Source organism: Hesperophylax consimilis, chromosome 15 (genome assembly GCF_061612785.1).
Source record: "Hesperophylax consimilis isolate HC1 chromosome 15, BYU_Hcon_1.0, whole genome shotgun sequence".
NCBI classification, from domain to species: Eukaryota; Metazoa; Arthropoda; class Insecta; order Trichoptera; family Limnephilidae; genus Hesperophylax; species Hesperophylax consimilis.
In genome coordinates, this window is record NC_142850.1 from 36,015,605 (window position 1) to 36,087,693 (window position 72,089).

The window sequence follows — 72,089 nt, forward strand, 5'->3', positions numbered from 1 at the left end:
CTTTGCCGCGTAATCAATTATATTTTGTCGGGGTTCCCATTTATTAATCAGTGGCTAAAGAGGCAAAACATACAACTAGGAAAAAAGTATTTTTTATTTTTACTTTGTGTACATAACGGTTATTGGTGGAAATCAGCGATTTATAGAGAATATCGTCTATGTTAGTAAAATCCTTCAAGCAACCAATTTTCGGTGGTTTTATAAAGCTTAGTCTTCGAAAAACTAAAGTAAACGTCGTTACGTTAAGTTACACGGAGAAAACTAACTGATATAAATAAATTTTAATTTATTAAAAATCTGGTCAAATTATTAGTTTTTTCTGTTGAAAACGGTACTGCAGGTCTTAAACAAATGAATTGACAGCGTTCCTACAAAGTATGAGTTAAAAGAGTGGGTTTTATGAGGACCGCGGAACACGTGTTCAAATACTGATACTGATAATGATATTTTCGCATTCCGTCATGATATTTAGTAGGAAAATAACACGTGTTCTCGATGATTATATATTTTGAACGACTAATACTTTATAAGGATAATTTTCTTTCGTGTAGACAGGGCGTGGCGTGTTGGTGGTAAAATAACACCAAAACCAAACTTATTGATTACAAAAACATTTACCAAAATAAAGTAATTATTTCGTCGTCAAAAGATCGAAATAAGCCTTTTGTTGGTCAGCAAGGAGCAAATTTGTAACTCTAGATGTTATGCTTTCGAAGAGAGGCAGAATTCGATAGGGAGTTTTGCAATGAAAAAAATCGCTCGAATTGACATTTCGATGAGAAAAAAAGCAGATATGTCATATAAACATATTAATTTTAAATTAATTTTGAATTTATTTAACGAGTTTGGAAAAGAATCGTTTTTATCGTCTCTTTTAACGTTTTCGTTTTGTGGCTTTAATGGTTTTACCAAACCACAGTAGATATAATAACCAAACGTTATAAAAGTTGGCGTGCAAGAAAGATATTCCACTATTTCGTGAATCATATTCTGCAAGTGTGATATTTATTAATATTGGAAGAAAAAAAAATTAATAATATTATGATGTGTCAATACCACTTAAAACTGGTACTAACCTAACAAACAATAAAACTTTGTCAACACAAATTCTCCTGGTGAGCTGTTCACAAAGCATTACTACCTGTCCAATAACATACAGTTTGATAATGGCCTCAAAAGCCGAAACAGCTGTAACATTAAAAACTGTAAAAATAACAGAAATACTTGCAGAACTTAATAATTATTATAACATTATTAAATTTGATTTATTTTAAATTTATTAAAAAAAATTAAATGGAAAATTAAATTAAAAAAATTAAACGAATTAAATACCAAAACAATAAATATACAGCTTCTGATTACTTTACACTCTACCACGAGAGCATAATTTGACAAATTTTAGGACCAGAGCTCTTGTTCAAGAGACTTTTTTTCTTTAGTTAAGATTTGTCTTTTTTTACATAATTTTATTACTTCAGGAAAAACTTTCTATCCATACATAAAGAGAAAACTATCAGTTGGTTTGTTTTTTTATAAAAACAATGTTCCGAGATTGACTTGAGAATTTTGCACACTTGATCATCAAAGTCAGAATAAGATCACTGTTTATATGTGATTTAAAAATAAACACTTCATCCCCTTTCCCCACTCCTTAAAGCAATTCCAGGAGACGTCACCAATCTCTAAATAGAATAATTTAGTTCTTCTATACTAAGCAACGGATTTTGACAAGGTTTTCACTATCTTTTAGAAAATTTCTTCTGAAAGGTTAGAAAATAATACATCCTTATTATATGTATATATAAAGTAGAGTAAAGTCAAGTAACGCAGGGTATACGTCAGCTACGGCCGTTGTTCCCAACTTTTCGAAGGATCAATCTCAGACTCCGATCAGCCAAGTAATTTGTTCAATAACATTCGATTCGCCTGTTTCCAAACAGTTTTACCATTGATTATCCTAAGTGGCCCCGCCCACTTTCATAGACAATAAAATGACATCAAAGTAAAAACTTTCAATGTTAAATTAAAATTGATGAATTAATTATTGTGTTTATTATTAATGCATTTAATTTTTTTTACATAAACCGATATTTTATATATTATTTACCTGGCGTATGTAATAAGTTAAAAATAAAGTATGTGCTTGACTTTAATTCCATCGTGTCTTGGCGTCGCGAATATTTTTCACTCTGTCGACACTTTTCATAAGTAGTCATTTACTGAGGCAGGCTTAATCCAGTAGTTTGCCTTCCTTAAATTGGTAGATCGCTCAGTCGTCACCTTTCCGTTGGAAAGAGCGTAGTTGTGCTCTTGAGCAGTGTTGAGCCAAAATTTCGGCTTAACTGTTGATCAGTAGGATTGGGAACAACGGCCGCTAGTGTTTAGGTACTTGAACTCGTTAAAAAATGTTATTGTGATTAAGCAGGTTTATCGGATAAAAAATTCAAGCTAAGTTAATTTTTTTACATTATTTTTAATTTTGGCAAAACAGAAATTACCACGCTATTGTTAGTTGAGAATGAACCGTCCCGTCAACGCGGCGGCTGCCCTTTGTTGTAGTTCGCCCCCCGCGGCCCGCGATGAGTTACTCGCGCTCTAATAAAACCTTCTCCAAACACAACTGATCACCCCTAAACGTTCCTGTTACCCTGATACCTACCACACTCCAATGCATTGATCGCTACACTCATATTAATCAAAATTATGGAGAGGTATTATTAAATGTTTGTGTTTACATTGGGTTTGTCGCCTCACTTTTATGTTTTCCCGGTAGTTATTAGTGTCTCGCATCTTGATAAAACCTTCTCGCTGCACAGTTTTTCCACCCCTACACAATTTAATTGTTTTTATCATTCTTAATATACCTATTAATTTTACAAAGATATTGTAAACCATCCTCCTCGCTAGAAATCTTTGTTCTGGAGGTCTTTTATGGTAAATTACTAAATAATAACAGGGGATTTAGTAATAGTATGTAAAAAGGGTAATCTTAAAATTAGTTTTATTCATTATTTTTTATTTGAATTCGCACAAAAATCTCAACTGCTTTAAACCGTCTGAAGTTTATGAAACTATGGCGTGAAGCTAAATGTAGTGGGAGGGTAAGAAGATGGGGAAAAATAAGGTGGGGAAGTACCTATTTATTCAGATTTTGTCACCAAAGCCATTTCAATTTTGAATAGTGGTCTTAAACCAAGGCAATGCTGAGAGTTTCTTTCACTCTGGAACATGCCGAAAATATATTATTTATTATTTTAAATGAATTAATTGTGAAAAAAAGTTAATTGAAATTTACATGCGCACGCCGGGATTTGAACCCGTAACGTCTGGATTGCTAGTCTAAAAATAGTTAGAAGAACGATGGTTTGAAGTCACATAGTATTTAAATATTTGGAATCCCCATTATAACATCCATATAGATAAATGCCAGAGAGTAGGTACAACAAAAAATCTGAGATTCATTAATTAATTATGAATTAGGTATGCCTCAAGAACTGATTAGCTATGATTGATTATATTTAAAAATTTTCTTTAACTTAAAAAAATATCCAATGGAAGAATTATGAGGGACTAAGTCTGTTTGCACAAAATCATAATACATGCACTTTTTTCTTTGGGCCTGTTAAAATGGTGATGTTCAGTCGCAATGCCTCGTAGAAATACAAGAAGTATATAGTTCCATTTCATGAAGAACTATTTCGTACCAACTTCCTCTAGCTGGTCCATAGATAGACTTGAAGCCGCGGTGTTATAAATATTGGTGATATTTTTAAACCAGGATTACTGAAATACAAAGTTGAAATTAATTAACTCTTACTAACCTAGTTTATTATTTTACAATTGAGAACATGAGTATTCTTGCGGTACTTTTATTTTTATTTTCCTTTTTTATAGTATACCCTTTCTATACATTTAGATTTGGTCCTACTGTATAGTCAAATATATAATCATTATTTTTTTACACAAACACAAAAAAATAATAAAAATAATTTACAAAAAAATAGAAATTATTTCTTCTAATTTTAAACACAAGATGTACCACCATAATAAGTCTAGGCTTGTATGTATGGGGGATTTGTCATTTTGATCGTTATTTTTTAAGTAAAATGCCAAAGTATTCAGTTTATATTTTTAGTGTGTTTTTAACGTGAAATTGAATTGCGGATAATTTCTAGTAGTGAGATATTTTATTTCTGAATTGCCCAATTGTTTTTTTTTTACATTTCGGAGTTGGGAGTATTGACTCTTGTCTGAGTATCTATTATTTTTAAAAGCTACATTTTCATTTAGAATATAAATTAAAGTAAATTTGTAATGTTACATGATAGAAGTGTCTTTAATTTTCTGACTTTAAATATTTACGGTATTTCATATTCACAAGTTTCACACTCATACCGCGAAATATTTGAGGGAGATTAATATTAGTGTCAAATAAATTAAAAAATATGACAAATTTAATATTTTTGTAAGTATTCAATGAACGAATATTTAACATTATAGTTTCATCGCTGTCCATCAGTTCGTTTATTTAAGATTTGAAATGAGATGGTGGCCATTTTGCTATCCGAACACGTGTATTACGTTCATTACTCGCGGTAGTTAAGCTACGATTACACCAGACAATTTGGTAATAACTCAATTAGAAACCCCAAAGTTTAGCAGCAAGAGCGTGGAACACAGGCTATGATATCTATATGTAGTTACACCGTAAACTTATGATTCATGTAAAGGTTTTTTTGGCGTATAAATAAAGAGATAAATAATAATTCCCGAATCTGGCAAGAAATCTGAATAAATGTACCGCATTAATATTTGTATTCTTACATTTTAAAATCATCCATAATAAGGAACTATAGTCCATTTTTATTATTTTTTCAATCAATAATGACCTTCTAACTCACATAACGGTATTTTTTATTGTTATAGGAGTTTTAATAATAGGTAATTTTTTGGGAATTCTTCACGAATTGGCAACCTTGATATGGATATTGTTGACCACAGATATATTGATTACGTAGACTGGTTGAGATGAATCAGCAGTTTAGTCGTACCAACCAAACGGTGTGTGTCAATGCTACGGTTTTTATTCGTTTTTAAATGACGATACATAAATTATACTAATAATAATAATAATAATTGGATAATTTGTAGAGCGCCGTTTTTGTGAAAAATCACCTCAAGGGCGCTGTACAATTTATTTCCTAGGATCTACATTTGTTATTTAGACCAACTGTGCCAGCACGAGGTTCGTCATCCGTTCAGGCATGTGTCTGCCGCCAATATAGCGCTGACATGTGTCTGCTGCCAATAAAGAGCGCCGACACAACATCCTCACATAGACAACAAACCTTGGCAGCACCGCTGTGACGCTCGACAAAGACAGAAGATGGAGACTCTGCTGCAAGAGTCCTAGGTAGCGAGTATAATAATATAAAATAAAACATATGTATATAGATCATATGTACGCTGATCTAGAATCAGCGTTTTTTGATCAATATGATTATTGATCAAGGCTTTATATTTTTCATTAGTTCCTTATTATAAGGTTACAAGTTAGTTTTATTTAGAGATTTTTTTTAAATTTCGTTTTAAATAGGTGAAAATTCGTGTTGTAATAATAAATGTACCAATATTTTGTGGTCTTTCTAACAACGTTTAAGGTTCACTTTATAATTCATCCCTAAATCTTCAAATATCATACTGATCGTCTTTTCTCCGATTAAAAATGAATCAACGATATTTTTTATTGATTCTACCTCTGTAATGAATTCTCGCTTGCAGGTAATTAATTTGTTTGGTCGGTGTATTTAGTAAATGTAATTCCCACATGGGAATGCGTCGGTTCCTTTTGACTTATGGAATGCCTTTGAACTAAAGGCGGTATTGGATCTCGATAGGCGAATTTCATAAGATCGTTCATAAGCTGATGAGCGAATAATATTAAATCATTCATATTATGTAAGTTCATAAGTTAAATAATCAAATATTTTATAGCCAACGGTGATAATATTGTTTTATGCAAAAGAATGTTTAATTTTTTTTTCTCTTTTCGTTCCATTTCAAATTTTATATATCGAACCACTGTCGGTTGCTCTTATCAAGATATTTCTTGAAATTGGTGAAGGGATAACTCACAAAATGATCTGACAAAACACATCTGCAATGATGTCCGAAACGTTGGCTAAAGAAGGAGTTAGCGCAACACGGCATAACACCCCAAAAACAAATAACAAAAATACTTTTGGCCGTGAAAATCTTAAATCATATTTCACAAAATAATGGTTTAAAATAGCTTTAAAAAGTTATCTAAAGTCGTGAAAAGTAATGAAACGAAAACTAAGTTAAATAGGTAAGGTTCATATGTCAGCTTTTTCATCGCTTTTTATATCACTTTTTAAATGTGTGTTAAGTTATCGTGGAACCCTTAAAATTAGAAACCTGGTCCAACAGGGTTAGGCAAAACTGATGTTACAGCTTTCAGAAAAAATCGTCGAAGCTCTGCAATAGCGCGGGAGTCCAAATAGTACTGATTATGCATTACTTCTCAGTAGGTTGATGTTGGCTTCAAGAAAATGAGTCATTTCTTGGACTCGTTTTTGGGTAAATCTGCTCGTATATGAAACGAGCTGCTAGCATCGGTTTTTCCTCCTTCATATGATCCGGGCCTCTTCAAAATTCGTATTAACAAATCTCTTCCTACAGTCTCCACCTTATCCCGCCTCGGTTAGTTGAAGATAGCTAGTTTATATCTAGTTTCAAATCCATATTTTAAAGTGAATATAACATGTTTATTATAAATTCAATGTTTTCATCAGACATACATCATCAAAACATTAGAATTTCCTTTTACAGTAGGAATTTCCTTTTGAAAACAATATTTAAATTTTTTTTCGTTTCAAATGATTTTCTGAACACATCAAATGCAAGTTTTTTTAATGATTTTTTATTTTTATGATAATGTATACACCTTCCATCAACTACGGAATTTTTTACTGGCCTGCATTTTAAAAATGAATGTAAAAAGTCTTCGATTGATAATTGATATTGAAGTTTAAGCCATAATAATAGTTGATATTTCCAGTGCTTTTCTTTAAAAGAATCTAAAAATTGAAAAAAAAATTACATTTTATGGCTAAACCACTCGTATTGCTTGCGTGCAATGATTGATGCCTGTATGTCAACATTGATACTAAATTTACAAACAAAAAAAAAACTTAATAAATATCATAACTGCATATTGAATCACGTGATATTTTTTTTTTTATTTCAGGGCGCAATCAGTATCATATCGCCTGATAATTAATTAATGATAACATGTAAGTATTCCATTATAATATATCACGCAAATGGTAAGGAAAACAGGGCATTAAAGTTAATAAAATTTGCAATTATTAATGTAAATTCAAAGGAAACGTGATCCATTCTTTAATGCGTAGAAGGTATCAATTTTAACTAGATTAGGTCTTTTTATATTTAAAACTAAAGCCTTAGACTAAAACACGGTACAGGAAAAAAACACAAACGAAGCTTAGAGTCAATCGAAATCCTTTGGATACTTCCGTTTACAGTTTTTGGTCAATTTTTTTGTGTATTTGTTTTATTTTAAACCTTAATCTATTTATCTTAGTTTTATTGGTGTTCAAATAAATTCTCTTTAGCATTCCAATTAAGTTTGACTTTTATCTTAAATTATATTTAAATAGGAAATATTTTTTATGGCCAGATGAATAATACACAGTCGTTCTCTGGACATGGGGAAAGTTCTTTATATGTCTCTTGCATTATTGTTCAGAGATATAACAGGTCCTACGTCATTAGTCGCGTATAGATATTCGCAAAGTTACTTGCAATGCAACAAATTACCAAAGTGTGTATGATAGGTCATGAACACAGTGATAATTTGTTACAATCTTTGTTGCATTGCGAACATCTGTATGCGATTTTGAAAAAAATGTGTTCTTATATCGATGTGTGTTTTCCAAAGACATTATAATACGGACATGTGTCTAGTGTGGTAGTCGAAAAGCGTGTAAAAACTGTATTCAAATATATTTTAAGAATAAAGAAAAAAAAAATTATTGGTGTGTTCCAATGTGAATTCAAATATTATATATTCTAAAGTTATCTTAATACAAAATCAATAAATGGATACTCAATTTAAAAAAAAACAATTGTAAATCCTCACTTCAACTTTCACGAGTGTCAAGTCAATTTTAAAATCCATATTTGAAAGCGTTCCGAAAATAATGTTAACATTAGCTAAATTAATTAAATTAGTCAAAGGGACAAACTTTCAGAGGAACAAGCGTCCACAGGAATAAGCCTCTAGAGGAATATAACTCAAATATAAAAATAGTCAATGTTTCAAGGAAAAATGATTCAATATCCCATTTTTTATGTAAATCAGTTTTCTTTTTCGATTGTAGCAACGAAAAGGTTACTTAATAAGCTAGATAGATAAACAAGATACCAATGGAAAAAGAAAATACTTCTTTGCAAATATAAAATTTCCTTCACAGTTTTTGATTAATATAGCTTACCCCTCATTTTATTATTAATGTATGCATGTACGTTCAACACTGTATTTAATCCATATCGTGAGGATGAACTTGCTCCGAATTACAGTTTACAGTCTAAACATGTAATTATTTATATTGATAAAAGCAGTAATCGAAACGTATCAGGTTATCTACTTGTATAAAGATCCGGGTAATTATATTCACCATACATAATTTAATATGTTTCGTGAATTTATATAAGGTTACTCGCCGAGCAGTATATTATCTTACGTGAAAGCTTTCAGAAGTGTTTTTTATGTTACGTGAAAGCATCCAATTGTAGGTGATTTATGAACACTTCTTTAGGCAAGTTTAAATGCATTCATCAATGTCAGGTGTGGAAATCTATATGCACGAGAATCATCAAACTGCATAATAATTTCTCCTTCTGGTTTTCAGCCGAATGTCAGGTGTCAGTGACCAGCAAATATGCTTTTAACTCTTGGTTACTGACAAGAACTATTAAATGTACCCTAGAATTTCCCACAGAGTCAAGTTGTCTTAGGTTCTAAAAAGACAATCTTAGTTAATCCATATGCTTCTTTGATTCAATAATTGTTGGGCTGAACAATAGATAGGGCATTTCTGTTGGTTAAGTTTTCACGCCCTGCAGCCGCAAGAAACTAAATTATAATTTCTTAAATTTTAATTCTCATTTCCGCATTCTTCATTGGCATATTGCTTGTCAATCCAAGGTAGCTTGCCATGACTGAATACAAAGGATTCTCACATGAAACCGTGGCTTTAACAATTCCTTCATTTTTTCAAAAAATAAATTCCGTCACTTATTCGAATAAGAATTGTACATGGTTCTTTTTCACTTTTCTAAAATTTACGTCCTTGACTCTCCAGATTGTACTTTGTGTGGACTAGAAGTGGAAACTTAATATAACATATTTTTTAGATATCTCTCTCTAATAAAATATCCTTTCTTCTTTTAAGCTATATCTTAAATTGCCTCCTCTCCGTTCAACATTTAAGTCTGAACTCGCCTCCAATCTTCCAAATAATCACGAAATTTGTGTGTTTAAATAAAACGAATATATAAATCTACCTTTCCTCTCTTCAAATTTTGATGATGGCCAAAAACCCCTGAAGGGTAAAAGTTTGGAACATTTGAAAATCTCACAAGCATTCTAGGTTTAACAAAAATTATACACACGAATCAACTTGATTTTTTTCATTCAACACATTGTACTTTTATATTTATTATGCCAACATTTAGCTAACCCAAAAAGTTATTTCCATAAATACATTGCTTTTATTACATCCACTCCCTTTTTCAATAACATCCCAACAAGTTACAGTACTTTTTTGGATTACAATATGGTATTATAATAAAGTGCAACTGATTTTTTTTATATTCACAAAATTAAACTGCTGTGTACTCAAATAAACAGAAAACTCTTTTGCATTTCTCCTTGTATTACTTTGCAACCTCAATCAAAATCCAAGATGGGGCCACTGCATCATGGAGTCCATTTGCAATGGTACAGAAACGAGTTCCACCATATCTAATTATTTAAACTTTGAGCTCATCTATCATGTTACCACTGAAACATACCTAATTAAATAATACGAATAGTTTGAACGAATGTTATTTTATCCATCGCAATATTTCACAGATTCACCAAAACCAACTGTCAGATTTTTCAAAATAATTTGTTGTTCCAGTGACTAAACCATCTAATTAGATTTCTTAACCAAATATCATTTAAATATGATTTATATGGCGATTCATTCCGGTAATATTTTACGGATTTGTAAATTGTTTTCGGCAGCTGTGAATTAGTGTCATGTTTTTCGAGAATAGTTCTTCGAATAATTTAGAATGATTTATAATGTAAAGCGGTTGATGCAAGAGGATTTATTTGTTATTTATCCATCGCGTCTGTCATATCAAATATTGGCAAAGTTCAAAATAGTAGTGAAGAACGTTTTGTAAACAAGATAATTATTGATTATTATATATTAAAAGTGATGCATACAAAGTATTTCATGTACATGTAAGATTTATTAATTAATATAGTGTAACAACCACTACTTATCCAGCGGGGTAAAGTCAATAATAGTCTGTATACTTTTGGATTAAACTGTTTATTCTGCAGTATCTCTCACAGTGTTTTTATAATTTCTAACCTTCTGCCCATAAATATACCACTCTCTTCTCCACTCGCCGGAAGTGCCCATAGATAAGCAAAACATCCCTCTCGAAAAGTCATCTTCTTCTTCTGACGCGCCCCATTCCTGGCCATATGGGTGTTACAATATGTAGATTGTTTTATGATTCGGCAGTGCGTCATGCTTTTTGGCTGTCAATAATGGTCAAAATAATTACTACTCATAATAGTATTTGCTGGTATTTTTACAGAAATTATTAATTATAACGGCCTCCGTGGTCGAGTGGTTAGGCTCTCGACAAGCGATCCGAAGGTCGCGGGTTTGAATCCCATCGTGTGCTAGTAAATTTTATTTGACGAATTTGTGTCTCACAATTTATTCATTCAAAATAACATATAGTATACTAGTGGCACGTTGGAAGATGCTCTCAGTAATACTGGTGTAAGACTACCGTTGTGAATTGAAACGTAGCTTGAAATGGTTTTAGCCGTATTTGGTGACCAGATCTGAATAGCCAGAAACCCCCCCTCCCTTTCCCCATCTACTTTCCCCTCAGCAACTACCTTTAGCCACATGATATACCGAGCCAAGTGGTGACTTAACAGTGTTGCCCGGGTTCATTAGATAAAGTTTTTCCAGGTCTTAGTGCCAGATACGTCGGACTCTCGCCTTACACTGCAGTGGGAGGAATAGGTTTAGACGTCTGTCGCTCGTGGACATAGTGACCCTCATAACATTTTCCTTCCCAGAACCCTTCTTCTTTCCTTCATTTCTCTAAAATATACTATACATTCCAGCCCCAAGGTCTCCTTTGCGGAGTAAAAAGGCCTCTGCAATCTCTATGTAAATATTGAAAATAATGATCGTACAAACAAATTTATTTTTCACGCTTAGCATCCTAAATGCCCCAAGTCGTCTCTAGGGATGCTGCACAGAATCATTTACAGAAGACAAACGAGTAAAATAGGGTTATGAAGATACATAAGGGACTTAAAAACTTCCCTCTCTAAGTGCACAATTAGGTTAATCAAAACCCTATGTTACAATGGAGATAGATTTGGTATGGGAGGTTTCTTTAAATGGATTGAGTTTCCCGATGAAAAGACGTAGTTCACGGGATATTATATTAATTATTTACTTACTTACAACTCTGGTCTTACTTATTTATTGGTAAAAATATTCAAACGTCCAATAATAATATGTATTCCTTATTGGCTAATACAAGTTTGTAATTATTGCAGATTTTGAATAATTTAGTAATTTGGGCCTACGATGATGTAGTATATATTACCTGTCCATTCGTCTTTCATATGCAAGACGTGAGAATATGCAATACAACATTAAAAAACATGATCCAAATTTTACGTGCACAGGGGTGGATTGGCAAATAATAGTGTTTAAAGATAAAAGCACGTGCACTAATAATATTTCTGTAACAAAATGAGGTATTTTTTAACATGTTGGTTTTAAACAAACATTTTAAATGCAACTCTTAAAATTTGCCTTTTCAGGCCCGACTAAAAATTCGACGTAAAATATTAAGTAAAAATATCCATATATTTTAAGTTTATTAAATTCAAAGAACATTACACGGAAAAACTTACCGATATGAAACGTTGTAAAATTATTTAAAATCTGGACAAATTATGCACGAACATGTTACAAGAATGCCGGAACACGTGTTCTTAATAACAATAATAATTTCGCATCTTCCGAATATTTAATCGGACAAGACCACGTGTTCAGATATATAATAAATGACTAATATTTTATCAGGAAATGATGATGCAATCACATTTTTAACAGAATAGTGATAAATAAACGTATTTTAACAAAAGGAGGTATTTTAAATTTGTTAATTTTGAACAAACATTTTAAACGCAACTATAAAACATACATTTTGAGGTAGGACTAAATAAATCCGACATAAAAGATACACATACATATTAAATTTTTAAAAAAACATTACAAGTATATATTATACACGTTTTTAACTTCAATAACAAAATACTTATTACAATTTCAGTTTTTAATAATAAAATTAATACATTACGTAATCCTTTTGGGACATATCTTGATGTTGATTTTATTTATGTATTTATAACTACTTATATACGAGTATTATAAAGTAGGTTCGCTGGTAGAAGCAAAATAGACTAGAGTATCTCTAATTGGATAGATGGCCAGAAAAAAATATTCAGATGCATTTAACACACAACATATAAGCCATTTACCTTAAGTTTATGCATTGCTTCTCTCGAATTCTAAATATTATCTTTGTTAAAGTTTTTACCCAATCCTCCCCTGCCTAATATAGACGGCTAATTAATATCCTAGGAAGCACCGCGTACGCAAGCTACGCCATTACAATTTTCAACAAGTCTTGAAGTTGAACTGAAGGTATAATTATTGTTTTTGCAGCTGAAAATGCTTTGGTTCTTTGAAGATGGACGCAATAAATCCGTACGTGAAATGTTTTCCGTAATTATTTGATCGCCCGTCCGCATTAACCTCATATTTTATCCAATAATTATTTATACAACATTTACTAGAACGTGTTGAAAGTTTAGATTATTTTGTATTAAGAAACTTTGTGTTCATATTTCGTTGGTACTATTTGACTATCTGCCTGAGAATTACAAAATATAAAAAAATAAACATATTACAAGAAAGTGCACTGAGAAAATCGCAAAAAAAAAAAAATTCCTAACAACTTTTTTTATTTATTCATATAAATGTTATTGTACAAAATTTTTTATGTGATTATCTACTACCAGGTACATACTCGTATTAGTTTTTATGTGATTATCTACTACTAGGTACATGCTAATATTAGTTTTTATGTGATTATCTACTACCAGGTACATGCGCGTATTAGTTTTTATGTGATTATCTACTACTAGGTACATGCGCGTATTAGTTTTTATGTGATTATCTACTACTAGGTACATGCTCGTATTAGTTTTTATGTGATTATCTACTACCAGGTACATGCTCGTATTAGTTTTTATGTGATTATTTACTACTAGGTACATGCTCGTATTAGTTTTTATGTGATTATCTACTACCAGGTACATGCTCGTATTAGTTTTTATGTGATTATCTACTACTAGGTACATGCTCGTATTAGTTTTTATGTGATTATCTACTACTAGGTACATGCTCGTATTAGTTTTTATGTGATTATCTACTACCAGGTACATGCTCGTATTACGGTTCTTGAAATTCATTTTTTGTAATTATTATAAAATAAGATTATTGAAGACATTATTAGCGATTCCTAAAGAAAAAATCTGGAACAGAAAATCAGAAAAAGATACGGTCACATCTAGGACTCGAACCCAGGACTCTTTTCTTGCCGGGGTACCGCTCTACCAACTGAGCTAATGGGACCCTTTCTCCTTCGGTCATATTTAACTGTATCATACTACTATTAAGAACTACCAACATTTTCTTCATCTTTATGCATGATCACAAGATTCAACCTGAACTAAATGCAATCTAGACAGTATCTTTAGATAAACTTTTCATATGACCGTGTATTTTTATGATTTTTCTGTTTTAGATTTTCGTTTTGGAATCGGTAATATCTGTCTTCAATAATTAAATATTACAATTTGAGGTTTTAATCACAAGTTATTCCAAAAAAATAATATAAAATACATTTTAATATTTGTAAAAAAAAAACAATAATATTCAGCAAGAAAAACTAATAAGGAACTACTATAAAAAAAATTGATTTCGTTGTGTGTGAGGTTGTGAAATTTAGTTCAATGAACTCTAGAACTCGATTTTCTTTGAATTTTAATGTCATTTTCCAAATTGTTCTTTTTTTTGAAGAATTCAGACAAGCAATAAAATACCTACCTACAATATGATATTTATAACAGAAAAATATTTTAATAACCATTTTAATAATTGCAACCGATTTACAGAGAATTCAGATTATTCCGTGATTTTTCAATGGTCTGCGCTGGTTATTATTATCATACTTCTATTACATCGATGGACAGACCTTGTGACTTACTGGAATTTATTTTTATTTTTTATTTCTTTTTATTTAGGAAGCAAACAGTCGTACAGTAAAAAATTATAACAATAATGTTCTAGACCAATTAAGTTCCATTGAGTTAAATGTTGATTTAGTATTTTTTACCTACACAACATATTGAATGGCAAAAAAATAAACATAATAAAGAAATACATAAAATTAAAAACAAATAGAAAATATACAACTTTTCGCATATCTATACTATTTGTATTTGAAATGTCGAGATAGCGTCTGAGACCTAATATTCAAAATCTTATATTACAGATGGTGTCAATTTTGTTGCAGTATTTGAAAAGTGTATACTGGTACTCTTTTTATATTATACGTTTTTCAATCTATCAGTTAATTTGTTTGCCTTCTTGTAACTAGTAACATTTGAAAACTAGTAACTAGTAACTGAATGAAAAAAAAAATACAAACAAAAAACCGTGACCACCTCAAAACGAGTAAACAGCAGTAAATAACATTCTGGTTATAATGTAAAGTACACAACACTTATAAGTAATTCATCTTCTTGGGAGACATTAACATGTCAACACTAGACTCAAATGGTCTCGAATAGTGGTCATTCTACTTCTCTTACTGGCATTTCCTGTGAAATTATCACCTCATTATATTTGATGTATTAAGTAAGTCATTCGTAGCTATTAAAAACCAAAGCACTTTTCAATTTGAGAGTGTGCTGACATCTGATGAATAAAAAATAACTTGTACGTCTAAACTCACCCGGTTGAAACGATATAGGAACAACTTTTTTTGAGGTTATACCCATCAATATAATACACCATTTAAGAAGAAGATACTAATAATAAATCTAAATGTAATATGAAACGGAACAAGACACAGTAAATAGAATGCAACTACCTAGTTATTAAACGTCATATTTGTCGATCTCAAAATTCAACTTCACATTTGAAAAAATATCAACTTTGCAACAAATTTTTCCCATATTTTTGGCAGCTACCTTTTCAATAATAAAATGGTTTGTAACGTAGAAAGTGTCTCGGATAAACTATCCGATTTTTATTTATATGGGTACATACTAAAACTTCTTTTGGTCAAAGAAATTATTTATATCAGGCACCACTTATGTTTAACATTCTTCCAAATCATATTAGGACGGGTTGTTTCGGAGATTTTGAACAATTCATCAAATTTCAACGTTCATTTTCGGATTCTGTGAAAGTCCTATTTATGTTCTGTTATAATATCATTAGAGATTAGTTGCTTGACAGAACTGAAATAAGAACAGAACTTGAAAAAATCTTTCACAGAACTTGAAAATTAACTTTGAATTTTGAGGAATTGTTCAAATTCTCCGAAACAACCGGTCCTTAGTCTACCAATTCATTAGTTAAATTAAAAAAATATAATTAAGAATTTTGTATTGACAGACACATTAATTAATAACTTAATATTTTTTCATCCTCGTCCTTTCTTAAATAATAAGATTTTATATAAGTCCCATTTGCTAAAAACTGAATGTCACCCTTTCTGTCTTAATTATCTACTTTGCTTCTTTTGAATAATGATTAAAGATTAGTTATTGTTCAAATATTGTTACAACATACTGTAAAATTACCCATAAGGTAACACATTTAATACTTATTTTTTCTTTAATTTTGATATATTTTGTGTTTGTTTGTAGAATTACTTTATGTTTGTGATTACTCTTATGTTTGCTTCACTCAAATGTAAATAGTTAACCTCGATACAGGCTTAGTCCGAGTGAGGTTGATTTTTATGTGAAAAAAAAACGTGTTTTATGTATTTTATGATACTTATTGACATTATTAAGTCTAAATGAATCAAGAACAACTTTTTACAAAAATGACGTTTATATTTTTTTCAAATATCACGTTTAATAACTAGGTCCTAGTTGTCGAGTGGTTAAAACGCTGTCCTGGTTTGACAAGAGTTCCTGGGTTCGATTCCTAGTCGTGAGCGTAACCTTTTTATTTTCCGTGTTTCATTTCTTCTTAATGTGGTATGTTTATTAAGGTTTGATAATGTATATGGTTTATTGGTGACATATTTAGGCACAAGTGGTGGAGCAGAGTTGTAGGTACCACATAAGGGTTTAAATTGTGGCCACGTTCTAGGTGCGTCCTTTATTTAATTCAGCCAGGAAATTCGAGTGGAATATTGGCTGAAACCATTATTTATTTACGAGTATAAGTGGAGAATTACTACACCCTTAAACTAACCTTATACTGACGTAGACAATTTTCAGTTACACTTCGGTGACTTCAAGATTACATAAGATACTTTTAACACAACTGATGTGAAATGTTATTTAATTTACAGTTTTTCACAATAAATAAAAAAATATTTTAAACTACTGAAATTTGACTAAATATTTATTCGTAATAGTATTAGCTGGAATTTTCACAGAAATTATTAATTTTGACGGCCTCCGAGGTCAAGATACAGATAATTTTATTTTATTTTATTCATCAAAATAACTTTTAAAATAAAGTTTCAGAGTGGAATTTATTATCAGTTTCAGCCTGGTGTTAGAACATTATTCAAAATTTAAACATTGCTTGAAATGGCTTTGGCCGTGTTGATGACCAGATCTGAATAGTTAGGTATTTTCCCACAATTCTCTTCACTATCTTCTTTCCTTCCTCACTACCTTTAACCTCATAATATACCCCGATTGGGGATACCATTGTCTCACTGGCTATGGAAGGTTGGGAGCAGTTGGGACTCTTGTACGGTTTCAAATAAAAAAATAAAAATACTTCCATTTAGAAACTACAAAAAACAAGTTTATTGGTTTTTCTTTTAAAAAATTTCCATATTATTTTTGTTTGTTACAATGTTTTCATAAAATATTCAGTAAAAAATATAATACATCACGTTCCCGTAAATTATTTTCGTGTTTATTTTTTAATTTTCGTAATAACGGCTTAACTTTCAACGTGTACCAGGAGTCATTAGAATAATTACAAATTAATAATTCTATAAATATTATTGTGCACCTGTACGATCATTAATTGCACCATCACGCCGCATCTTAAGTTTATAAATAACGTAGGAACAAGCATCTAATGCCCAATTCAAAACGAGATGAAATTAATATTCTCACAGATTTCCTAAGCATGGTGAAATGCCCCATCTGGCCAGTAATTGGCTAAGATTATTGAGTGTATAACATACAATATAACCTGATGTATGTGATTACCCCCTAACGTATTCACTTTGCCGTGCGAAGATACAAGCATACGTTATCCGTTATCCAGTTACTTTAATATGAGAGAAAATAAATACGATCTTAAGGTAGGTACACCAGTTAGTAAATCAGAGGCGTGCATGAGCGCCTCATCGTTCTCACATAAAAAAATATAAATAATAATAATATTTATAAACTTATTGCTAGAAATCAATCTACACTTTAAAAATACGAGCGAAGTCGAATCGCATCTCCGCACAGACGAATATCTTTATGGAGAAAGTTGGCCATAATTCGAAAACCTTTGCTTTGATAAAAACTCAAAAAAACATATAAAAGCTCGATATTCATCACATCTTATACCGGTCATTTAAATAATTTCACTCACCTCCCTGACATACTCGTACCACCTGCCGGCAAACAGTATTATCGCTGTCGTTGTGTGAATCTCTTTTTTATTAAAGTTTTTAGAATTTTATCAGCATTGTTACAAAAAATATTTTGTTAAATATAAGTAATAAGGATGAATTTATTTTCGAATATTTAGTTTAAATATCGCAGTCCATATATATTGTTACATTTCTAATCATAAACATTCAAATTTTATTTTTTCTGCGTAAGCATCACCATTACAAGCATTTGAGTATGTAGGTTTCATCGAGTTAACTTATAGTTTCGATGGTACACAAAATTTGGTTATTCCTGATAATATGTAAAACAAAACACTGTGCGTTTATTTGAGCCATTTTATCTACCATCACTTAAGTATTGTTTTTTGTTAGAAATTCCGGACATATTCTTGATATTCCATTTACGAGCTTATGAAACAATTTTAGAATGGAAATATTGATGAACACTGCACGTTTTTGGAAGATCACGAAAAAAATCACTTAAAGCCCAGAAAGTGAAAAAGAGTTGCTTACTCAATAGTTTTGGCCAACTTTCGAGGTAAAATAATCCTCTGTGCGCTGCACGTTCTCTTCTTACCGCCCTACTGTAACCGTTTATGACGTGTTGAAAGTCTCCAAAATATGTCATATTTAAATATTGACCAAAAAATACTTATCTGTGCGTAATATACATTCAAGGGAAGACTCGTTTGTGTTAAATAATATTTGTCTTAACTCTAACATTGACTTTTTTTCGGATTAACTGCCCAAATTCAAACGTGGCATCATGTCAATAATTTAAACTATTAAATTCGCATAAATACAGACACACAAACACATACATTACACACGTCACACACACCTATAAACTACACAAGTCACCTGGTAATTAAGGAATAAACATACCATTTAGCAGACATTACAAGGAAACATATCATAGGTACACAACATGAAGTATCTTATTCCTGTATATTGTTTCATTAATTGATTTATAATTAAATGCATAATTGAAGCGGCTATTTGGATATTTAATATGACAGGAAATCCCAACCAACATCGAATAAATCCTGCGACTGTAATTCTTGTCAAAAACTGACTTAATATCAATTAATTCGCTGTTTTTCCTACCTCCTGTCCTTATTAAACTCTGTGCACGCCACTGCGTAAATAGCCGTTCGTTGTTGTATTTACGTACATTTATGTACGTGCTTTTGCGTAACATGTGGTAAAATTTAATAATTTGATGATATTAATAACCCTGCAAGGCAGTGGGGCATGGAACTGGCAGAGGAAGGATGAAATGACAATGCATGTTGTAGATATAAGATCCCTGAGGCGTATGTGTGTAAAACATCTATGATCATGTGAGAAATATAAAAATTAGTTGACTGAACAAAAAAAATGAGAGTACGGAGCATACATGATGATTTGTATAGTCCCGTTTTTAAATGTAAAGTACAAATATAAATTACATTTCTACAAAGATCTATCTTGTGTGGCGATCTATCCTATCTGCCATAGCTTGCGGAGAAACTTCATGACCGTTAGTTAGTCAGTTTTAAATAATTTATATTTATTTGCAATTAACTGTTGTGATAACTTAATAACTTTTAATGAGATACGGTGCGTAAACACATTACGTAGTTCCTCTAGAATTGGGAAACTCAATGGTATGACTCAATTAAAGGTTAAGGTTTGTCGATGTTACATATATAAATAGCGTGAATCCTTTCTAACATACATAAAATCTATAAAAAAATTTGTACTTTTTAAATGTAGAAATTTAAAGTATATGTTAAAAGGTAAAAGCTGTAAAAAGAAAGAAGTAAAGTTTGAGGTTGTGAATTATAGTAAGCTGGCCGTAGTTTTAACCCTTCAGGGCTCGGAAGGACATTACTAGCCACAGACATCATATTCCATTAAAGCCTCTGAAGGACAGATCTGACCGGGCCGTCCAAAAATTATAAAAGTATTTAAATTTCTTTTTCTTTAATGCATAGATAAGTGATTGGTTCGTCATTGGAAAGATAAATAATTATTCTTTTCAGTTTTTATCAAATATTTATAAGGAAATACATGGATAAAATAAATAAAAAATTGCGTTTTTACGAATCGGCAGGATTAAAATATAATTTTTATTCTTTTTCTAATTATAGAATAAATATTCTAAACACTAAAGTGACAGTTTTATTAATAATTACCCATCAAAAGAAATGTGTTCTATAAATATTGAATTCCTAAAAAATTATGAACGTTCCGAGTAAAAACGTCTGGGTAAGATTTTTTGTTAACATTTCAATGTTTGATATTAAAAAAATATTTATTTTATAACTATCAATGTTTATTTTAAATACAAACATTTCAAAGATAATTTTATCCGGTTTCTAAAATAGTATTTCATTTAACGACAACTAGCAATATTTAGCATATTTTAGATACCTGGGGAGGATTCCGAAATTCAGTGAAATTTCACCATGTCGTTGGGATTTTGAAACCTGAAGGGTAAAAAAGGAAATAATAATATTTTCAAGAGTTCATGAAAAGCAATGGCAGAAGTTGGATACTGTTAATGTTAAGCCACACATTTTATAAAGATGTCTCAAAGAGAAGAAAGCGCCACACAGCGCATAAAACTTAATTATCTAGATTAAAAAAGAACACAATGAAAAATCAATTCTATAAAATAATTTGTAAGCGCTCTTTTAGGATTTTATTTTTCAAAAACAATCAGTAAACCGAAAATATCGAAGCAATAGAAAAAACACACCACGAAATTAAGTGTCCTTAATTTGAAAGCTCCCGCTTTCAGGCTTTCAACGCAACCTGCAAGAAACAGGGTTGCCACAACCGCCACAGCGCAGTGTGGTGAGTCCGGTCTGAGGGAGTGCCTGGGGTGGGGGTGGCAGTGGGTGCTGGAGGGTGGCAGGGTGGTGGGAGGGAGTTGAGATGGCAGGTAGGGAGAGGGGAGGGGGTGTCCGCCCCGTATTGATCACCGCGTAGAGCCGCAGGCTTCAGCGCATGCGTACACAAGGCGGTAAGGATGGTACAGTAAGAGAAAGGAGGATTTTTGGAGAATTCTACACAATACATGTATTTGAAAAAAAAACAAACGTTTTTCATAATACGTAGTAAAAAAATTTGCTAGGTGTGATTATTTCAGCTAAGAAAAAGCAATAAATGAGTTTTTTTTAATCTTTAGGATTTAAACATTTTTAATGCATCAGAACAGAACTAAAAAAAAACTATCCTTAAAAAAAGTATCTTTGCAAATTTGACACTTTTTTTATGGTTGATTTATTTTCTACTAGAAATAAAAGAACAAGGATTGCATGGACATATATTGTATCACTTGTAAATAATTTATGAATGAAGCATTTGTATCTATTTTGATGGTATAAGAATATCGGAAGCTGCAAAAATTTTTAACAAATACAATCACTTTATTTTTTGTTTGTAAGCAACTACTTTTTGTTTTCATTAAAACTATCATCAACAGAGGACGCTCTGGCGTCATGTAATTTGTAATACCTTTGTTCATCATTTTCATGATGAACTACTATAAAGCTTAACAATATCCATTAACCGTCATAAAATAATACAGCGTATTGATAATTAATTGAGAGTTGAGACCTGGGCAAAGTTGATTAATGAGTTAATTATAAATGAATATTTTAAAAGTATTTTCTGAGTAATATTTGGACGAATGGAGGTTTGTTTGAAAAGCTCTGCCCAGCTATACGTGTGCGTGGTTCGGAACTCCATTCTCCGACTGTACGTTTGCTTTCCGTAAACGCCTCGAACGGTTTGTAAGGCAGATCCATTTTTCTCCATTCAATATTCTACTCAAATTCACCAAATTCACCGAAACACTCAAACGAATTCGCGATACTGTCCCAGTTTTGTTCAGTGACCAGCTAAGTGATAAGTGTTGGTGATAGCCGAGGCTTGGAGCCTTATTATTTACGAAACAACTCTATTCATTCCATAAAAGATGTAAGTAATGCTTGCAATTTTTTCCATAAAAAATCATTACATGTACTACAGTGTTTAACTATGTCAAAACTGATTAAAACATATTAAAATTTTTAATTTATACACGTTCTCAAATGATATTTTAAAATATCTCGTTTAAAAAGTGCATTAGTCCCAAATTCTGTCGGAGATTTTAAGTCACGTGAAACTATTGAATAAATTCGATCCCTGACCATTTTAAAAGGGTTGTACGTGGTGGCTTTTCTGTAAAGAAAATATTTTCTTTCTTATTGAAAAAAGTACCTTACATCATTTTAATTACATCATCAATTTAATACGTGTAAGAAGACCATTCTATTTCCATTATTTAATATTGTTTCAGGAGCTGAAATCGCTAGTATTTTTTTAATAGTGCGATCCTTGACCCCTTAATAGGGGATGTATAATGTATATGGTTGTTTTTCTGTTAACATAACTGTATTTCCACATTAAACGCCTAATTATCAGCATTTTGTAAACAAATAATATTGACCTTTAATTTAATGCTAGGGGAAAAAATTAATTTCACAATAAGCATTAAAATCTCTACGTAGACTGACCGCATCGATTATTTTCATGTTTTTAATGCGGCATGGGATGTTCCATTCCATGGTGAATCATAATATGACATCAGTCAAGCTAGCTCGCTTTAAATGGGATGGGGAAAAATATAAAAAAATATATCTGGAACAACTCCAAAAACAGATGATCGTGGAACAAATGTTTTCTTATGTAATTAGGGTCCCGGGAAAAGGTTAATAAAATGTTTAACCTTTATCGATTTCATTCATAAATGTGCTCATGTGTTTGGGATTTCATGACGTACGAACCTTTTGCTTCCATTCAGTATCTTATTGTCTTTCATACGTGACTTGCATCTCGGAGCATTTTCAATGTAAGTCATTTACACTTTTATCTTCCGTTTTATTTACCAAACTTAATCAAAGATTTGCCGATTTCGTTGCGTTTCAGTAAATTTGATCGGAGAATTTCTGACATCTAAAGGTGTTGGTAGTCGATTCGTGTGACGATTTTGTTCCTTAGGTGTGGCTACGTCATCGGCTGCAACGAAAAATCAATCCACCACTTGCAATTCTACGCAATAAGAATTACATTCTAAATGCCTCTTGAGATTTCTACGGAAAATGCAATACTATTATATTTTGCATTATATGTATCTCTCTCTAATCTCAAAATAAGTTATTCTTCAGGAATTGAAGTGACTTCTTAAAGGATTAAATCTCACATGGTTGGCTGAAAGGGTCAGTTGTCTTTCTGGTTAATTTTTGATTTAATTTGAGGAAATAATTATTAAAACCGAGTAATATCGTAGGTTAAAATAGTTTTATCCACTGGGATGAAAGACTGTATTCGATTTGTCGTGGAAATGAGCTGCTAAAAATACTGAAAGATGGATTTCTTTAAAATACAAGTAAGTCCATTTTGGAGGTTGTTGAATATTTGGTGTGGGAAGTTTATATTAGAGGGTAAAGGCACTTAGGGGATGGAGTCTGTAATTGCATAAGGAGACTGGGCTTTATTGGAAGACACTGAGGTAGGGCAGTAATGACTGACGTTTAGAAAATAATAATATTGTTTGCTAAATTGGGGGCATGAATAAGCGAATGCAACAGTTAAGAAATATTGCGAACATTTGTTATTGTGAGAATGCGAGCGTACTTAGGATTTTTAAAAGCAAATTGAGTAAATTTACTAGGACATAAAACGTTCAAGATCACCTATTAAATTAAAATACTTGAGCGACTTTCGAATATGTACCTAATTGATTAAGAGTTGAAACGGGGAACTTTATTTCTGGAGCATTTGATTTGTGTTGATGTTTGAACATCTTGTTAATGAATTGGAGATAAAAATATCGTTATAATTTAGGGACCATATGAAGAAATTATCATCAAACTGGCTGTGAAGTGTCCTTTTTCAAATTTTTTGTTCACCTTGGGACTTGGAAAATGGAAGTGACAGTCCGAAAAACGTATCATGGTTGGAATGATTAAGTTACGCAGAAGAAGAGAAAGGGCTTTAAGCTTACGAATAAATCAGGTAACTCCGCGGGGTCAGCGTTCAAAGATAGACCGGAAGAATTAGTAGAACTTTGTAAAGAGGGTGGGACCCATTTATTGGGATTCTTATTCATTAGGAAAGAATGAGTAGACAATAAGATGGAAGGTATACTAAAAACATGGAATTAGAATAGCATTTACAATAAAAATTTCCCAGAACTTCCAGAGGAACTTTTCACTAAAACGATTTACATCAGAAGGGCTTTTTTGATCGATGCTCCCTATTCCTATGTGTTCCATACCTAAAACAAGTGGTATTTAAATAATAGTTTTTTAAATATAAACACAGAACAAGAGTCCCAATCGCTCCCAGTCGTCTGGAGCCAGTGAGACTATGGCACCTGTAATTGTTGCATCCCAACGGGGGTAAGATGTGACGCTGAGGCAGTGGGAAGGGGAACGAGAAGGGAATCTGGCCAACAAATACGGCTAATGCCATTTCAAGCCATTTTTCAAATTCTGAATGGTGGTCTTGGAAGTATTTTCTACTCTGGAAAATATGCTATATGTTTAATATGTCACATCACTGTAACGTTATCCGAAACGTTGGCTAAAGAAAGAGTTAGCGCAACACGGCATAACACCCCAAAAACAAATAAAAAAAGGCTATATGTTATTTTAAAATGAATTGTTTGTGGAATATCACTTTTTTTCAATATATAATATGCACTTGCTCATGCAGGCATTTGAACCCGCGTCAAGAGCTTCACCCCACGATTACAGAGGCCGTCAAATGCCGGCATGCAATGATTATTTAATTTGAAAATAGAAGACTTAAGAATTCCGATAATAAATGATAAAATATTTAAATCAGGTCTTGTCTGTCGAAAAGAGAAGCTGGAAGAACGAATAAGCAGGTCTCAGAAAGGAAGATGCATCGCGTTCCAGAGTTTCTGAGATCGCTCATTAAATTTTGATTTCGAAAATGTATGTTTAAAAAAAGAATAATATGAGGTTTGTTGGTTATGTTTCCAGGGCAGCGGAAGGCGGATTGGCTCCAGCGGCACCGGAGACAGGAGCGGATGGAGAGATTGTGGGCGGGCCGCGCACCCCTCAACAGATCGCGGCGCAGCGTCGGCTTCAACAGACACAGGCGCAAGTCGATGAGGTAACCAACCAACCAAACAACCAACCAACTACTTTGCTAGACTCTAGACTGGAGGGAAGGTGTTTGCTCTCAGTTTCATCAATTGGAATGTCTCGAGATTGAAGCTCAAAGCAAATCAAAGCTTCAAATAAATTGTTTTATTCATTTAAAAAAAAAAAATGTTTTTAACAAAAATTATGAATTAGTGTAAGAACAGAAACAGATAGATAAAAACCAGGTTTTAAACGAGCCGCAAAAAAGATTGCTGTTTAAACTCTGCTTCATTGATGTCAAATAATTGTGTTTAACAATAAGATTGCTCTCCCTACCCATGACTATTGACAAGTTAGTCCTGCAAACTGGGGGAGATGAAAAGACAGTGCTGTCGGTGACGGAGATAACTATCGGTAACATATAAATGAATACTCTCCATGATAGTCGAGTTTTATAAACTTCCTCGAATCAGTTTAAAGAAATGTGAAGCATCGAGGAGTGTGCATAATGAACATTCCTTCTGACCCGCAGATGGTTCATTACGAGCAAACCTAAGAGAAAATCATTAGAATAAAACTACGGGTAGTAAGTATGCTCCCTCATGTAGAGAAATCTCAGAAATTTCTTCTGAAACATCTCCAACATGAATGAATACTTCACCGACCTCTCAAGCCTACTCATAACCATCGCCTTGTACAGTATTATTAACTCATGTATCTCTAAGATCTTACTCTCCATCTTCTTATATTTTAGCCCGAAAGATTCAAAATTCCCAAATATTCAGTACATTTATGTTTTGAAATGTTAGATCATAAACATTTATGTAAGTGTGAATATGTATTAAAGACAAAAAAATTCAACGAGATAATTGAAATTAGCCACTTATAAGTGGTGATTGTTTTCTATTTGGGTATTTTTAAAATTTTAATTACATAATGTCTTTTTCTATTTTCTAGGTGGTGGATATCATGAAAACAAATGTCGAGAAGGTGTTAGAAAGAGATCAAAAATTATCAGAGCTTGACGACAGAGCAGGTAAGCCGGATTAACATAGAATTGTATCGTTGCTATTGAGGATAAGAAAAAAATCTCCACTTACGTAGGAATTGCAATACAGCTGATGCGACGAGAAAAGACAGAGATTTAACTCTTGCATCAACTAGGCTTCTCTGGTATACTTTTCTGTAAATCTTTCAACTTTTTTTCACTAACATAACAATATTTACATAACCTATTTATGAAACTCTACCATTCATTTTTGTAACGCCAGAATTATGTGACTTTAAAATTGACTCAGGGATTCAGAACCGTGAAGTCGATCATTTTTCACTTTACCCCTTCAAACTTATGTTGAATATTTTTTATTTACTTAGACGCCCTGCAGCAAGGAGCGTCACAGTTCGAGCAGCAAGCCGGCAAATTAAAAAATAAATTCTGGCTACAAAATCTAAAGGTTAGTATTAAAAAAAACTGATGATACAATTGAAAAAATATGTTTTACAGATGAACCCTTATTGTTTATCTTCTTCAACAATCTATAAAGTTAGGTTAGGTTAGGTTATATAAAACAACAGACTATTTTAAAAAATACCTCAAATCTAATCTAATACATACAGTTTTATGACCTCCAACCTTTGAAACTTTAACGTGGCTGTATAAATTTGTAATGTAATGAAAATCCTCTGAACAATAAAGACACGCAATATTATTTTCACTGTGGGAAATAAATAAATTAAAATGTTCACTCTTGTGTAAACTTGAATCAAGTAAATTAATTTCATTTTTGGGAGAACAACGGTTTATAAAACATTACTTACATTATGTAAAATGATAGAAGCGACTTGTTTATCTAGTATTATGCACTCTGAGAGCAACTCCCCACTATTCCTATTTTATTGACACAATGCAATAATTATTCAATCATAAAGCTATTGTCATTTCAAATGATATCCAGATTTTTTATTAGCTATTCACACTTGTGTTTTTTGAACAATGGCGCTAGTTGAAATGTTTTTTTTTTGCTAGTGAAATTATATGCAGGCGTTTCCTGATAAACTTTAAGTAGAATCCTAATATATCGGAGCACGTATTCATGTACCTGCATTTGCCTTGATAATATGTAATGATGAAATGCCAAAATATTTAGATTTTTCTGAACACGTGTTCCGATATCGTGATAATATTTTAATTTTTTCTAAAAGGTTAACAGGAAACCTATCAATTCATTTCTTAAGGAACTACAATCCCATTTTTAACCGGATTACGAGTTTTAATATTTATTCTTCGTAAATTAGCAATACTCTTTGTTCTCCGTGTAAAACTACCCATAATATTTTAGCGAAGCTAATATAATCACTAAACAGGAAATGCATAAGGAAATTTGATTCAATAAGGATAAAATGAATTTTTGACACACATCAATAAAATTCATGCATATTTGACGTTAGGGATGAATGTATTTAAAGAAAATAATTAGCTATGCACTAGTTTGAAAATAATAAAAAAATAATGTTGTCTTAACTCACAAAAAATATGAAAAAAGTTAGCAAAATTATAAAAAAATTGCTTTTACTGAAGATTTCTTTAATAGATTTTATTAAAGTTTTTGTTGTAAATGTTTCAGATGATGATAATCATGGGCGTCATCGGAGTTGTAGTAATCGGTCTACTGTTTGGTAAGATTCCCCTTTATTCTAGTTCTACTCTGTTAGAAGCATCCATGTTGTTGCCTTCACGTGATTACCATAACCCAAAACTTCTGCTTACATGTTCCTTGTTGACTGTGCTTTTAATGTGCTCGCAAAATGGTGATGATTTTACATTATGAACTGATGTTCGTAGGAAAATTTAATTTTAAATGTGTGGGAAAATACAGGTGCTAAGCAAACTTATTCGTCATGATGATAACGGCAGAAATTTTCAATGACATCTAAATAATATATCAGTTTAATGGTGTCGCAACCAGATTTGAGTCGAACCCAGTAATAACAAATGCATTGCTTGCGTATAGCATCTTTAAAACTTGTTTTACCTTACAATAGAAAATTCTAGTGGAAACGAAAAAAACGTTCATTTTTTATTTAAAAAAATAACATACTTTAAGATTTTCGACTTTTTAAATTCGATAATTGTTTTCGTACTTCTTGTGGCATTTTCGTTTGATAATAATATAATAACAATAAGTGGGCATAAACAAAACATCAAACGGTTTCTCAGTGACGTTTGGAAAATACATCGTAAAGGTGTATGTTCATGCATATTGTTGACCTATACTAAACCTTTTTAATGATAAAAGCAAGGCACCAATGTCTAACTGCTTTAATTGGGGTGTATTGTAAAAGAGAAATTGAGGCAAAAGAAAGTTGTGGGGATGAGACGAGTAGATACATGTGGATGTAATTACATTTAATTTATTACACAACATAAAAATCACCCGAAATTGCACTTATCAACGATTAAAACTAACTTCATACTATTGGTTAATGTACAGTGTACATTTCCTGTTGAGCCTAAAGTATCTTTAATGGACAAACCTCAAAAAGATCCCGCATTTTAAATGTTTACAGAAACATAACATACTTCCCTTGAACACCTTAAGCTTTTAAATTCTAAAAAAATTAAGTTTATTTTTTAAGAAAATCTCTTTTATTGGACAAGTTGAAAAAGTAATTACATGAAATTCTCAAATAATTATAAAACAAATTTTATTGTGTTATTTAACCTGGTATAAATAAATTTCACAATGTTTCTTTAAATTATGCTACTTAAGACAGTTGTCAGTTGTTTCTGCTCTTTTTTAAATAAGTCGTGTTTTAATATTTTCAAAACTGCTAGTAAAAATAACGCATATTTACCATTTATTGTTTTTTTTAAATTCATACTAATTTTATACGCCCACATGAGATTTTACAAATATGTGAAATGTAAATAATATTTTAGGGGATCTGTAACCATGAAGTAAAATTTCCATTTAAAAATATATATAACCCACATAGGAGAAGAGTATGTATTGTGCTTACCTTAACGATTATTTGTAATGAGGTATATTATTATAGCCTTCTTATAACTACATTCAGAGCAGTTGAACAAAACTACAATTATAGAGATGCACTTGAACACATCTACATAGCGCGCTCTCTCTTACATTCGTATTTACATATTTCACTTTCAAACCATCTTGAGTAATCTTTTCCAAATTTATCTTTCTTTGGTTACACAAACATTCACATAATTTATCTTTCTTTGGTTACACAAACATTCCCATAATTTATCTTTCTTTGGTTACACAAACATTCCCATAATTTATCTTTCTTTAGTTACACAAACATTCCCATAATTTATCTTTCTTTGGTTACACAAACACTCCCATAATACCCGTATCTCTTCAGTGACGATGACACTTTTTAATGTTAGTATAAAATCATTACCATTTTGTGAAGCCTCTATGTATGTACGTACTTCCCTTCAATTATTCTACTATGAGATCTAACTGAAGCTATACCCGCTGTTTCTATTAAAACTAGATCGTCTTGTGAGGAATTTTGCTGTGCAATTTATCGTATTTTGAATGCATAGTAACTTCTGAAGATGCTGCAGGAAGACATTATGTATTGTTTGAGACAAATTATCACGTTTGATCTCACTATGGATATTAGATAAAATCAATGTAAATTACTGTTTCTAGACGTGGACCTAGAGAATTACATGAAAAGGAAACGTATTAAAATTATATATGCTGAATTTGAGATGCTTTCATCTTACAGTGTAATTATTATGTATCCGATAAAGAGCCAATACAACGTTTCTTTTTCATGAAGACTTATGCATGGCTAGAATTTAGCTACCCGAAGACAGTTCTGAAAAATTACCATTTAACGTGTGTTTTATTTCAGAATAACCAATCTTTACTCTCCTACAAAAAAAACAATTTTACACATTTCAGGTTAATATTTAAAGTTTATTTATTTCAAATTGACGTTAATGAAAATAAATTGAATATTTATCAAATTTCTACTTCAATGTGTTTAATTATCTTCTCTGATTTTAGGAAATATTTTGATAAATAAACACCTTTTGATAATAATATAATAATGGGAAAAACGGGCGAAAAGTAACGTTTGTGACAATTTTTCAAAAGTATTATTTTTAGAAACCAAACTAGCAGAAACACACTATCACAAATACTATTTACGACACATACACTTCTGTACATAATATCCAGGTAACATCACTGCCTTACAGACCATCAGGTTATTCAAGACTTTTCTTATTTAGCCAGTTGTCACCTGTTCATAACAATGATCTTAATTTCTAAAATCTGTTGTAATGTCTTATGGCAAAGAGACGATTGTCATAAAGCTAGTAGACAAGTTATATGAATATTATAATTACAAAGTTAATCAAGTTGAGAGTTTCCTATCACATAAATTGTTCTCCTCATAACGAAAACCGTACAAATTAACATACATTACTAACTAATTATCAATATCTCTGAAGTCACTCCGAGTGGTTTGCTATGTTAGATGGCTTAGCAGGGGTGCTCGGGTTCTAAGGTGAGGATTTTGGGTTGGTCTTGGTTAAGGTCTTGGCTACTCATGTGTGGCGGGCCGGATTTGGAGAGACTGGTTTAGGGAGATCTTTTATCTCTTCCGCAGTACTCTCTCGACCCATTGCCTTTCTCCGCAGTGGGAGGGATGAATACAAACATCCGTTACTCCTAGATACACTGACCCCTCATACTATTCCTTCCCAGATTTTCTTCTTCTTCCTTCCTTAAGAAACCCTTTATACACCACCCTTAAATATGACATAGGCGAGCTAAAGTTAAAAAAAACATTCTCATAAAAACCATGCAAATTAGTACAAATTACCACTATCGTTAAATTCATAGAATATACTGTTAATCATGCATTTGACATACAACATAATTCAAACTAATTTACACTCTACTTGGATATTCACATAATAAGCTCTATTTCAATTGACACCACGTTTTCTAATAATCTATTTGTTAATACTTCTTTCTGCCTCTATAAAATGAATATGTGCATTTTTAACACTTTCAACAACTCTACTACAATCCTTACTAATTCTGTGAGGATTCTTCTATATCTCGACCCATCCGACTGAGTTGGCTGTTGTTTTAGCTGAGATGTTTGTTGTAATGTGTCTTTGTTGATGTGCTTTAGATGACGTAGTATCATGAATGTATAATCCTTGTGTATAACCCGAGATAAATGTTACTTTTCTACTGAGTTTCCCCGACTGCTGATGCTTCCGCTACTGCCGGGGCCGAGGGTGACTTTTGCTATGTGACAAATATTTTTCAATCACCAAAATTGCTTAGTTATTATGAATACATTATTTTTTTTTAAATTGACAGTATGAATATTTACTTAATCAGTTATACTTATAGATTGATGGAATGATGTCCGTGTTCGACTAAGTAGATCCGTATTTTTATGGTCCATTCAGAATAATGTTACAAGTGATTTATTTTGGTAAAAACAGATGTTTCGAGAAAACAGAACTTTTTACAATTGCAACAATGTCATTCAAAATAAATTTGAAGTTAATATATTTTTTTTAGTTTTTTCGTTTATTTGTGTGGGAAATTAAAAAAATTAAAAATGGTAATTTTATATCAATGTTTCCGACAATATACTGTCTATCTAATTTAAAATTTTAATAAATGAAAAACAGTCAATTTTGAAGTAACTAGCGGGAGATGTTACAAGTAATTAAAGATTTTTTTCTTTTAATGTGTCATTTTATATGTCTAAATACATTTATATGCATTTAAGACTGCTCACTTGCTGGCTTGATCAAGGAAATCAGTCATTCTTTACCAATACCCTTATATTAGGATAGTTTTAAGCCAAAAAATCAGTTTATTTTTTATAACATTTATGTGAATTTAAAACTGTGATATACTCGGATTGTCATTTGGGACTAATTTACACTGTCAATTTAACCGGAAAATATATTTTTTTAAATAAATAAGGAAAAAAGATTAATAGGTTTGTAATGAACCGTAATATAAAAAAATGTCGTTTAGGACTATTTTACACTGGGTGGATTTTTATAAGAAATGACTTTCTTTAGAATAGGAAAGATCAAATGATTAAAGTGTTCTATTACTTGAGCAATATTTATTTGTATTATATCAGGTAGTAAACATTTGAAATAATAGTTCATAATATATTTTTATAATGCCGAAATTTATTTCATCTAATTAAAAATGATGACATTAAATGGTGAATGAAAGTTTTGTCACCTAGTATTAGTCCCCTTGTCTCCGGCCCTCATTCTTGACATGTCTTCCATCGCGCTGCTTATCGCCTTTCAGGTGATAACATAAAGTCAATGTTGAATTAGTGCGTTACCGAGGCACTTCGGCGTTGGGCGTTGATAACTTGCTTGGGAAAACCAACGTCGATATTGGTAACGGCACACAGAGTGTACTGCCGACGGAAAAGGGTAAGTAACCAACGCACCGACTGCAGGACAAACATATCCAAGGAATGATAATTATACCACGTACCTTAACTAACTTTCCTTTGAAACGCGTCATTGAGATTAAGCACATGTCCACATGTGAAGGTTAAAAAAAAACAAATGATGTATCCAACATCAAAAATACTTATTTCGGTTGTCGGTGCGTGAAGTAAAATAAAACTGCGTGAAATTATTTGTGTTCAATATGAACTCAAATTTGTTTTGAAATTTTCAAAAGTATGTGAATTCAAAAAAGCCATAAAGTTGACAGGAACCTATTAATAATAATAATTATCATTTATTTTATATTTTACATGTGAATTTATTTTTAAATTTTTGACAGATTTTGTGAATTTTCAAATTCACTAATTAATAAGATAATTTATGATAGTCTCTCAAATTCTCTCTGATGAAAATTGATAATATTTGTTTTTTAAATGTTATTATAATATCCCTTGGTTTTTCACGGGTCTGCGCTGTTTTGTAATATTTTTGGCGATGGTTAGCCTCATCTCCTATTTTAAAAGTAATAAAAATTTAATTCACAAATATATTTATAAAGAAATTCTGAACGAAGTTTTTTTTAAGTGGTGTGCTTCTACACTTAACAATTAAATAAAGATCTAAAAATAGTAAAGTGTGATGAAAACAAATGTTGGATGCTTAGATGATTTTAAACATGCAGATTAGTTAATTAAACAAGTGGATGAATGCAGGAGTCTGAGAGGTCCCAGTAAGACATATGTAGCACGATCAATTTACTGAAATACTTGAGTAGGGCCATGTAAAAAGACATATGTAAGACATATGTAGCACGATCAACTTACTGAAATACTTGAGTAGGGCCATGTAAAAAGGCATATGTAGCACGATCAACTTACTGAAATACTTGAGTAGGGCCATGTAAAAAGACATATGTAAGACATATTATGTAGCACGATCAACTTACTGGAATACTTGAGTAAGGCCATGTAAAAAGCCAAACCAAAATATCATGTATGAGACAGAACATGAATGTGAATCTAGGAAAAGAAACATAGTTGCGTGACGTTTCATCCTATCTGTCTACCCCTTAGGGATGATGTTGGTACGTTTGTTAGATATGGATTCTACGCAAATATACCAACACAAAAAACCGTAAATTGTGGGAAATAATTTTGAGTGAATTGGGTAGAAGTATAAATGATTGATATTTGCCCTACCTCTATCAAAACATAAGTAAATGCGTAATATCAAAATTGATTAAATTAGTTTGAAATTCCTTGGATATTTTTGACTTGTAGAATACTGTCATATAAAGCTTCATAAACCAAAACCTACTCCATGTTTAATATTTCTGTATAAAATAACGTATATATTAATACTATGTACGCTTATTTTGACAAAATTGGCATAAAATATACACTCGTGTGCGATGTTTAGTTATCTATCTGTTGTACATCAATGTTAAATTTTAGAATAATAACATATGTGTTGTCGATGTTGAAATAATATAAAATTACACAAATCAGGTAAAATAACTAAGTATATATTATTTTTATATCACATTTAAAATGGACAAAGACATTTTTTTGTATTTTTTGAATACATTACTCAAAATGATAAGCTTTTAAAGAAAAATTAAATATATTTACACGCTTTATGTAAGCAAAACTTTAATATGTTTGTATTTTTCTAGGAAACTTCCTGTAGACACAATTTGTTTCAATCATCACACCAGAAGCCATCACCAAATACATAATGTTAAGTTTAATAGGTGGATTCATTAGCGATATAAAATTATGTGTATAATACAGTTCGTAATAAAACTTCTAACTATTCACTACATTTGCTCTTCATACTACATTTCTTGGGGTTAACGCTGGCTTCAACTCATCTAGACATAATCATTACTTTATCCACTTGTTTTGTAAGAGATTGTTAAAGATATTGAGATTGGGAAATAAGCTAAGATTGTGTTATTAGTAGAGGGGAAATACTTTCAGTCAAAAACCGCTTTTATCAGTAGTTTTTTTCTTGCGGTTTGATTAATTATTATAACCCTTAGTGTATTATTGATATTACGTATGTCTATCGAAGTCTATTTTTTACTCAATGTTAGAGCTTCTCGAATAAGATTTATAATCGTCTTGTTTGAGATTTTTTAGGCAAATCATGTTATTTTCTCTAGTGTTTTGCATTTTTCAAAATAATTTGTTTCATAATGTGCTCGAATGTTTAAAATAACGTTATAATATTTATTTTTCATATATTATTAAAGTTTGTCAATAATAATATTAAAAAAGCTTTGAATTTGACAAATTCTGTTAAGACTATTGTTAACGCGTATTCGATGAGTAAGTAAATGTTTGTAACAGTAATAAAATGTTGAAAAATAAACCCAAAACAAATAAATGTTTACATTCAATATAGTTAATCGTATTTAATAATATCTCTTCGTAAAATATAAAGAAAGCACCGTTGTAACATGCTTTCAGGCAAAAATAAAATATATAAATACATATAACCTGAAATATATTTTGAAGAAATGCTTTTAAATGTTTATTTAAGTGCGCGTTACGAATGGGGGGTTCTGAAAGATAAAATGTCTTTTCATTAAGGTTTAATATTCGTAGGTAGAATTTATAATAACTTAGTTACTTTCAACAGTTTATCGTTCCCAAATATATCCATCGTTGGTTTGTGTTCAGAGAAGTGACTTTTTCACGAATGTGAAACCAAAATGTTCCCAACACCAAGTTATCGTGGATAGTCAGTACTTAATGTTTAGTTCTATTTATTACAACGAATGTACGTAAGATTAGCATGCACATTTATTTCAAACAAATACACCAATTAAAATCCAGAGTACCTTAATAAAGTATGTGAATAATTGTATGTATAGATATTTCTTTCATTATTTTTGAACAAATTCAATACTGCTACTTTTGCAAACAAACAAATTTTAAATAATTTAATTACTTCAGCACAATTGAACATCACTGAATCTTTGAATTATATGAAGTTGCCTTGTCATCGTCTTACTGTGTTTTAAAATGCATTAAACATCCAACAGACCTTAATACCTGGATTTACTAAATAGTTTTCATGTTATAATATGTTTAGAAATACTACACCGTTGTTCAATTTGGTTCGGAGCGCCATGAGAGTATAAACCATGTATGTATGTTTGTTGCGAATGTACTAAGTGTACCAAATGTATTTTTTTTAGAATATGTTAATTTGAGCTTGAAATGTTATCTGAAACTTCCAGAAGTGAGGAATATGTAATCTCGCTATAGAACGTTAATGTTAGGTATGCGCGTTTTGCTTAAAATGCAATCTTAAACGTTACCTAATTTTGTGTAAAATGTTTAATAAAATTTGTATAAACTAGGTGGTGTAGATAAAAGAAATGGTCTAACTCTTTTAAAATGTAAAGATGATTTGAGATTGAGTCAATTAGAACAAACGGCCGAATAATAAAATGTAAATTTACTAGTTTTTAGCTTATTAATTCACCTTCTTTTATTCCATCTTGAGGCCTAATATTTTGCATTTCTATAATAATATAATATGTGTCCTTAATTGTTTATTCGGATTGTAGTTTCGAGGATTCAAATCTTATGTAGATATTATTCTATTCATGCATTATACTAAGAACCATATACATACTACTATAATAATCCTTACGAACATTGTATTGTTTGTTTTGTTGATAATAAATACACTTATATTGGCCGTGTTCTTCTTCTATTGTTTCTGCGTTTCCGACCGAAATACCCAGTAAGAATTCTCAGCTTTGGACCTCAGTTAAGTATAAAAAATACAAGCAAACGCTGTCTTTTGTTATGGTTTGTTTAATTTATTTTTCACACTGGACGATGCTCGAACTATAATAACTTATTAAATACACAAGTGTTTGGTAAGGTTTGACATAAAATGCTTGTAAATAAATTGTCAAAACTAGGAATCAGTTGTAAATTATTATTCTGGATTTAGAATTATTTATCAAAACGCATACTAAGCTTTTGTATCAAAGAAAAGTGGTTTTACGAATTAAGAAAAGCCAGAAAATTAAGTGTAAGAAGGAAAGGTATGGTAATATTGAGTACGGGACGTAGGTATATGAAGCAATAATCCCAAAGCTGTTTTAACATTAAATAAATTGAATCTGGTGATTGTTAAAACTTGCTTTGTGTATGTGTAAAATCACGACAAGCCACTAACTGACAGTTGTGGACACTAATGTATTTATGAATATATACCCTTCATTTATGTGTACACAAGATCTAAGTCCTGGGGGCTAAAACAAGTAATCGCGTCATCCACCAGATAAGACCTTTTATTTTTTTATGTATTTATATTTAGCTTCGCAGCAAGTCATAACTACGACTGGATATTACCTGTATGCAGTGGCGGCTCTACCCTTTCAATCAACTATTTAAAAAAAAAATGGATTCACAACTTTACATAGCTTTTAATTGTTTTGTGTTTAATTTGTAGAACTAAGTTTCATTTTTTTTAAATATAATATAAATCAAATTTAATAACATTATTAAATAATTTCTTTATTATTCTGACATTTTCAACTATGTAAAGGTGTGGTCATTAATAGAAAACGGGGAAATATATTATTTATATGCAATAGGTATGCCAAGTTAATGTTTTTCAAAACAATAATTAAATTGTTGTGATATCGGAGAGTATTTGTATTGGCTTATGACCATGGGATAGAAAAAAAACAATGTTTTGTAATTATTGGAAAATACCGTGTTATGTCATTACATATACAAGTTTTAAATTTGAGAAATGTAAATATTTGGTTTTGATTTCAGGACGTAAACATGTTTTCAAAGCAGGAACTTAATTGTAGGTACCAACAGTGTTCTTCTTTAGTTCTTAAATTGTGCCACTTTAGATTTTTAAATATAGGTATTCGTTTTTTTTAAATATAAAAATTTTAACCACTTCTATTTTTTTTCTTTTCAGGAAAATGTAATCATTAAATAAATATATATATATATATTTTTTTTTTAATTCTTTATTTTGGCTTTCGCCCATTAGGGGTGATATTGGCCATATACAATTAACATAACGTAACATATATAAACCAAACATAACATAAACATAACATAACATATTTAACATAAACGGTGCAGAGTTGATAACAGTAGGTTATCACAAAATTATAAAAATAGGAACCTGTGTACAATTGGGCGCTTTTCGTTATTTAACCAAAGATTTTTCTAAAAATAGTAGCTTTTTTTTTAAACAGAAGTATGAAATTGGAAATCTTATAAGCAAACACAGCATATGAGAGTAAACAAATGTGATTATAAAACATAAAAATAATTATAACACAAACATACCATGAACATAACATAAATAAATCATTACATAACATACACATTTAAACAAATAATAAATAAATATTAGTGATTTCTAAACGAAAATCTGAAACAGAAAAATCAGAAGGTCACATCTGGGGCTCGAACCCAGGACCCTTGTCTTTCCGGGACAATGCTCTACCAACTGAACTAATGGGACCCTATTCCCCTCCGTCACTTTGAACTGTATCATACTTCGAATAAGAACTACTAACATTGTCTTCATTTTTTCACAGCACATTTTTTTGGCAACTATCTTTATGTATGATCGCAAGATTCAACCCGAACTAAATGCAATCCAAACAGCGTCTTTTTAGATGAACCTATATTATTATGGCGTTTATTTTATACAATTCTGTGATAGTTGGTACATTACATTCCTGAAATAGCTCTAAAGTTGGGAAGTTGTATGGTTTTTTTAAGAATAATTTTAATAATTATTCTTTTAATTGTTATAATGGGCTGTAATGTAGCTTTAAAGGCCCCTCTATATTATTTATAATAAACATATATTTTAAAAATTTCATTCAATAGTACCATTCTTCTTGTAACGTTTTTCTATGCTAGAACAAATGTTCTTAAAAGAGAGTAGACCCATAAAAACAACATTTTATAGTTTTTTTACTGTTAAAGAAATATTAAAATAGCACTTTCACACACTTTCTAGCTACATAATATAGCTATATAATATGAACAAACATGACAATAATACTTCTTCAAATTTTGCAAATTCACTTTGTGGCACCATTTTATTAATAAAATAATAAAAACACTTTGTTTTTACCACGATAATCTTTATTTTTTATATAAATTCAACATGTTTCGAGAACGATGTTCTCTTCATCAGGACAATTAATGTACTAAAAACTAAATTGTCAAGTATATAGAGACAGGTGTGGGTAGAAAAGGAAGTAGTGTGGGGGGGGGGGTTGTGGGGTGGGGTGAGAGGTGGAAAGGGGAGGTGCGTAGAAGATCAAAGACAAAAAATTAAAATGGAATTAAGACAGGGTTATTCACAAAATTAGTTTGAATATTATATTTGTGAATAACCCTGTCTTAAACATATTTCCATTGTAATTTTTTGTCTTTGATCTTCTAAGCACCTCCCCTTTCCACCTCTCACCCCTTCCCTCAACCACCCCCCCCAAACTACTTCCTTTTCTACCCACACCTGTCTCTATATACTTGACAATTTAGTTTTTAGTACATTAATTGTCCTGATGAAGAGAACATCGTTCTCGAAACATGTTGACTTTATATAAAAAATAAAGATTATCGTGGTAAAAACAAAGTGTTTTAATTATTTTATTATGACAATAATAATTTAACAAAATAGAACAATAATACATCATATTGTTACAGTGATTGTACATTAGAGGACTGATAATTTTAATGTTGATTTTTTGATATGTGCTGGTTGAATTGGTTAAATAACTATTTTGTTGCCGAACAAAATAAATAAATAATGTACACGTTACCCCCGTCACGAGTCACCCTGCTTGCGAGAGTGTTTCCATCATGTTCCCACCTCGGCTCGCTGTGGTCGCAGATTAATCCGAGACTGTTTATGTTAATATGAAAAGCGCTTAACTGACAACTCAGTAAGTGGTCCGGGAGGGGAGACTGACACCGTGACCCTAACACGACCCTGGAGCTGGAGGTGCAACCCGACACAACACCATATATCCCAACACCACACCACGCAACACACAGAACAGATTTGAACTAGAATGGTGTGAAATCGAAGATTTTGGAGACATTTCACGCCCAATTGAGAACTCGAACCTAGAAAAATTGAGAAGATTTTTCACGAACAGAAATTTCTACAATTTTTTATTCTTATTATCTGTATCTATAGGGTAGGTGTCTTCGAAATGGCTAAATCAGTTTTTCAAAACAAGATAATTTATCTGAACTACAAAATGATACATTTCACACAGTTAAACATATACCTACACCTACCTAACCCACATCTATCTTTAAGTGAAATAATGGTGTGAAAGAGCCATTATTATCTTATTTTAATATATTTGAGTAGGCCCCAGTTATAATACACGTATCAGAGAAGCTTCATCTTGATTTCCTATTAAAAATTATGCCTAATAAAACTAATGAATTGTTTACATCCAATTTTTAAGGGTAGATACTTTTTTAATAATACATTTATTTAATTTTTGATTTTGTTTTCTGATCGAGCTTAGTATTATATGTCTAACAATTAATTGAATAGGCATTTAAAGATTAACATGAAAAATTAATATTTCTATTTTTGAGACCGATAATTCGTGGTGGAATCCCATTATAATATATTATAATAAAACAAATAAAAAACTTTATTCCACTTAATTTTATTTTGACCGTAACCGGTTTCAGCTCGTCAAAGCCATCTTCAGACTGGTACACAAAATTCTTAGTCTACGGTTTAAATACACAACATATGGGGGAGGGGGGAGAGGGGTAGTATATAGGGTTTTAATCAATTTTATTTATTACTAAGTCGTTTAAGATTGTGGAATTTCTATATATTTGGTAATTCCAGTAAGCTAATTACCTTGGGTTTGTAGCTCATTTCAATATTTATTAGGGAAAAAACCTCACAGGTAATATGCATTATTAATGACCTAATTTTATTGTCAAATCATTATTTATGATGGGATTATATTTGCTTTTTGAAAAGATACATGTTTACATTTGAGAAATTATTATAGGAATTAAGAAAGTAGGGACTTAGCAACTGATACTAATAGCTTATTAATTACAAAGTTACTTATTGAAGGGGTACATGTTTACATTGAAGTAGGGATGGTCTAACCTAACTACATATTTTAATGTCGAAATTATTATGAAAATTACTAAAATTACTAGTAATTTTTGATCACCAAACACGCTTACGTGGTATTTCTTGTGTTGTTCTTTATTTATGGTTTCAGAGCAAGCCAAACTCCTGCCGCTGAGAACTCCACTGCGACCTCTCTTTTTGTTATTTGTCTCGTTTGTGAGAAAGAAGGAGAGGTCATGATGTTTTTATTAAAGCTTTTTGCTGTTTATGAAATGTTGTTTATGGTACAGAATTTTAATGCGTTGTTTAGAGATGATTCAAGTCATGATTGTGCGTAGTTTGATTGACCGAGTGAGTCGGGGCTACCTATTGATGACCGATCGTGTATTCTCAATACGTCTTTTGAACATTTTAGTGGCGGAGTTCATTTCTCAGCGATTGAATTTGGTAAAAATAATTTAATCATTTCTTATGTGATTAATTAAAGATCTTAAAAAAATATATTTGATCTTAGCATGCATAGGTTGTGTAAAAAAAAACAGAAAGTATTATACAACTATCGAAAGGCTATCCCTGTAAGAAATGTTTTCACCTTAAAAAATAATAAAATGTTCTTTAGTCGGTCCCGTGTTCGAGGGGTAAAGGCTCTCGACTAAAATCTTATCCCATTTAAATATAATTGTTGGGCATTTGCAATTTGTCCTATTTAATTCAATTGATAATGCATATATCTTTCTCGGGCATCCGTGACTTCATCTGCCACTCACTTCGTCTTTATGTTTATTTTATCCTTTGGTGATTTTACACAATGACGGCGCTGCACAAATTATTCACTTATTATTATTTTTGCTTTCTTTTCGCCGTTCAATGTCAATTGCATAATTTTTCATTTTTACTGAAGCCAACAAAAATCAAATGCACATTTGCAGTGAAAGATACTCTCAGTATCGCCCTGGTGTAAGACCACCATTCAGAATTGAAAAGACGCTTAAAATGGTTTCAGTCGTGTTTCCTGACCAGATCTGAATACTCCTCCACCTTTCTTATTCGCATTTTCGTCTTCTGTCCACTACATTTGGGGGTATTTCACTATGTAGGGCTAAATATCTGGCTAGCTATCCGTTGGCTGGCTTTAAAGATCAGAATAACTTCGTTATTCAACGGCGACCGTTTCACCATTGTTTCCGAGCTTCCGGATAGATAACACTCGAAATAGTCTGGCAACATCGCAAAATGTTTGCAGTTACTCCATCTACTGCCACGGCTGTCATGCGTCACAGTCCGCACACCGCAAAGTGTGCATTTTTGTGGTTATGTTATGTTGATTATCAGGTCATTTTAGATAGATTCGTGTCGAATTAATACATTGTTTCTTATTTTGAACACAATCAAATAATTCAGGATGGATCATACAAGCATTCAAATTCATTCAACAAAATTCGACTCACTTCTCCGCTGTCAAACTCGGAATGTTTTGACGCCATCTTTGATTCGAGGAATAGCGCCTAACGTGAGGAGCACTGATTAGTCAAATCGAACTTTAACCCGAGCGTTAGCGTTATTCAGATATAGTGAAAACGAAAAAATGACTAATCCGCGGATTAGTGCTTAGTCAGAACATAATCAGAGATAGTGAAATACCCCCTCAATCTCAGAACATTCCCCAATTAGGGATATAATGGTCTCATTGGCTTCAGACGTTAGAGAGCAGTTGGGACTCTTGAGGAGTATTCGCATTAAAATAGTTATTTTCCGATGAAGATATAAATATAAAGTAAATCATATTTTAAGACATTTCAAATCAAAAGTGGGTAAAGAGGACAAAAGTATGTTTTTTATTTAATCGCAAATCTGCCTGGAGCCAGTGGAACTATAGAATCCACCATTAGTGTACCTATGTTGTGAGTTTGAAGGGATTAGGGAGGGGGAGGATATGATCTGGTCACCAAACATAGATAAAGTTATTTGAAGCAACGTTTCGATTCTGAATTCAAGATATTGAGAGTATTTTATACGCTAGTTATAGGTGTTTGTAAGATTTTCTCAGAAAGATATGGCACGATCAAGTAAATCATGTTTTTAGGTGGGTCGTATAAAAAAGACAAGCTTGTACGAATATGGATGAAAACTTGAAGCCTTCTTTCCTATGGTTTGTTACTTAATTAATCAATAAAAATGTTGCTTTGGCGTTACCGAATTAATTCTCCAAGGGAGATAAATCTCAGCATCCATTATTGGCCCAGTGATTGGACTACTTGTTTTTAATGTTCTCCGCCCGGAGAACGAAGAGCAGAGAAGCGCATAGTTTTTGTGGCAGAATCTGCGTGACCGATTCAATTAGATTCAATTACACAGTTTCTCAAACTTGAAAAAGTAGCTTAACAAAACGATTCTACACACTGTCCAAAAGGAAAGGTTACTAGGAATAATAAAGAGAGGAGGATGCAGCTAAAATTTTTTTATGAAATCATCTTATATTACTTTTTCGATACTCCCTTACTTTTACTAGAAATAGTTCCATTTCATATTGAAAGATGGCAATCTTCGCCCTGTATCCCCAAACAACTATATAAAACTACAGTCTTACCTGTCACGTAAGTTTCAAAGTCAACTATTATTGATCTATTCAATGACCTGAGGCTTCTTCGTACCTATATATATATATAGTAGGTACACGGTCCTTGAGGTGATGTTTCCCAAAAAATGGGGCTTCTAAAATTAATAAATTTTTATTATATTTTTGTAATTACAACTTTAACATGGAAAATAATTTTGAACCTGAAAAAGAAATAAACAAAAAATTACAATAAAAACAAATACAAAAATTAAAAATTAAAAAAATACGGTAATTAGATAGGTAAATAAAAAACAACATAAAGTTTAAGAATGGGCTGGAATTAGTATTTAATACGACTTAACGACTTAAAACTACAGTCCTACCTGTCACGTAAGTTTCAAAGTCAACTATTATTGATCTATTCAATGACCTGAGGCTTCTTCGTACCTATATATATATAGTAGGTACACGGTCCTTGAGGTGATATTTCCCAAAAAATGGCGCTTCTAAAATTAATAAATTTTTATTATATTTTTGTAATTACAACTTTAACATGGAAAATAATTTTGAACCTGAAAAAGAAATAAACAAAAAATTACAGTAAAAACAAATACAAAAATTAAAAATTAAAAAAATACGGTAATTAGATAGGTAAATAAAAAACAACATAAAGTTTAAGAATGGGCTGGAATTAGTATTTAATACGACTTACAAAATTCACCATTGACATAAAACGTGTCGGTTGTCAATAATTTAAGCAAGTGTTGGTTTCCCACTATCTGAAACTGCTGTACCAGGGAATGAGCAATAGAGTTGTACCTAGGACAAAACAGGTACTGATAAAATACTCCAACATCTATATGTTGCAGTATTTTGTCAAATTGTTCTTGTGGTTACACGCAGTTTTATAAGTTATAGGAGTTTGGAACAGTCACTTTATTGAGTTAACTAGGTATTTGAAATTTAAAAAAACCTTTATTTTTATATATCTTTTAACGTATGAAACTGCTTTCAACAATCTTCACTTGTTTTTACAATATTATTTTATTGCATACATTATTATTGAATTAAATTTAGTTTTAAATATGGCTTAGATATTCCTACCATTACTTTACCACATATTGAACAGTTTTACATCAGTTTTTGCTTTTTTAAAGATTAGATGTAGGGTAGGTATCACACTCGCCGGCCAGTTGCTATATCCTTCTATCAAAAGATTGGTTTAAAAGATCAGAAAAATCCTCATTACCAGCAAAATAAACTTATGCCACTGCTATAGAGATTAATAAATATTTTGTTGTTTGAAGGAAACATTTCGGTTTACTCGATATTGAACAGATAAAATGTATTCATTAAATATTATGCAATGAACTAACGATAAAGTCTAAAAAGATATTTATAATTTTACTTCAAAGCAAATTGGAGATTGAATCAAGCCCTCTATAATTTTTTCACCCCTGGTGGCAGGTTGCCTTGGATCAAGTGTTTCCTGAAACAAAATTATTGCTTTCTACTTACTTACTTATTTTCATACATATTTTTTTGTTACTATTACAATTATTTTTATATTAATTAATATGTTAATTTCTAAACCTTACCTTTCTATACCTTAATAATTATGGAAACAGAAGACAAATACAGTCCGCGCAGGCCATATGCAGGTTTTGAGTAAGTCGGGTGGCTTCAGGAAGAATAATACTAATACCTTGGAATAACGTTTAAGTCGGGTCATGTACACGAATGTGAACAGAGAAGTAAGGAATGGTTACCAAGAAGAAACTATCTGTCTTCCTCTGTGGAGAAACTGAGTGATTAGGTGAAACTGAGTTGGCTTGTTTTTATCAATCTGAAAGACTACGTAAATTGTAAAATATATATTATTCATTCGCAATGCATTGATAAAACAAATAAAGAATTTAAATTTAATAACATGAAAATTAAAAAATATATTAATTTGAAAGAGTTTTAAATAGTTAAATAAAAGTTTTTATTTAGTTTTCTTGCTTAATTTAGCCAAGAATTTTACAGAAATACAAGAATAATACACTTTTCCAATGGTAAACATGTTTGAACTGCCATAAACTGCACAAATCAATGTCTTTATGAGACAACCACCTGACACCATACTAATTGAAATTGTAAAAGGGCAAACAAACGCCCTGCGATAAGCTGTGTTCTGTGTTCGGAAAGCAAACATATTGTTTTATCGTTTAGCGCGAGTTAAGGCTTTTTTGCACTTTTCTTCTGGGCGAACTGGAAGCGTGATCCTGAATTATTCATAAGTATGTATGAAGCAAAAAAATGTAAAAAGCATCGCAGTCACTCTATCGGATCCAGGACGGGATGGGAGACTGCGACGGAGAGGATGAACTTGGTCCGGATTTAAATATTGCATTTTTGATATTATCCTAAATGCAAGGATGTTTTTATTAAATTTTCATACATATGAATGAAAGGTACAGTATTTTTAATCTGAAAATTTTTACTTTTTGTTATTTATTTTTATATACTTTTTTTATATTTGTTTTTATTCTTGTTTTTATACCCTTTTTATACTTTTATGTTTATTATAATTTTTTAAAACAGTTTAATTATAAAGAAAACAAATAGTTGTTCTACACCACAATAAAAAAGATTCCGGTGTTGGGTAAGGAAATTTCAATCAAATAATAAATTGATATTATAATAAAATAATTTTACATTTTACAATACTAGTATTTTTATATTTGAAGTAAGATTGTATAATCAAGTTATTCCTGGATAGATATAGGTATTTTTATGTTTGAAGTAAGATTGTAAAAGTAAGTTTTTCCCAGATAGATATAGATATTTTTATATTTGAAGTAAGATTGTAAAAGCAAGTTATTTCTAGACAGGCATAGGTAATTTTATATTTGAAGTTAGATTATTAAAGTAAGTTATTCCTAGATAGATATAAGTATTTCGAGTATGATAATGGTTCGATTTTTGGATTTTGATGCTATGCGGATATATGAAGTAGTCAAGTTATTTTTTTCTTTAGAGATTTGTATAATTGATTATTTACGTACATTTTATCTACCGTGGGTACCTACATTGAATATTGTAAAAAGGGTTTCAATAGAAAAAGTAGATATTTTTTGAAAGATTAAATTCTTTAATTATTTTATTTAACGATACCTTGATAATAAGATTATTATTTTTTTATAATTTAGTAAGTTTCGAGTAGCGAAGGATTCATAATTACCAATGAACTTTTTTTTTAATAAAACAATAACTTAGAAACATCATTTTTATTTTGTATACTAATGACTACATGAGTTCCGTTACAACCGTAGCTTCGTCAGGGCTTTATAATACTATATAAAATTTAAAATCTATAATCTACTAGTAACATGTGTTACCAATATATTAGGCTCATACGAAGGGTTGCAAGAAATTGGGCTAAATTAAACTAAAAAATTATAAGGATCAGACTGGATAACTTAGAGCAACATTAATAGCAAAGTCATCAGTAAATCAAATCAACCTAACTAAAAGGCCAATACGTAGGTAGACTTGTTGACAAAGACCCCTATTTTCCCAACCCCCTCCCTACTCCTACAACCTTCTTCACTGGAACTCAGCCCGAATTCGTCTAACCCTAATATTGACGACACATGATACTTATAGATTGTAGATTTTAAATTTGAATACAGTATCATACAATCCTGACGAAGCTACGGGTGAAGCGAAAGCCGGTAGGCATTAAGTATAAAAAATAAATGTGGTGTATACTAAGTTATTATTTTATTTTAAATTATAATGTTACATAACAAAGTATCTGCTTCATTTGAAAAAAAGATCTTTGTGAGTGATCTTCCTTTTCAAGAGTATTTCTTGTTATTTTTAAAACAGCCCTAAATTAAAAAAAAAAATACTTTATCTCTTGGATGATTTGTATTGAAATGTTACTGAGGGATATTCGAAATTAAAAATATTATTATTATTTATTAAGGTTTTACGTTTGTTTCAGAAGAAGATGAATTTAATTATTATTTTTTTGGCAAACTAATGTTTAAGAAAAGATATTTTATGCATTGAAAAATCTCCTGATAAAAGATAAATTACGCCGACGGTCCCGTTGTGTCCCAATGTGGATGAGTGTTTTAGGCTAATAATTATTGTTGAATAAAATAATTGTTACCCTTTGTGCTATGCATAAAAAATCTTGTCTTAAACATTAGTTTGCCAAAAAAATAATAATTAATATTTGACAAGTTCTAGTATCTTCACCAAAAAATGTAGACAATTTGTCTCGACGCTATCTAGTGAGAGAGTTAGCACTTACAATGCCTTTCTCATATAAAATAAAGTTGGTTATAATAAGGTTGGTTGATTAATGTAGTGATCAGTGATTGTGCTTTCAAGTACTACTGTTTTGGTTTTTAGTTTTGTCTTGATCATTATATGATCTATACAGCTTTTAGTGTTTTAAGTGACTCGTGTTGGGACATTTATTATTGGCTCCAGTCCATGCTGTGCTAGTATTACTAGGTATTCTATGTTTTGTGTCCGTTTTGTAGAGTTTTTATATTAAGGTTTATTTATATTATTATAAATCACATGTTTCATGTTTTAGATCACGTGTTACGATTTGTCCTAACAAACGTCACTATCTTAATAACATATTTTATCAAACTTTTTTCAGGCAGGTAGGTACCATAATGTTGAAAAAATGCGAATGAGAAGGTCAACATAAATACGACGATTTCATACTTAAAAAAATAATCTTTACGGAACCGTTAAAAGGGCCACCATCTTGAAACGGAAACGGAAGTTACAATTCAATTAACAGAAATGCAAAACGGTCGAGTCAATTATGTAGATACGCGCATCACAGTTTTAAAACATTTCCATTTATTGTTATTAAATCTAAATAATCGCAAATAATCTAAATAATTGCAAATGCAAGCTCTGCTTTCAATCGATTATTCTCGTAAATATGATTTCCACGGAGATGAAACGCAGACTCTCATATAATAATATTATTTATTATGACCTTTAGCTCAAAGCAGATCAGAGGCAGAGTACTGAATCACACTGTAATTGAATCACATACGAAATACTCGGAACTACCGAATCATTTACCTGAAATACGTTCGCATTACTTGGCTCCCTTATTGTGAACTGGTTCACCTGATCTGTATTATTGAGAAATGCATTGAACACAGATTCTAAAAATGTGACGTAAGAATTAAATTAATCCTTTCTTGTACCTACAAAACTAAGAGATGTATTTCATCGGTGATCTTTTTCAGAAACAGGGTAACATTCATTTTTGAGTTACTTTGCCGTATTACGTCTCCTCCTTATTAAGCTAACAGCGTTACATTGTCATCAGAGCAAACGAAAAAAAATAAATATAATCTCTTCAAATTATCGATAATTCGGTTTAAAACGACATTGAAGGCCGTTTCCTGATAAACTTTTAGTAAATTGTTAATATATCGGATCATGTAAATGCATTTGCCTTGATAATATAATTTTTCTATTTGAAGACCGACGGGACTAAGCTTAATAGTTATTGGTAACCGATATTATACGGCTACAACAAAACTAAACTCAGAAAACCACATTAAGAAAATTAACGCTTGCAACACGGTATCAATTCTATATACATAAACACACCCAGACACTGAAACAATGTGAAGAGTTGGCTAAAGAAGGAGAAAAAAATTATCACGAAATCATCAAAATCATCTATTATATAGGTTCAACTTATATTACAGAAGTTCTTTACTGGATAGACAAACAATGCGAAATTGTAATACACATAAAAAATAAGAAAACTACAATACCTTTGTCTGATTGAAGAGCGCAACAGAAGAAAATGTACACTCCAACTAGATCTCATGCAGAGGATTACACAATATCTACAACAGCGTTGCAAAAGTTTGTGTACATATTGCACTTGAAATTGAATCATGAGTGTGGGATCAACTCCGGTCGCAGTACGAGATATAGTCAAAATGTCCATTTCGGTACAAAGTTAAATTAGTCTATAGCTACTCTCTACTATAGACTCCGCACCAAGCTAAATATATATAAATATGCTGGAACAGGTGCTGAAAATATTTTTTTAGGTATATCTACATGAGGACGCATGAGACTTATCCAAAGTTTATGCACACCATAGACTTACTTCGGTTAATGAATAGATTTAGCGTGGAAACCAACGTTATGCAAATCTTGCATTACTCATATTAAAAACATCACCAGTAGACGTCACCACGACTTGTTCAAGATACCATATGGCAGGACAAACGTGCTAGAACAGCAAATGATCACAAGAGGGATGGTACTATTGAACGAAATTTACAAAACAGTACATTATTTTATGAAATTTTTAAGGTGGTTAAAATAAGAAATCTTAACCATAACGCAGTTTCATTGCATGGGTAGACAGAAAGGGTGGACCACCAAAGAACTCGGTCTTGGCACACACTATTTGCGTCATTCGCATTCTACATCATTTCATACATTCTCTTCTATTATTCTGACTTTGGTATGGCCCGACTTAAATATCTATTATTTTTTGACGATAAACTAATGTTTATAATACAAGGTTTTTATGCAAATTATCCTTGGTTGTATAAAAATATTATAAAAAAAATATTTTTCTCTGTTTAAATTATCATAAGCAATAATTGGTCGACTGTAATATAAAATTCATTAAAGTACTAGAATTATACCTTGAATTATTTGGCGTGTTGGAAATAAGCCGACGTGGCTCAGTGGTCCAGAGCGTCTGACCAGACATCAGAAGGCGCGGTTTCAATTCCCGTCGGCGACATTTATTTTTACTCGGGAGATATTTTCAAATATCTGATTCACTCGTTCGTGCCATGTCTCCGTGGTCATCCCCAACTTCTTCCACCATTCACATTTGCGTCATATATTCTCCATAGATACACTCCTTTCTTCGTTTATTCGTTCTATATGCCCAAACTATCTGAGAGTCCCTTTCTTAATAATTTTAATTGCATTATTTTCGGATCTCCGCATTTCTTACACGATCATAAGGATTTTTAGATTTATGTAATAGTACATCTGTCTTATAGTTAAAAGTAATTAATAAATATATTTATGGGTCATACGCGTAACGAAATTAACTATTTCAGCTTTATTGAAAAAATTTTTTTCCACAAAATATAGTTTGAGATTCTCTGGCAACAAGTATTATTGTGCCGTGCGGGATATCAGTAACACGCATAACAATAAAAACGCAATAAAAAATGTTATGGCAGATGTGCGGTAGCAATCAGTTCTCTCAAATTACTCACAGATTGACGGCGGTATCATATCGATAACATTCTGATATACATCCCGATATGATTTTAGTTTTTCAGGGCCAAAAGTATCATTGCGATTATTTTTTAAAAAGCGTTAAGCTTTATAGTTCTTGGTATACGCTACTTGACGGTTACACCAAAACTAATCGCCGAAAATCACATTATTTTCAATAATTATTATACTGAATTACCGACCCTAAAGTACTAACGCGCGAAACATGGAATAACTTCTATACACACACTTAACCACCAAAACCTAAACAGATACATAGTTATATATGTTCGAATGGAATTCTTACACATGCATTATTTAAAAAAAAAACAACAAAATATTTTGGAAAAGGTTTTTTTTGTAATTTTATTTTTATTTTTTATGTTGTCTTCTAATTTTATTTCTTTACAAATATTACACAAAATACAACACCAACTTTTGACTCTACGTTCTTTTCTGGAGGAGAGTCTTATTTCGTTCCTTTTCATCGTCCTATGCGTGTGTTTGTGCTGCGATTGTTCTTAGAAATTCAATTGATATGTGGCCTATTATTATTTTGTAGATTAAAAATAAATAATTTGTTTGAATCTGTTCTGGTGATGGAAACTGTAACGCTGTCCGAAATGTTGCCTGAATTAGAATGTTAGAAAGAATTCAATAATATTCAAACTCTATATTTTTATATTTTTTTATGTTTGCAGTCATCTTGAATTTGCTTCTCCCATATAGGATCCTCAATAAACTATTTAAATAAATCGCTTTGAAGACATCCAAAGAAAATTCTTCAATTTTAAGATCACTTTTGGTAATCAAGACATAAACAGATTATGGAATAAAGCCACTAAAAACTAAAAGAGACTCCGCAGATATAAAATATCTCCACAAACTTATCAAAGGCTTTATTCATAGTTCTCCCCTTTTGTCTGATGTTATTTTAATTAAAGTCCCAAGCTCGAGAACTAGACATAAATAAATTTTTCATCGTTTTAAATGCTCTACTAATAACAGACAAAACGCTTTTATAACCAGATCTTGTAACTAATCAAATAAGAATTTTAATGACATTGAAATATTTATGTAATTCGAGAACATTTAAAAATATTTCCTTGCTAACATTAAATAATTTATACTGCAAGTTATCCTGTTGTTGCCATGAATCCTGTTCAGTAGGGTGTCTCGATTTTTAAGTTTTTTTTTGTTTTCAAATTCCAAGTTGAAAAAAAGTTGCTACTAGGTACAACAACTTACCACAAAAATTTTTGGATTTTTAAAAAAATGTTTAGGTCTCCCGCACAAGGCCTAAAGTTTTAATTTTTTTCAAAAAATTTCAAATTTTTTTTAAATTTAAAAAAATTAAATCTATCTTTTGTGTTTATTCCAAGTTAAAAAACAGTAATATTAGGGCCTAAAAATAAGTAAGAAACGACTTTCATTTATAAAAAATGGATTTTAGGTCTCCCGCACAAGCCCTAAAGTTTGTTAATTTTGATGAAATTTTGTAATTTTGTGTACATATATGAACCATCTTTTTTTTTAGTTTAAACCACCGAAATTAATTGTATTTTTCTTACAGAACTGATAAAATGAGACAATATATAATAATACATAATTCATATATAAAGATAGTAAAAATATAAACAACATATATACTATATATATATATATAATATGTTTTATACCTGAAAAAAGATAGTTGGACGGTGTTAATTGTATGAGAAAGGTGTTGAAAGTAACTAATGTTATTTGCTATAACTGTTGTTCATTACAAAAGTATAAAAGGTTGTAACATGTCATAAAATGTAGTATAATAACTAAGTACAAAATGTTTCTGATTACTTTCCATACGACATGAGTGGCAGTTTTCTTGTTCTACTGCAAATTTACTGACTTGTTTAAGTATTCGTCCTCTCATCTTGGCTTCAAAACCTCAAATCAAAGTTATGTATAGTATTTACATAGGCCTAGTGAAAATTCTATAAATGTTACTACAGTTCCTAAATGAAATTTCAATTTCATATATAAGACAGTAGGATAAAGACGTTATTTATAAATCTTCCAAGTAATTGCTGAAAAGAATCATTTAAAAAAAGAATGGAAGCTTGCGGGATTTGGGGATAGATGAGCTAAGAAAATTCGTCCATGCAACGTTGCAGAGAAATGCTTTCATGGCTCACCCAGAGCATGTTTTGATAGCTATGCTGTTTGATGAACGAAAACATATCAGAGCCTTGGCTTATAAGAGAATCCAGAAAGCTCGCGCAACCGAAAGGTAAGGGGTAAGGGGATTTAAACCCCCTCAGATCAATTTTGATGCCGAAAACTATATAGATATGATTGACTGGAAATCCACTTCAGTAACCGAACCCCCTCTTGTTACTGATATGAGCCTAGAAGAGTTGGAGTCAATTGCGGAAACTTGAAAAAGTGGAAGGGTTGAATTTAGAATTCCTTCTCACACTCAAGCGGTGGAACGAATTGTCAAGGAAGCTTCGAAGCGAGTATGTGAGCTGATCGAAAGAGATGGTTTTATTCGTGCCAGACTGGAAGACCGTAAAGAGCTACCTACGTTCGAGACCAAGAGCCAGTACAAAACCTCTGCAGAGGATTAGAATTTAAGTAAGTTTTTTTCGACTGTTTTGTAGTTATAATGTTTCTAAATAACGTCTTTATTATACTGTCTTCCATATTAAATTGAAATTTCATTTGGGAACTGTAATAAAATTTATAGAATTTTCACTAGGCCTATGTAAATACTATACATAACTTCGATTTGAGGTTTTGAAGCCAAGATGAAATGACGAATACTTAAACGAGTTAGTAAATTTGCAGTAGAACAAGAAAACTGCCACTCATGTCGTATGGAAAGTAATCAGAAACATTTTGTACTTAGTTATTATACTACATTTTATGACATGTTACAACCTTTTATACTTTTGTAATGAACAACAGTTATAGCAAATAACATTAGTTACTTTCAACACCTTTCTCATACAATTAACACCGTCCAACTATCTTTTTCCAGGTATAAAACATATTATATATATAGTATATATGTGTTTTATATTTTTACTATATGTATATATGAATTATGTATTATTATATATTGTCTCATTTTATCAGTTCTGTAAGAAAAATACAATTAATTTCGGTGGTTTAAACTTAAAAAAAACATGGTTCATATATGTACACAAAATTACAAAATTTCATCAAAATTAACAAACTTTAGGGCTTGTGCGGGAGACCTAAAATCAATTTTTTATAAATGAAAGTCGTTTCTTACTTATTTTTATGCCCTAATATTACTGTTTTTTAACTTGGAATAAACACAAAAGTTAGATTTAATTTTTTTAAATTTAAAAAAAATTTGATATTTTTGGAAAAAAATTAAAACTTTAGGCCTTGTGCGGGAGACCTTAACATTTTTTTTAAATTCCAAAATTTTTTGTGGTAAGTTGTTGTACCTAGTAGCAACTTTTTTTCAACTTGGAATTTGAAAACAAAAAAAAAGTTAAAAATCGATACACCCTACTGTTCAGGTGCATAACATCAATTTTATAAACATTTGTTCAGTTTCAACTGTAGCAATGATTGCTGTTGTTATTGATAGTGAGGATAATTTATTTTTGTTTTTTAATTTATTTGTGTTTTCATATCTTATTTTATTATTTATTAAATATTAACAATTTATATTTTTTGTAAATATTTTAGGTCACGGGAACTGGATCCTTAGATAATTTGATGTTTATTTGAAAATCTGTCATTAGATTTTATTTATATTTTTTATTATTTATAGATATATAAATCTGTTGGTTTTTCTAAATAAATAACTGAAGAAAAAGCGCGATACTATTCAAGTAATCACGAAAATTTTAAAATATCTGCTCATTATTTTCTGTAAATTTTGTCACTAATCTGGTTCTTTTCACCCATTGGTAACAGCAACATATTTATTAGAATAACTTTCTCATTTACAAAAAAAATGTATGCATCAGATACACGTGGAAAGTTTCTTTATACAAAATTTTTATCAATATACTCCTAACTTACTTCAGACACCCCCCTTAACCTCTTAAGGACCACGCCCGAGTATACTCGGGCGGCCAGAATTCGGAATTCATACTAAAGAAAAATTTTAATTATTTTTTCACACTATGCACCACAAAATCAATATTCAGTGCCATTTTGGGCCCGAAATGGCTTTTATATGAGGATATATATTTTGAGTAAATAAAATTCATTGATAAAAAAAGGTGTTTTAAAAAAAAGAGATTTCCATTTTTAATTTTTAAATGATTACTGAAGGGGTTAAGACGTACGCTTTCGACAAATCCCAGCATGCGCAAATACATTTTATTCAATTAAGTTGTGTTATTTCGCAATTTATTCGTATAAAATAATAAAATAGTATTTAAGGCATGTTCTTGAGTGGAAGATACTCTCAGCATCGCCCTCGTGTAATATCACAATTCATAATTGAACTGACTTTAGCCGTGTTTGGTGACTAGATCTGAAGATCCAGGTACTTCCTCACCCTTATCATACCGTTTGGGGATGCCATAGTCTCACTGGCTCCAGACGGTTGGGTGCAGTTGAGACTCTGCCGGGTTCACTTTAAAAAAACACAAACTATATTGTAGTAAAGATTTCCACACAAACCTTACAAGAAAGAAAGATATTTAATACTAAATAGGCATCCAAATGCGTCGCTTAGTTCCCAGTGAAACAAAAATTATCTGTGTAAAAATAAGAGTTAGGAAAAGGCAAAGTGTGAAATAAAATGTAAAAATGTATGTTTGTTTTAGACCTCATGAAATGGATCTATTTAAAGATTAATCAATAAATAAATTTAAATAAAATAAGTTGCCAATTATTATTACATGTCCCTCGATATAAAATAAATCAAATTTGTTTTTTAAATAATAAAAAAGGCATTACAAGATGTCAACGCACCACAACGTCAACAACTGCAGCATTCGGGCTTACAAACTCTGTAAAATATGCCGCAGTTATCAGCAATTATATCACTACACGAAAAAGGTGTGGGCATATTGCACCAACAAACTACTTTTGCCGGGGAGATGACAAGAAAGTTCTAAAAGTAACGTTCCCATAGAGATAATAAGTTAAGCTCTCAAAAAAGAAAAATAAAGTTATTTATTAACTTCCTGCTAGTTGGGAAAAACTCACGTGCGTTATGTTAGAGTGTCTGGAAGAAGCTATTGACATTGGATTAGCCCAGTCACTGAAAAGAAGTTGAACAGTGATTTACTCTCAACAACATTGATTATAATATGTCCGAACTACTTTCCGCCAAGGTTGGCTACTGGGACCATAAACGAATCGGTGTTTTATAATTCTCTTCACATATCCTACAGTTATTGGTGTTTTCCACTCCCAATTGCTGCACGTGTCTGATGAGATGGATGTTCTATTTAGGGTACACGTAACGTACCTTATAATCTAAGTGTTCGTAGATCGCGTTTTTTTTATTTTTTTTATTTATTTATTCATTTAAATTTACACACAGTACAATATGTTATATACAAGATATAATAAAAATATTTTGTGATTATTGATTATTGTACGTGATCAGGTCGAAATTATTGGTTCCTAACTAGGCAAATTGCCCGTTCCAAGAAACCAAAAAATATGTGAAAGTAAGTGTGTGATTTGTCTATGTCTATAATATATCTCATTAATGTTTTAATTTGTGATGTTTAATCGTTACAATCTTATGATAGAGTCGAACTTGAGCTGTTGTGTATGTTTCAATTGTGTATGAGCAATAATTAGAATAATGGGAGATATATATAGTGTGTGATTAGATTAGTCTATGTCTATTTATTACGTGACGTTTTCTAACATTTTTTCACATTCTCCTCTGCCCAGTTCAATCAACCATTTAGTTATTATTGGGCCTATGTATGAAATATTACAAGGTTTTATGTTTGATTCAGGGGGGATTTTGTTGTACAATTTAGGTCCCAAGTATGTGTGTGTCTTTTGGTACTTTGCCGTATTGCTTGTTGGGATCATAAGGTAATTTCTGGTGTGGCTTCTTGTGATGTGTTTATGGTCAATTTTATTAATATTGTCTAGATTTTTATGTACATGGATAATAACCTTTTTTATATAGTTTTGACGAACATCTAGTACATTAAATTGTTTAAAGAGCTCATCGCTAGAGAACCTATATGGTTTGCGCATTATGACTTTAATTATTGATTTCTGGGCCTTCATAAGCGGATTTTCTTCTTTATTTAATCATTTTACGAAACTAGACTTTGTTTCGTGACGCTGAATTGTTTTAACGCTTTTCATAAGGAGGCTAGGATTCAAATCGTGTCACAAAGGATTCATGTGTCGATAGTTTAAAATTTTAAAACAAATTATTTGTACATACGCAATATGAGTATGAATAAATAGTTAAGTCCGTTTTCAAACTGAATTCTTTCAAGAAAGTAATATAAAACTACTAGTGGATCCCCCGCCATGTTTCGCTAATGCTATCGTCTTTCTCAGGCGCTTTGACTTCTTCCACCATTCACTACAACTGTAACTGTATACCACAATGTTACTGTTATAAAACTACATCATATCAACTAGTAAATGGACTCCGTATCCCATAACGGTGCAGAGATATTGTGTACAATATTCCTCAGGCGTCCCCGATTTCTTATACCATTTAAGCATCTCTAAACACTCGTGGCACTAATGACAACAAACTTTGAAATTTCAGCGGTATCGGTCGACTACTTTTCGAGTTTTGCGAGCACAATTTTATAATATTTTCAACATTTTATAAAATAAGACGTTGTCCTGACAAACCGCATCTGTGGTTGTATATACTTTTATAAAATAAAAAAATAATATTTTTTTTTTAGATCTCACCTATCGGGTCCAAAACAAACCATAGGTATACATTCACAAAATTTTATTGAAATCGCTTGGGCGGTTTCGGAAATTGGCATGTATTGGCGTACACAGTGACACGTGATTTTTATGGTGACCGGATAAATCATCACAATGATAATTCATCACATCTTCAAAAAGTTATATAAAGTCATGGAAAGTGATGAAACAAAAACTTTATTAAATGGGTTAAGTAGGTTAGTTTAGGTTAAAAAAAGTTTTATTTTCATCGTTTCTAATGACTTTATATCACTTTTTAAAAGTGTGTTGAATTGTCACTCTGTTGAGTTATCATGGAACCGATTTTTAAATATCACGATATATTCATATGGCGTATGTACATTTGCAAAATATAATTTGTTGTAATATTTGAAGGCATAATTAGCAATAAATAATTAAATAACGCGTAGATTATAAGGAACGTTACGTTTACCCTTATTATGAAGGACGGGTTGTTTCGGAGAATTTGAACAATTCTTCAAATTTCAACGTTCATTTTCAAGTTCTGCGAAACATTTTTTTATGTTCTGTTTTATTTCAGCTCTGTCAAGCAACTAGCCTGTAATGATATAATAACAGAACTCAAATAGGAGTTTCACAGAACACGAAAATGAATGTTGAAATTTGAAAACTTTTTCAAATTCTCCGAAACTTCATAATAGGTTATTTTTATTCTATCCATATAGAGTATTATTGACGTTTAAAAAAATTTACGATTTGTCATGTTATAAATAAACTTTCACAACAAGTTTGTCATTTCAGCCAGTATTAGTGTTAAAATAAAATGTGTAACATATTAATAAATTCATATCTGATTAATACGTTAAGTACGCTGTTAATCAAAACGCCTATTAAATATCTCCGTGTGTCATAAAAAGTTATTTATTCCAATAATACTAAGACGCCAATACCTTTTCTTTATCTCAACTGGATTACAGATTTCGAATTAATACAATCATTAATCATATAGAAAACTGAATTGTGCATTGCAGAATTTAATTATGGTGTTGGGTTTCTAGGTTAAAGTTCTCAAGAATCTAATTATAACACGACGTGATCGCAGCTACATTTGTTAATTAAAACTAACGTTAACTAAATATTTAATTACGTTATATAATTTATGAAAATTATAATCGTGTCAATTTATGTGGCTAGTTGTTTGGATTTGTGAGCGCTGATTAGTGAAGTTTGATTAACAAAAATAATTAAAAGAATTTGAATGACTGACGGTAGGAATTGATTTAGAAACGATGCCTTCTTTCCATTCAAATGTATGCCATAAACAAATACAGTAACTTTAATTACGTTCTTACGTAGTAGTACTCAGTAGTAGGCATTAAGAGTTTTGTTACGTCACTGTGTTTTTTTTTTGTATTTTCCCCGGAGAGTTCCAACTCTCCGGAGCCAGTGGTGTTATAGCATCCATATTTTGAGTCTATTACGAAACTGAGGGGAGTGGAGAACCTCGTGGTGTGTCAAATGGCCATATAGTAGGCTCAGACAAGAAAAATAAATAGTTTAATTATTTTTTAGTATTTTTATTTCACATGTTATTTTCTACCTTTACATACAATATGATTTTGACTTAAGTGATATTTACAGTAAGAATTTATTTATACAGGATGTATCGGCAAGTACCCGACAAACTTTAACCAGCTATTCCTCAGCACATTTGGAGTGAAAAATGTTATGGGCGCTTTGCTGTCCGGTAACATTTTTTTTTTTATTAAAAACAAAAAATAAATAAAAAATCCACAGTTCGTCACTGTCATTTGCATCGTTTCTCGTGTTCAACAGCTGTTATTAGCAAGTATGTCAAAAAGTGTCCTCGCTCTTTCGTACACACTAAATAATACTAGCTAAAAATGAGACGAATGGTGCCGTGCCATTTTGCTGTGATTGTAAAAGCGCGCCAACGTAGGTACGTACGTACATTATACAACGAAACTCGAACAAAATATTGCCAGATGGGTTTTAAAACTTTGACAAAGGATACAAAATTGGTGACATGTGGTGAAAATATGAATAGTAAATTATTTATTAAAAAAAATGTTACCGAACAGCAAAGTGCCCATAACATTTTTTACTCCAAATGTGCTAAGGAATAGCTGGTAAAAGTTTGTCAGGTACGTGCCGATACACCCTGTATATAATTAATATAAAATTTAAAAAAAATATTTTCATACATATTTAGGAATATGTAAGTATAAATCATTATAATGCTCTGAGGCGGACTGTAGTTTTTATGAGATGTGTTGTTTAGTTAGGCATGCATCCCTTTAAAATGTATATATTTTTACATTAACCCCACACCAGAAGCCCTGAGAAAAATAAATTTCCCTCAGGGCCTACGCCATATTTTGGGATGCTGTGTGGAGGTTATTAATTATGCCTATGAAAAAAAAACTGATTTGGAAACCAAATAATTTTGGAATGGATATCTGGCTAATATTAATGGTTACATTATACTATAATAACAAGGGTTTAATTTAGAAAACTTGCAAGCAAATCGATTAGATAAGTTAGTCTGTAAAATATGGTAAAGTTAGTTTTAATGTGTGAAATAGGTACCCGGACAATGAGGGATTTCTCTTACACAAAGAGAATGACCGTCCACTTACGCCGTGAATCATTGCAACTGTCTGCAGTAATTCCCTCCCCGGCTGATAAATGCATTATCTTAGTTGAATTTAACTTGCGAAATAAAGATACATAATTGAGATCGTCACGCAATCCCCTAGGGGTATTATTTCGCACAGATCAGCACTGAGATTTAAGCAGGGCCGTACTAAGTTATCAAGTCACCCAGGCAAATTGTTTTTGTCCACTCCCCATGGTATTATTAATATATTGTTCCCTGCATTTAAGAGAACCGATTTTGTATTGATTCTAAGACAGTTGAAAGTTACACTTTCTAGGGGTTCAATATGTTTTGTTTTCTCTCATTTTGTGTAAACAAAGCAATGGCCCTGTAAACGTGCCTGTTAGATTGATAAAATTAAATGTGTAAACATTGTCAAAGTATCCATAACGGAGTGGCAGAAAGAAAATCTGCCATATGATTGCAACCTGTATTGAACTTCATTCTATTTTTAAATTTGTACAAATTTATGTAATATCTGGAAAAAAACATTATTTATTTGTTGTCATTTTGCATTTGGTATAATTTTTCAAGATGAGAGACTTTAATCACAGTGACAGTTGGAAACTATTTAAAAATTCTTACAGATCTAAAAAAAAGTTTTCCTATGTCACATCGCTCGTGTGCGTACCTCCATAAACAATAATAATTTTTACTTCTTCTAACACAGCAAACTTATTTTGTGTCACCATTAATTTCAATAATTTTTATGTCCGCATTGCAACACAAATATTGCCACGACTAAAATCTCTCATCTTCGGGGTTCTAACTAACTGGGATATCATTACTGTCAGTGTTCTGTTGTATTAGTTATTGTTTTGTTGTTTGGTTTTAATAATTTTGTGTTTGGTTTAAAATGCTATTTTCATGTCTTTCTGTATTGAAGGTGTTTATAGGAAGCAGATGCTGAACGCTAAAGTTCATACTGAGGTAAATGAAATTTCTGTGGAGTTAATTTTTTCTTCTCAAATGTGCCTTGGATTAAAAGTTCCAGCAGTTAAGTTAGGTGTATTTATGTTAGTGCAGATATTTATTTGTGTGAATTTTAAAAGTGAAATGTTTTTTTAAAATATGGGATACAGTCCTTAAACTTTGGCGAAATACAACCCCCTAAAACTTCCCAGGTTGCATAGGACTAAGTACGGTCCAGAATTCGAAGAATGAGGAGTTAAAGTGAGATCTGTAGGTATCCCCTTAGAATTTTAATATCATCTTGAGTGATTGTTGCATCTCGGAAAGGCTTTCTCGCGGTCCATTGGACGTTGAGGCTGCGTTTGAATCCGCTTTATTACTAAGTTAAATGTGCCTCGTTGAACTTTTGATTAAAACAAATGCGATGTAATAACCATTGCACGTGAGAACTTTTGTATAAGTAATCATCTTTGATGATTTACGGTGGTAATATAATATCAACTGCATTAAAGCGTTAAAGTGGAGTTTGGTAGCTTTAATCGTTCATCTTTTATATGAATATTTTAGAACTCTTCGAAAGCTCAGAAATCTTAAAATATTGATAATGCACATTCATAAATTATTTTTTTTCACCTAGACCACGAATAGCAATTTTTACGCGAAAAGAACAAAGTTAATGAAAAGACTAAATTTATTATCTACCATAGCGATGTCTGAAGTGATTAAACAAAGAAAAATACAAAATCTATAAATAAATAAATAGGTTTTCTCATAAAGAAAAATCACACAAACGGTGAACTCTGGCGTCTTATGAATCAACTAAACTATTTTCAGTACGTAACCTATTTTCCATCGCGAGCTATGTAGCTTAAAAAAATTAAAAAAACTAACAATCCAAGACAAAGGTCAATTTTTAATTATTCGATGAGAAAGTAATAGTGAAGAAAAAAATAGTGTTAAAATAATGGGGGGAGCCGGGCAGTAAAAGTACCTTATTGTGGCAGCTCGTATTCGAGCGTTTTGTTCCAGTCGCTAAATTGCTCATTGCTTAATCTATTTTCCATATAAAAAATAAAGGTAAATGAAAACAGTTCAACTTCGATTAGTAATCGCGTTATATTTATGGACAACTTGCGTCTGTTTATAATCACAATCTGTGTATAAAATCGGCGTTGGATTTCTCAGTAATCAGAATAGATCTACGCATTACTATTACCTATAACCAACGCAGCCGGCGTTATTGCCCTCGGAAAATAGCTTTCGCCTTCATTTAAATGACTGTTTGCGTTCACCTATTATTTAAATACTAAATGAAGCCATTCCAAGCCATTATTTGATATGCAAGAAGATATCCCGCGTTATGTTCAATAACCACTTAATACGAAGGCGTAGTCGGAAGTTGAGAATAAGTCACTTGAAATGATTCGAGCGGTTCGGTGATTATTCCGAACATGGTCATTCCAACCACGCACACAGTATTCCGCACAAGATGATTCCGCAAATGCTAAATTTTAAACACCGATTCTTCCCACATAGATCATTCTGAACATATTGAGAGCTTTGAACACAGATAGAAATTAAATAGTGAGTTTTTGCATCAAAAATCCATTTTTATGAGGGCTTAATAAGATTTAAAATATGTATTTAATTGACTGTTAAATTATTTCAATAAATTAAAAAATTATATTAACATTTCTTGTACATGAATGTTAAATTAAAGTAAGAATGATGTGTACTGTAAATGATTTAACTCTTTCAGTAACGAACTTTTGTGTCCAGATATACACCATATTTTATGCAAGTAAAGAAAAATATTGTATTAAAACTCTTTTTTATCGATTTTAATGTGTTTTCGAAGTTTTCAATGTTGGCAAAAATCTGTTTTCGGAAAAATATCTTTGTGCGGAATAATCTGTGCTCAATGTTTTAAATGTGTGCAATATTCTGTGGTTAGACTAGTCGCGGTCGGAATATTCCCAACGCCGATTGGTTGAATTGTATAAGGAATACCGTTCTCAATATGTAACCTGCCAAATAAACCATTGTTTGCTTTGTGTTCGGTATTCAGTATTCAATTTCGAATGCTGTTAATAATAGTGTTTATGGGTTTGTGACCACATGAAGATGGAACGTGTGGTTTCGGGCGCGTTTCATAAACCACATGGTCAATGTAGCCTTGTTTTATTCAATATTTTATTGTGAAATAAAGCAAACAGTGAATGGCCCAGTAATTTATTGGTTTGATCAATGGGTATAATAAACTACTGATCTGAGGGGAGTATGCTTGAACGAAGCCGGTAGGCGACCAAATAATTCAGAAATAATGGTTCATATTTTCTTTTTTTTTCAAACTAGCTTTCATACCACGCGTCTTGTATACTTCTTAAATACATTAGACTCCCATTTTACATGGTGGGTATGTTCCACGCAACACCGTGGAATATTCGTTAAGGATTTAACATCTGGAATATATTATGAAAGTGTTGGTTTGAGCAAATAATCTACCCACCAATGTGATATTTAAAAATATGCTTGTCGGATAATCAAAATTTGACCAAACATTGTAAAGGACCGAATGCCGGCGGTTGGCGGGAACAGCTCAAAAGTAAAAAAATCTACAATGTTTACTATTCGCTTGCATTTTTTTAAACTCTTAAATTTTTCCCCATTTTTATTTTTTCTGTTCAACTGTAGTGTATTACATTTCCTGACTAATCTACCAAAAAAGAGAATCCCGGTTTGGATTTGTTTTTTTAAACAAATCTACAGCATTATTTCTTAAATTTTCCACATTGAAACCTTAAATCAAAATGAATGTATTCCTAAATATTGCCCCTATTTCCTTTTCCCATCCCCTAAAACAGAATTTTGAGATTTTCTCATAAAATTTTGCACACTTGACGTTCAAAATATTGTACAAATTACTCTACGTAAGATCCGGGTAACGACGAGTATTTCAGCTAGTATAGAAATATAATAAATTGAATAAAAAAATCTACCTTCACACGATAAAAAAATAAGAACCATACTGCGAAAGGCGGACTCACTTGTTGCATTTAGTAGATTGTCCGCAGAGATCTGCCGCTGAACTCGGCTTTAAATCAATCCAGCTTGTACCTTATTCGCGGAGAAAACAATTATTTAGACACAAAATGGCTTTTATAAATCGCCCTTATAAACTGCGATTCATTTGACGTCCGGCAAATGACTTTCAGCACCATAATGTGGCTACAATAAACTCTATATTTATGTAAATTAGAGCAAGTCTCTGGTGTTCAATTGAATATCCCCGGATTCAATAAATTCTGTCAGTAATTTTACCTCCCACGAGGACTCTTGTGATATTTTATGTATTGCTTACTTACGCAGTATATATTGGGAATTTTAAAACATTTGTTATGAAGGAATAAAATAGCACTAATAGGCCCCCTGTATCACATTTTTTCTATTCAGGCAAAAATACAAGTGACAATTTCTTAAATTTTAATCTCATGTTTAAACCACGGAGAATTTTGATAATCTCGACCACCGAAATTGGACATTTTTTATAACAGAACTTCAGTGTTGGAATATTAGAAAAAAATCGGCGTTGAATTTTCAGAATGTCAGAATACTGAATTTTAGCAATCAAACAAAGTCTTTTCACAATAAAAGATATACATTTGTTTTAGACCACTTTAATTTCAATTGTACTCAACCGGTTTCGGAAGCACCCTTCCTTTGTCAGGAGAATATTATAATATATAACACTATACTATAACAGAGGCATATTGCCGGAATTCCCGCAATTACCCGTCCCCTTTTGTTGACCTCCCACTTAAACACCTAAATAATATTTTTTGTGTATATATCTGTCAATAATTTGTATCATAGGTTAGTTTTAATATTCTCATGACGAAGGAAGGATGCTTCCGAAACCGGTAGAGTACAATTAAAATTAAAGTGGTCTAAAACAAATTTATATCTTTTATTGTAAATTATGACGAGCCACAAAGTAATTGCTTATTACAAATATCCAAGTCTTTTCAGTTGTCTGTGCTATGCGTTAGTCCTTCATGAAATCCGGTATAACAAACTCAATTTGGTTTAAAAATTTAAATGTTATTTCTAAAATTGGAACTCGTTGTGAGAAGGCTTCAGACAAGAGAAAAAAACCGGTTCCTACCCACGTATCAAAAATACAAAAAAATTGTTGTGTGTCTGACCTGCGTAACTTCAGTTAAATTAACTCAAATTTCCCTTGAATAAAGTGTCATTTTCAAAATTGGAACTTATTGTGGTAGGATTCACACAATCGATAAAAATGTATCTTCCTGATATATAATAATTAACAGAACTTTATTTAATTGTCTTTTTCAAAATTGGAATACAATGACGCGTAATTTTTCTCTAGTAATTTAATATTATTAAAAAAACTTGTTGCAATTGTCATTTGTACGATATCCCATGTCATTTTCAGTGTTGGAAATTAAAAACAATACAACATACTAGAGAATATTTTTTTAAATTTTGCATGAGCGTTTTCTAGGTGGCATTCCAAAAAAAAAATTGTAATAGATTTTTGTTTTTAAATTTTAAGGTCAAATTTTTAATCTCTATTATGTTATGCCGTAGATTTTTTCAATGGCACCTTAAAATTATAGTAATAATTCATTAAAAGACATTAAATAAATATAACATATTTATAATAATTAGCATTTTTTTGTTACCGTTGAAATCAATAAAACGAATTTGTAAACTGCAAACATTTCTATATATTACTCTGTCTCCCAGTTGTTCCTATGTCACTGGTTTATCCAACTTTTCAGTCTCATAAATATTTCATTGGGACAACTTCACTAGCCCGGCTTGAGTAGGAACGAATGCTCACTATTCACTGGCCAGGGATGGGAAAATCGTTCACCGTGTTCTCTGTTCACTGGTTCACTGCTGCCATCCAATTATGTAAGCGTCTTGTAATTTTTACACATGCTGCCTGCTATGGATGGCGTTAATTAAAACTTACAGTCACAACCGTTTGCGTCCCTTTTCGTACCCACAAAGCCAGTGGCGTGCCGTCCGAAAAAACATAACATTATCTGAAAAATTGTCAAATTTTGTCTATTTTTTTATCATATCAATTGAAAAAATATTTTTCTATAAACATCACTGGGCTGTGCATGTTCCAAGGTGGTAGAAATTAAATGGAAGAAAAAAAAAACATAGGCTTGAAGTTTGTTGTTTTACATGGATGCTTCGAAAATATTATTCTAGTGAATCGTGAAAATCTGGGGATAGTCTGGATTCCTGCTCTGGGTTTCAGTTTTGAAAACACCGATTAAAATAATTTTGTGTTAAAATATTATTATTTAAATCATATACTCGTAGGTAGGTAAGTACCTACCTTATTGCTTGTCTGAATTCTTCACAAAACATTATATTTAATAAAAATAAATCATATTCTAAAAAAATATATTATTTAATCGAACCGTAATACAAGATACTCCAAACAATCCAACTATATTATTCCAAAAACAAAAACTTCAATGGCCAAGTCGCGGTTGAATTATCTTCCCCCAAAAATCTTCAATAATTTGTCAATTGAAATAAAATCAATAACCAAATACCAGGGATTCAGAAAGGCGCTTCGGGACTTTCTGATGAGTGAATGTGATAGTGTTAATAGCCTGTTTCTCGTACTCAGGTAGAGGTATATATGTATACGTGTGTGTTTATGTATACATGTATGCGTGTATGTGTAGATATATATGAGTGTATGTGTGTATGTGCACATGCGCGCGAGCATAAATGTTTGTTTTATGGATGTGTGTGTATAAATGCATATGAGTATGTGTTTTAATATATATAAGAATGTATATGTATGTAATCTAATACTTATGCATGTCTTTTTATATTTTTTACTTTCTATTAAAGTCTTCCAATTCTCGTAATTTTTATATATTTAATTGATATGTTAGTTCCACACTTCATATAAAATAACTATATTCCAATTGAAATGGTCACCGCTAAACAGGCAACCATTTAGTGTACATTATCTTTAAATATGTGTCAAATATCATGAGTAAATAAATAATAATAAAATCCAATTTTTGAAAACGACGCTTATATCCAAAGAAAATTTGAGTTCATTGAACAAGTTTTTACGCGGGACTAACATTTCACGCACAGACAACAGAAATAAGTATTTTTAATAGGTACATGGTGTCTATCCGAAAGAGATAAACGGAGACTAGAGGCTTTTGAGATGTGGTCCTATAGAAGACTGTTAGGAATTTCCTGGAGAGACCACATTACAAATGAGGAGGTTCTCCAAAGAATCGAAGGAGGAAGGCACCTGCTCAGGACCTTGTCCGAAAGGCGTGCAAGATGGATCGGCCATGTTATATGACAAGAAGGCCTCTTGCATGTCATAATAGAGGGTATGACCGAGGGGACCAAGTCTAGGGGACGCCCACGCCGAGAGTACCTGGAGGACCTGCTGGTGGACGTGCGCTGCTCATCATATGCAGAAGTCAAAAGAGCCGCACAAGACAGGGAAGAATGGAAGAGGAGATTAGATGAAATTGCTGCAAACCAATCCCAGGATTGAAACCAGAGAGAGAGAATAGGTAAAACCACGCTTCCTAATTTTTGACGGGATAAAATTCAAAACATTATTATTTATTAAAAGATATTTTTTTAGATACCTACCTATATTTTGTTGTTGTTTTGGATTGATAAAATATGTATACTCTTAGCTGGTGAGCCTGTGCGTTATTAAAAGCGAGATTATGACCTTAATCATTATATGTTAGCTATGGTTTTTTGTGGCACAAATATACTTATGAGTTGAGAAATCTGTTTTCGTGTCTTGGGTGAATGGGTAGTTTCTTTGATGATAAAATAATAACGGTTTTAGATTATATATTAGATATTACATAAGTCGTTTCAGTGCCGATTGCGTTGATGCCGACATTTTATTTAGTATTTTTGGGAAACAATATAAATTCATAGTGCAGTATTAAAAATCAATAATATTTAATATAATATATTATTTACACAGAGGGCACTAAAAGTAAGGGTATAAAGTGAAGTGGATCCCGAAAACTCTCGACGTATTCAAAAATTTATTTGATTTTTATTTCAATTTATTCAAGTGATAATATATTAAAAAAATAATTATAATATTATTCTTATTGTAATATTAACTTATAATAAAAATACATAATATAAAAATAATTGTAATATTAACTTCTAATAAAAATACATAATATAAAAATAATTGTAATATTAACTTATAATAAAAATACATAATATAAAAATAATTGTAATACTAACTTATTCCCAATAAGTTTAACAAAACAACACATTTTGGGAAAAAAAATTGTACAATTAATAGAAAATTATTTTTACACGAGTCTACAAATTTAAAAGGGATGAAGGTATTAGTAAAGATGAAGGTAGGTTAATACAATATATTAGACAGATAATTGAAAAAGATTTCATAAAAACACAAAGAAAGATATACAGAAGATAGAGAGTTTCAACGAAAGATATAATCACTGGTTAATAAAGCCACCGAGAAAATAGCTTTTGCCAATATTTTTTCGTTTGAAAGTAATTGATAACCGTATCAGACGTAAAGTATCATTCCGCCACTGGATTTGTGCACTCATATGCACTTCTCAGCTGTTGAGCGTTCAGCGCTCAGCTTCCCGGTCCGTTTTGCAGCGAGATATGATCTCGGGCAGGTTTGTTTGTTTGTTTGAAAATGAAATTGGACGTGGTGCGAGCAAGTTTGTCGCCGTGTTCCGCTTTAGTTGGACGGGAGCAGCGACTGAACTCGTATTAATGAATACGTTGTACGTGGTGCGCAGTGCACAGTTGTGCACTGCGCGCGGTTCTACGGCGGGATGCGGATGGTTCAATAACTTAATTCGGTCCTGACAGTTGACCAGAGGGTGGGATGAGGGATGCATTTTATAAAGTAAATAATTTGTAAGTTATTCGATCGATAGTGCGTTGTATGGGACGATTGGTAAGCAGCATAGATTAAGGGAAGGATTGAATTCGAATCAGTCAATATATAAATATTTAATGTGAATACCACACAGAGGAACCTCAACTGCTCGCTGCTAACCGCCAGTGAACTGTGGCAATAAAAAATGGGGTAGGTATGTTGTGAGACTGAAGGTAGTAGGAGGGAGGGGAAGGAGATGGAAAGAGTAAGATGGGGAAGTGCCTGGTTATTTAAATCTCGTCACCAAACATGGCTAAAATCATTACTAGTAACTTTTCAATTCTAAACGGTGGTCTTGTTATAGTACTTTGTTATAGTAAAGCGCACTTGAAGTGAACATACATACACACATCAGCCTTGTACATACTTACCTAAAACAAAAACAAAAAATACATAACACTTACCTTTTTGATACGACCACACAAAAATTGCATAAGTAATAAATATCTCGACAAAATTTTTGACAGGATATCAGAATTTTAAAAACAAAGAAAAAATATTTTTATTTGTGGAAACGTCCCTCAGGCGATGACGTTGGATTACGTTTTGTTTGGATTTCGAGCATCGAGCTTTGGATTTGAACTTTGTAAGTTTCGGCTTTGTTCCTCGAGCTTTGGGTTTTGTAATTTGAGTTTGGAACTTACAGCTTTGAGCTTCTTGCTTTGAGCTTGGGATTTGGACTTTGAGCTTTAAAATGTGAGCTCTGAGCTTTTAGCTTTTAGCTTTGTGCTTTGATCTTTGTAATTTTAGCTTTGAATTTTGAACTTAAGCTTAAACTTTGAAATTGGCTTGGTTTTGAGCTTTGAGATATGGGCTTGTGATTTGATCTTTGAGATTTGAGCTATGAGCTTTGTTGAGTTTTTGGCTATTGGTCTATAATTTTTTCACGAAAGTCGAAAAACGTCCCCGGCATTTCCCGAGCTTCAAACAGAGTTTATAGAATTTAGATGGAGACAATAATGATCCTCGTATTTAGAACGTTTAGTGTCCAAAATTTCACCATGATGCATCAATATTCTGCTTTTAGGGGAGGGAAAAGGAGATGGTGTAAATTTTGCAAATCTTCTATTCCTCTTGTTTTGAAGGTCCAGTGTGCAAAATTTTATCAATCACGTAATTTAACCGTAGATTTGCATAATAAATAAAGCCAGGTTCCACTCTAGGCCACTATCCTTTACATTGGTATACAATATATCGATAAACTAGGGCCTGGGCAGACGTTGTCTTGCCACTTACCACCTTCCATATAACCTCATTTTATGTAGATCGTCTTTTATCTGGTTGCGCTGTTGTCGGATATTTTACGCATTTGACATACATAGTAGATGATGTTTTGACTTTTCATTTGATATCGATCATTTTAGAAGATTATGATTATTTATTTATTTATTACACGCCCTAGAAGGCTTTTCTTGAAAAAAATACAAGCATTCTGCATCAGAGTAAACACTTAAAAATTAATTCAATAAAGAAAAATGTAAACATAACGGCAAAAAATGAATCCTCACGCATATAATTGAGTTTAAAAGATTAAACAAAACAAATAGTAGAAGCGGAGAAAATATATGGGTACATAGGTCTATTTGTGTCTAGAAGAATAAAAGTGATAGAATATACAACATTTATACTGATTAGTTTTCAAATAAAATATATCACCGAGATCAGAATATTTGTTTCCGAGATTGTGAAGTCTCGGAATCGGAGAATTTCGGTAAGCTAGTGTCCTGGTGTTATTGAAGTAAAAAGGTAAGAAATGTCGGCATGATTTTTTGGGAACATGTATATTGATACATTGAAGTAATTCGGGACAGTCAATAATATTGTTAGAAAATAAGTAAAAATGTGATGGAGGGGATGTTGGGAAGTTAAATTTGTGGTTGTACGTATTTTGGTATCGTAAAAATTTATTCGAAATTCGAAACAAAAGATCTCGACAACATCGCCACCTATCGGGTCCAAAACTATCATATCTTTCAAGCTAGAACGAACCATACACATTCGCAAAATTTAGTGGAAACCGGTTGGGCGGTTTCGGAGATTAGCGTGTACGAACACAGTGACACGTGATTTTTTTTATATTAAGATGTCATAACTAAGTTATGACGCATTGTATGCATAACGATAGTAAATAATACAACACACGTTCAAAATAAATAATTATAAGCTCAGTTTTTGCCACAATCTTATAATAAAGGTAATATTAGTGGTAAAGGAAGATAACATGTAATTAATTTTTTTTGTGGCTTCTGATCGAAAAATCGTATCTTCCCTAAGCTTAAATTTTCTAATAAAACTATGTTTATCTGTTGAATGTTTTCTGAATCTGTTTTTATAGAGATAGAGCTCAAGAAGTCATATTTGTATATTGCCCTTGATGTGATTTTTCACAAAAACGGTGCTAAACAAATTATTCAATTATTATTATTATGTTTCCTAGTGCAGTCCTGCCCTCTTAGAGTGTAGGCTACTCTATAAGGAAAATGTTACGGTTGTGCCAAACCTTGTTATTCTTTAACCCTTTGACCAGATTAATACAAACATTCTAGTAGAAATTATTTATAAATATATACAATTATCTTATTTCCACTTGATTCTCTGACCAATGAAAAAAAACCAACTAACTAAACATCATACAGTTCAGGGGTGAC

At 31.5% G+C, this 72,089-nt stretch overlaps 1 protein-coding gene across 3 annotated transcripts; it reads left to right on the forward strand.

Annotated features, from left to right (window-relative positions):
- Positions 1–22,078: 22,078 nt before the first annotated feature.
- On the forward strand, positions 22,079–36,687 carry nSyb (neuronal Synaptobrevin). Of its 3 annotated transcripts, none has more exons than XR_016303280.1 (7): positions 22,079–22,290; positions 25,365–25,497; positions 26,427–26,505; positions 26,844–26,923; positions 28,094–28,145; positions 32,819–32,949; positions 34,646–36,687. XR_016303280.1 is itself a non-coding variant. In XM_089640142.1 (7 exons), coding segments are annotated over exons 1-7 (462 nt in total). In that variant the 5' UTR covers positions 22,079–22,288; the 3' UTR covers positions 34,660–36,687. The 3 variants fall into 3 exon arrangements, 2 of the variants coding, with proteins under 2 accessions (XP_089496268.1, XP_089496269.1); XM_089640142.1 differs by having other exon boundaries at positions 32,848–32,949; XM_089640143.1 differs by lacking the exon at positions 32,819–32,949.
- The last annotated feature ends 35,402 nt before the right edge of the window (positions 36,688–72,089 follow it).

Excerpts from the sequence above, each read along its gene's own strand:
- nSyb (XM_089640142.1), top strand. Across the intron at positions 26,924-28,093 it reads TCTGGCTACAAAATCTAAAG|ATGATGATAATCATGGGCGT; the intron begins GTTAGTATTAAA and ends TAAATGTTTCAG. Across the intron at positions 28,146-32,847 it reads AGTAATCGGTCTACTGTTTG|TGCGTTACCGAGGCACTTCG; the intron begins GTAAGATTCCCC and ends ATGTTGAATTAG.